Here is a 72,089-nt window from a genome sequence, read left to right as displayed (position 1 = left end):
GTGAGTTTTCCTAATGTAAATCTTGTGTTCTCTTTGTGCATTGTGATCTCTATTGTCATTTTGCTTTTATGGTTGAATTTCTTAAATGTAATTCTTTAATGTTTAATTAGAATTGTTAAAAGACTATCTACATCATTACTAATTATCAATATTTCAGAAATTTATGCTTGTGTCTATTGCACTTGGAAAATCAACAATGTGTGAGGTCTCACATTAAATTTTCACAGTATGTACAATCAAAGTTGAAATAGACCTATGAAAATCTTGTTTTTACAATGAATGAAAAGAACAAAAATCTCTATTTCTTTTGAAAATATATTTGTTCTCCTAAAATTAAAAATACAAACACAAGCACTCTATTCCAAAATTTAGTTTTATCCAGAATCAGCTCTATATTTCTTTTCTCCTCTCCTCTTACTTCAAAACATGCCTTATACATGCCTTATATCCATTCTGAACACACCCTCTAAATATTAAATATAGTAAATGAATTTCCACATTGTGTATATATATTCACCCTTATTATTATGCAAATTTATTTAAGTATTTATTTTCACAGTGATCCAGGTGGATATTGGTGGCCACCTGCCAAGTCCACCTGGACCCCCACCATTGTCTTTCTTAGCATTTTCAGTTTCCTTAATTGTAGCGCCGTTTACTATTTTTAGCAGTTTTTCGGGTCCTGAACTTCCAGAGCCGTTTTGAGGCCCTAAACGACGTTTTTTTGGGAATCTGGGGCAACATGGGTCCATGGACCCATGTTGCCTCCCAAAGTGGTAGTACTCGGATAGATCTTTCTAACGAGCTATTGTACGCGTCAAACGGAGATCATATGCCAAAGTTACGACCCCGGGAAGTTGATGTACCAATTTACCCAAACGGGGCCCACAGTGTGGTGTTTCATCTCCTAGGGTTAGGTTTTGGAACGTTAAGGGTTTTCCATTGTTTCTCAACAATAAATAGGCCTTCGAGCCTCATTGTAACACAGTTCAGAGGCATGTAGCCATCACATCTCTTCTCAGAGATAAGCTACCATCGCCCTAGCTGGTTTATTTCCATTTCTGGTTGTAAGCATATTTCAGTATTTTCCATTAATGAAATGAAGTATTATTTCCGCTGCATCTTTGTGTATATGGTTATCTCTGTAATTTGTTGCGTTCCTGTTTAAATCCGGATCACACAGAGATATATATATATATATATATATATATATATATATATATATATATATATATATATCTATATATATATATATATATATATATATATATACCTACCTTATGGAGATATTAACTTTGGAAGGAGAAGGCATGCCTACCTTATGGAGATATTAACTTTGGATGGAGAAGGCATGCACCAAGTATACCCTTCAATCAATGAATAAAATAATTTCTGGAAAGGAAAATCAATTCAATGAGAAAGCAAAATGGAAGAAAGTGAGAATAACATGATAGAGAAAACATTGGCTAGTCATTGAGCGCAGAATAGTTGGCATGAGGGGTGGGAGGAGGAATAATGCACTTCAACACTCTGATTGGGAGTTTAGGATGGATATTCATATAAAAATAGGAAAATGAGATGCATTTTAATTGAGTTTGGTGATTTTTTTTGGTGTCCTATATTGTTAGTTTTTTCAACTTACCCCATAGGATCCTCTCATATTTCTACTTTACTCTAAAACCCTCCTCACACTAAGAAAGGAGTGTGGATACTCAATACTCTCCTAATTCTAAATTGATAACTACTATGGAAAGAACATGCCTTAAAGATCATTAAGAAACAGGCCCTTAAAAATTTTATCAAAAAAATTTAGCTCGCATCAAATTCTTTTTCTAGATGAATTTTGCAAGTCCTTTTTCTATGTAAAATGCCTTACAAGATAAGAACATAATAATAATAATTTGTGTCAAGATGCTTCAGCTCAACCAATCATTATGATATCTCAGCTAGATAGTTTATTAGTTTATTTATCTAATAAGTTATTCTTTAATCCAATAAAAAAACTCAAGCTCAATTTAATGAATTAAAAAAAACCAAATTCAGAGTTAAAAAACTATTAAAACCAGATAAAAACCAAAAATATGACCTATATAATAATCATTAATCGCACGGGCATTCGATAATGCATGGGTAATTAAGGTTAGATTCACAACCAGAGAAAAACCGAACCCAAAAACTATGATCAAAAAATTCTAAGGATAAACATAATTGAATATAAATTCGTCTTCTTGACTCGAAATCTCATCTATACAAACAAGAACATCACAAAGAATGCAAGATAGACAAAAAAAAAATTCTTGAAACGCAGTCTTAAAAGATGCAGTCGTAATTTGCTTACATATATAGAACTCTGAATTCTTACATATAAATTCTTTAACCAATCTCGTCTTAAAAGATGCCGTCGTAATTTGGTTACATATGGAATTTCTAAATATCCAAACTTTTGCAGCCGTAATTCTCTAAATCCATCTCAGACTAAAGATAACTGATTGTAGGAATTTGTCTTTTTAACTCTGAAATATTTATAGCACAAGAAAGAATGCATCACAGCAATAAACAACATGATAGAATGAGTGTTATTTTATACAATCTTGGCAAAAGAAAATGCATTCTCCCTAGCTCATATATGGAACACTAATACTTCATGATGTTGGTTTTTTAAATATTTAACTACAAATTACCGGATGGTTCAATATGTTTTCCATCGGCGTAACAGTTAAATAAAAGGCACCAACCGTGTGCTAAATATAACTAATAAAATCTTCGAATGTTTTGAAGTACCATTCTTTCTTTGAAACTGGGTAATCACATTTGATAATAGAAAAGTTGAAACAGACATGTGACAAGTTGTCCATAACTGCAATATCCAACAACCAACATGTCAGAGATTTATGCAACCATCAACCTATGCCTGAGTTTACTAAACCATGAAAGTAGACCATTAACATATGACTGAGTTTACTAAACAATATAAGTAGAAAGAGGAGAAAGGTTCAGCAGAAGCATATCAGAAAACCAGCAAACTGGATTAAGCATCTATCCACAACTGAAATCTTGTTTCCATGTAGTGATGATTTAATTAGAAGTATGATACATATATGCAGACGACTAATAACTGATACCAAGACTGCCATGCAAAAGCCGCCACAAGTAAACCAAGACTGCCCTGCAAAGCGGCCACAAGTAATTATTTCCCGGGTAATTATTTCTATGAACATTGTTTAGAGTAAGAGATATTAGAATTTCAGAACAAACCTACATCTCATTGCTGTGATGTCTCATCCACCTATTTTCACTTTTTAAATAAAAGATTTAGATAGTTTTGCAAATTTTGACAGTATATGACAAACAAATCACCCAGTTCCATCCCTTGGTAAGAGTTAACAACCTAGTGGTAGAGTTAACAACCTAGATGCTTATAGGCATCTATTGACATGTTGGTGGGACGTGGTTCATCCTTTCCCCACATGTAGGATGTTTATTCCTTACGATCTATGGTTGACATGTCGATGGGATGCGGTTCATCCTTTCCCAACATGTAGGATCCTTCCTACTATTGTTGATTTGCATGCATGTAGGACGTGGTTCATCCTTTCCCTACTCTCGGTGTTTTTCATTCCTGTAGGAGTGTTAGCATTATGATTCAGGTGTTGTCCTTGATGGCAAACCCTTTCAGGTGATAAATCAAGAAGGACGCAGGAAATATGTTCAGCAAGTGCGTCCCCGCAGGTATACCATACAGAACCCGCGTCCAGGGACGCCGGCCAGCCGTTCAGGAGGTGCGTCCGCCCAGTGCACACATTTCAAGGCAGAGAAAAGCACGTGGGGGTTTCTTGCGTGGTATCTAGCCGACGTTTTTGTGTTTCTATGGTGTCGGCTCGTGGTATTGTTCCATGTTTTGGGGAGAAGCTTGCCTATATAAAGCAAAGGAGTTCATTTGGATTAAGGATCATCTTGGTTGAATATCTTTTGGTGAGATCTAGTCCAGATCTATGAAGGCGAATCTTCTAATGGACTGTGATCTCTATGGCGCATGATCAGATCTGTGGATCTGAGTGTTTGGGTTGGTTCTGAAGTCCTCATATCTTTTATATCTGAAGGGACGCAGGTTCAGTGAAGGGAAAGTGCGCCGGGACGCAGTACAGTAAAGGCTCAGGTGCGTCTCGGAGGCAAAGGACGCGGCGTGACTGTGTTATTGGGTGCGTCTCTGAAGCAAAAGACGCGGCGCGATAGTGTTTCTGGGTGCGCCGGTCGCAGCAAAGCATAGAGGAACAGTGCGTCGGCACGCAGAACAGTGGAAGGTAGACTGCGTCCAGTCGCAGGTCACAGAAAGAAAATATGCGTCCCTGTCTTAAGATGATCTGTTGACTGTATATTTCTGTTCATAAGGTGTTCTGGGTTATTTCTGTAATTACTGATCTGATATCTGTAGTGGACTGTATCTGTTGTATACTTGTTGATCATTTGATTCTTCATGAAAAGAAGTAGGGGGTTGTAGCTCCCTTCCAGGAGAGACTGGAAAACGAGAGAGAGTTGTAGCTCTCTGCAGGTTGCAGCCTGCGTGCTGGTAAAGGACTGCACCAGTACAAAATCATTGTAAAAAGAATTTCTTGAAAGAAGATAGAGACATATTGCAGCAGGTGGTTTTCTCCCGCATTGGGTTTCCACCTTACATCTTGTGTTCTTTGGTGTGACTGTCTATTTTCTTTATTCATGCTCATTATTTTATGGTACTGATATGCAAGAATAATTCAAAAGATCAAATAAGGAAGATTTGGTAAATTGCTTGATAATACTGATTCACCCCCCCTCTCAGTATTATTTCCAACAATTGGTATCGGAGCAGGTCCTTCAGAAAAGCTTGATCGCTTGAAGGTAGATCGTTCATCATGAGCAACTACGAGAGAGAAGCATCAATCAGGCCACCAGTTTTTGATGGGACAAACTTCAATTATTGGAAGGTAAGAGTTACTGCATATCTTCAATCTCTTGGTACTGAAGTTTGGGACATTGTAGAAACAGGCTATGCTTTTCCTTCAGCTACTCCTACAGATCCAGCTGAGAAAAAGAAGTATGAAACAAATGCAAAAGCAGTCAGTACTCTATTAGGAAGTATATCCCAAACAGAATTCATGAAGGTAATGCACTTCAAATCAGCAAAAGAAATATGGGACAAAATGATCACAAGCTATGAAGGAGATGAACAGGTAAAACAAGCCAAACTTCAAACTCTCAGAATTCAATATGAGACTCTCAAGATGTATAATGATGAAAGTGTGGCTAATTATTTTCTTCGGGTAGATGAGATTGTAAATTGTATGAAAAATTTGGGTGAAGAAGTAAAGGAGTCTCTAGTAGTTCAAAAGATTCTAAGATCATTATCCCCCAAGTTTGAATCCAAAGTATCTGCAATAGAAGAAAAAGAAAATCTCTGTGTTCTTACTATGTCTCAGCTACATGGAATTCTAACTGCTTATGAAATGAGAAAGGGAGGACCATCAGACAGAAGGGAGGCTGCTTTTAAAGCATCAGGCAAAGAAGATTACTATGAAGCAAGCCATGATCCAGAAGAAGAGGAAGAAGAATCAAATTTTGTCAGAAATCTTCAAAGAGGTTCTGGAAGGTTCAGAGGTAAGCTACCTTTCAAATGCTTTGCTTGTGGAAGAGTAGGTCATTATGCTGCAAAATGCTCTTATAAGGATAAAGGAAAGGAACCAGTTAGATGGAACAAGAAACAAAGCGCAAATAAGAAAAGCTACTACACCCATGAAGATAGTGATGGCTTATCAAACAGTGATGAAGATGAACAAGGTAATAAATATAGGTTGTTAATGGCATTTGAAGATGATGATTATGAGGATGCTGTAGATGTGGATAACCTTTATGATGAAATTACTAGACTCAAGAGATGCATAGAAGAAAAGAACATGATTATTGATACTCTACAATTCCAAATTGATGAAAAGGAAAAACATCTTGAAAAATTAGAAGGTGAAATTGTTGGTCTTAGAAAAGAAATTGAGAAAACAAAAACTATTAATCTCAAGTTTGTCAAAGGATCTGAAACTTTGGATGAGATTATCAGTGTGCAGCGGTCTCCACTAAATAAGACAGGTTTGGGCTATAATGGAGAAACTTCTCAAGCATCCACTTCAAAAAGTTATCTTGATGCAGCAAGAAGAAATGAGCAAGAGCACAAGGAAGATCATCAGGTAAAGCAGGGACAAATGTCAAGCAGAAACTATCAGGGGCAATCCAGCTTAAGGGTGAACAAAAGCCACAACCAGCCACAGGTAAAATCTTCTCAATTTGGTTCAAGAATAGATGAAAATAGAAATTACAATCAGTTGGCTGGTAGATCCAATAATCGCAGAAGCTTCTTCAATGGACAATGCTTTTCTTGCCATAACTTTGGTCACAAAGCAGCTCAATGTGTTGCGTATAAAACAATCATGACTAGGGAAGCTCAAAAACAAAGAAGTATGACAGGGATTACAAAAAGGACCTATAACAACTTTTCAGCTCTTGAAAATGAAGTTGAATGTTCTATTTGCAATAATTTTGGACATAAAGACTTTGAATGCAGAAGCAGGTTTCCGGAAAGAAAGGTACAAGAGCAGAAAAAGGAACAAGCCTCAGGCGCCAAAACATGGAGAATAAAGGAACCTCAAACAGAAAGATGTGGGATAGCATTTTATGCAGAAGGACAAGAAAATCTATGGTACATTGACAGTGGATGTTCGAAGCATATGACAGGTGATAAAGAAAAACTTGAGTCTTATTCTAATTTAGAAAAGGGAAAGAAAGTCTCTTTTGGAAATGATACTCCTGCAACTATAAAAGGAAAAGGTATTGCTCCTTTAAAAGAAGATGTTAAGGCTGGAAATGTTTTGTTTGTTGATGGATTGAAGCATAATCTACTAAGTGTCAGCCAGATGTGTGATCAAAGAACCGAGGTTATATTCAGATCAAATGGATGCCTTGTTCGTGATCTTGATACAGGTAAAACAGTTCTCAAAGGAAAGAGAACTCCAAATAATCTATACATATTTGATGAAGGACAACAACAATGCTATCTAAGCAAGAATGAAGAGCACTGGTTATGGCATCGAAGGTTGGGACATCTAAGCTTCTCACAAATAAGGAAAGCTTGCAAATATCAGGCAGTTCGCGATCTTCCAGATATCAAAATTCCTGACAACACCATATGCAGATCATGTCAGTTTGGAAAACAAACCAGAACTAACTTTCCAGAGAAAGAAGGATCAGCCAGCATGCCTCTTGAGCTAGTACATACAGATGTATGTGGACCATTCAGAAAAAGAACACCTAGAGGAGAGGAATACTTGATATTATTTATTGACGATTTCTCCAGGTTTGTTTGGTTAGGTCTTATGAAGCACAAAGATGAAGCATTCGAAAAATTCAAAACCTTCAAAGCCTTGGCTGAAAATGAATCAGGTCACAAAATTAAGTGCCTCAGATCTGACAGAGGTGGGGAATTTACTTCAAATGAATTTTTCGATTTCTGTGATGAACATGGGATAAGGAGAGAATTCTCTACAGCTAGAACGCCTCAGCAAAATGGAGTTGTTGAAAGAATGAACAGAACAATCCAACAAATGGCTCGTGCTATGCTTGATGAATCAGGAACCCCCGCAACCTTCTGGGGTGAGGCTGCACATACTGCGGTTATTATTCTCAACAAGACAAATGTCCGGGTGAACAGCACTCAAACCCCTCATGAGCTCTGGAGTGGTAAAACTCCTTCGGTAAAGCACTTCAAAATATTTGGGAGCAAATGCTATATCAAGAATACTGAGGAGCAGCTTGGCAAACTTGATCCTAGAGCAGATGAAGGCATTCTTCTTGGCTATTCTCCACATAGCAAAGCATACAAATGCTACAATAAAAGACTTGGCAGAATTGTTGACAGCATTGATGTAGTGGTTGATGAAAAGGGATATATTCCTAGGCAAATACATCGTGAAGACATCGAAGAAGATGAGAGCTACCCTCAAAGACAGAATGATGAAGAAGAAGAACCTCAAGAAGAATCTCAAGAAGAACCTCACGAAGAAGCAGAAGAACGGACAAGAATAGAAGAAAAGACTCCATCCAGATATGTTCAGAAGAACCATCCAGAATCTCAGATCATGGGACAAAAAGAAGCAGGTATACAAACTAGAAGAACAGTTGCAGAAGCTTCAAGCTATTTGGCATTACTTTCCTCCACCGAACCACAAAATGTGAAAGAGGCATGCAAAGATGAATGTTGGGTGAAAGCAATGGATGAAGAACTTGAGCAAATCGAAAAGAACAACACTTGGGAGCTGGTTCCTAGACCAAAAGATAAGAATGTTATTGGAACAAAATGGGTCTTCAAAAATAAATTGAATGAAAATGGAGAAGTAATTAGAAACAAAGCCAGACTCGTCTGTAAAGGGTATGCGCAGCAAGAAGGAATAGACTTTGAAGAAACTTTTGCTCCTGTTGCAAGACTTGAGGCCATCCGAATGTTCCTTGCTCTCTCAAGTTTTCAGAACTTCAAAGTATTTCAAATGGATGTGAAATCAGCCTTTTTGAATGGAGACTTGGAAGAAGAAGTGTACATTGAACAGCCAGATGGGTTCATTCTTGGAAATGATCCAAATCTTGTATGCCGATTGAAAAAGGCTCTCTATGGTCTCAAACAAGCTCCAAGGGCTTGGTACTACCGGTTGGACAAATATCTTCATCAACAAGGTTTCTTAAAAGGTTCAGCAGATAGCAATCTGTATATAAAAGTTGAAAATGACAAATTGCTAATACTTGTTGTGTATGTAGATGACATTATTTTTGGCAGCAATGAAGAAGCTATGAGTCAAAGCTTTGCCTCAGTCATGCAGAAAGAATTTGAAATGTCCTTGCTAGGAGAACTGACATATTTCCTTGGTTTGCAAATCCAACAGAAGGAAGGAGGAATCTTTTTATCTCAAACCAAGTATCTCAAGCAGATTTTGAAGAAATATGGCATGGAAGATGCAAAACCAGTATGTACACCCATGGTCACAGGATGTAGTCTCAGTGCAAATGATGAATCTGCAGCAGTACATCAACCAACCTACAGATCTATGATTGGAAGTTTACTATATTTGACAGGTACCCGACCAGACATCATGCATGCAGTTGGAATAGTTGGAAGATTTCAGGCAAATCCAAAGGAGACTCATCTTCAAGCAGTGAAGAGAATTTTCAAATATCTTCAAGGGACTCAAAATTATGGCTTATGGTATCCTAGAGATACAGATCTTACTCTTCATGCCTATACAGATGCAGATTGGGCCGGAAGCGTGGATGACAGGAAAAGCACAAGTGGTGGTGCGTTCTTTATGGGTCCCAGACTGGTCTCTTGGTTCAGCAAGAAACAGAGTTCAATTGCCTTGTCTACAGCTGAAGCAGAATATGTTGCTGCTGCATCTTGTTGCACCCAACTCCTTTGGATGATGCAGAATTTGCAGGATTATCAAATCACTTGTACTCCTCCAATCCCTATCTTATGTGACAACACAAGTGCAATCAGCATCTCAAAGAATCCGGTTATGCATTCAAAAACCAAGCACATACCAATCAAGTACCATTTTCTCCGGGAACAAGTACTTGAACAGAAGGTCAAGTTGGAGTATGTTCCTTCTAAGGAACAAGTTGCTGATATTTTCACCAAACCATTGCCCAGGGACACTTTTGAATACCTCAGGCAAAAGCTGGGGGTTGTTGATGCATCATCTTACTGTTGATCATCTTCCTATTGGTGGTATAGGCTCAGGGGGAGCACATAATGCATTGTTGGCATTATGGAAAAGGAGATCTTGGAAATAGCTGCAATATGTCTCTATCTCCTTCATGATGGATTTCTGGTTACAGATCTGGAGATGCATGAGCATAGGGGGAGCATACCCTTTGCTCTTGATGTCAAAGGGGGAGAATGAAGCTGAAGATTATGTGGTTGCCATCAAGTCCAAAGGGGGAGATTGTTGGCATTATGATTCAGGTGTTGTCCTTGATGGCAAACCCTTTCAGGTGATAAATCAAGAAGGACGCAGGAAATATGTTCAGCAAGTGCGTCCCCGCAGGTATACCATACAGAACCCGCGTCCAGGGACGCCGGCCAGCCGTTCAGGAGGTGCGTCCGCCCAGTGCACACATTTCAAGGCAGAGAAAAGCACGTGGGGGTTTCTTGCGTGGTATCTAGCCGACGTTTTTGTGTTTCTATGGTGTCGGCTCGTGGTATTGTTCCATGTTTTGGGGAGAAGCTTGCCTATATAAAGCAAAGGAGTTCATTTGGATTAAGGATCATCTTGGTTGAATATCTTTTGGTGAGATCTAGTCCAGATCTATGAAGGCGAATCTTCTAATGGACTGTGATCTCTATGGCGCATGATCAGATCTGTGGATCTGAGTGTTTGGGTTGGTTCTGAAGTCCTCATATCTTTTATATCTGAAGGGACGCAGGTTCAGTGAAGGGAAAGTGCGCCGGGACGCAGTACAGTAAAGGCTCAGGTGCGTCTCGGAGGCAAAGGACGCGGCGTGACTGTGTTATTGGGTGCGTCTCTGAAGCAAAAGACGCGGCGCGATAGTGTTTCTGGGTGCGCCGGTCGCAGCAAAGCATAGAGGAACAGTGCGTCGGGACGCAGAACAGTGGAAGGTAGACTGCGTCCAGTCGCAGGTCACAGAAAGAAAATATGCGTCCCTGTCCTAAGATGATCTGTTGACTGTATATTTCTGTTCATAAGGTGTTCTGGGTTATTTCTGTAATTACTGATCTGATATCTGTAGTGGACTGTATCTGTTGTATACTTGTTGATCATTTGATTCTTCATGAAAAGAAGTAGGGGGTTGTAGCTCCCTTCCAGGAGAGACTGGAAAACGAGAGAGAGTTGTAGCTCTCTGCAGGTTGCAGCCTGCGTGCTGGTAAAGGACTGCACCAGTACAAAATCATTGTAAAAAGAATTTCTTGAAAGAAGATAGAGACATATTGCAGCAGGTGGTTTTCTCCCGCATTGGGTTTCCACCTTACATCTTGTGTTCTTTGGTGTGACTGTCTATTTTCTTTATTCATGCTCATTATTTTATGGTACTGATATGCAAGAATAATTCAAAAGATCAAATAAGGAAGATTTGGTAAATTGCTTGATAATACTGATTCACCCCCCCTCTCAGTATTATTTCCAACAAGGAGGTGGTTCATCCTTTCCCTACATATGACAATGACATTTGTTTGTAGGATGGGGTTTCTCCTTTCCCTATGAGTGGTTGTGAGAAGGATGTGATATCTTCTTTCCATGCTAATGTTCTTACATCATCCTACCCATGTAGTTTGGGACACATTGCAAGTACCTCTCATTTGTCCAATGAGTTGGAAAAGGTGGTTAGGGACCATAGCACTACTGATGGATGCATCGTGTACTGTCGTACTCCCTGTGACTAGGATGCATGGTGTTCAACAACTTGATCTGGGATCAAGGACTGACTTTTGTCAATGGAGAGTGGTAAGGTCTTGTGACTCACTCTCGATCACTTCTTCTTCATTATTACTTCATGGTTCAGCAAACAAGAGAAGAACAGAACAATGATGATAGAGATGGTACATGATGGCAGGATGGTATGATGATGACAGATGTATTGGCAGATGGAATGCTCCCTAGTTGAGAGGGAGTGTTAAAATTGGAAACTAGGGACAAATTCCACTTTGGAAAACTTAGTTGATGGAGATAATCGTTCAATTGAATTCCTCTTTTTGAGAGGACAAAAATCAACCTAAAGATCATCGAATTTGGTTAAGCGAAAGTGTGATTTTGAATTTTTGTTTCTCCCATATAAAATTATCAAGGTCGACCTCTCCTATATGTTGGTTCACCTAGTCCAATGGTCACTTCTCTTCAACACCATTGAATTGTATATAAGGAGGTGCCTTTCAACCTCACTTGACTCAATGAAAAGGGCTCTAATATATCTGTGAGATAACCACAACTTGAAGGAGCTAGGAGGACATGTATTGGGTATGCTTTTGGTGTGTTTTTCTTTCTATAAGTTTGATCTTGAAGCTGAATGTCAGTCACAGGTTAGGACAGTGAAGATTGATGAGCTTTCTCCATTGGTGAAGTATGAATCTCCTTGTAATCATTTCAGGAAGGCCACAAGATATGTGAGCCTTGGACAAAGGAGTTGAAGGGTTGTTCTATGAAGAAAAACAGGCCTCATATCCTAATCCCAAGTACAGTACACATGGAACCTTGGTGAGGGTTGTTTGTAGCTTAGAACCTTAGCCAAATAAGGTCAGATTTTCCTTAAGGAAGGACCACAACATTTGTCTCTATATTTGGGCTATTTAGGCAATATATCTTCAAGACCTAACCACAAATTTTCAACCACGGAACTTGACAACTCTTTGACTAGGCTTCACTGCTCAAATTATGGGACTATCTTTGCCTCTTCATAATTAGCAAAGCAAGCCACTTTAAGTGAATCAAGTCTGAGCTCTTTTGGAACCTGTTGATTTTCTGCTTTAAATTCTATTGTCTATTGGTTAGGACAGAACTTGTCTACTACTATTTGAAAACAGAATTACAAACTTGTTTGGCAGTATATTTCACATATGGTTAGTGGTTCTAGTCATCATCTTGGCAAGTCATCCTTGACATTGATTGTACTCTCCTTCTCTCTCTCTGTTGAACATTTTATAATTAATAATAATAAGAAGGTTGATCAAGGGTTTCCCCGTCAGGGGGTTTTTCCCTAGCTTGAGCCAATTTATTGTGTCCTCTTATCTTGGTTTGTCTTCATTATTTATTATACATGTTCTTCTCTCAGTTATTGTCATCATGATAATGTTTCACATGATTGCTAATGAGTTAATAATTGGGCTAATGAGATATTGAAGCTTTTGTCTTCAACAAAGAACATGTGATCCTAAATTTAATAGTAAGTGACAATATCAAAATTACAGGTTGGTTTCCAATATGAGGATAGGTTAGAGGGGTTGTCCAACTATAGTCCATGGAAGGAAATAATCAAGTTGGTCTTGTAGGTCAACAAGATCAGGGAGTTCGTAGAGAAAGCCATCAAGAAGCCAACTAACCTAGAGGAATTGGAAGTGTCCAGGAAGAACTCTGCACATGAGATGTGGATGGCTCTTCGGAATTTGTTCCAGATTAAGAACGAGAACTGAGTACTGGTATTGGAGGATAAGTTGAAGTCCACCAAGATGATATAGGTTGAAGGAGTCAATTCATATCTGACGAGATTGTCTAAGGTCAAAGATGAGTTTGTTGTCGTCAGTGTGACTATTTCAGATTCTGATATGGTGAGGATGGCTTCGAAAGGGTTCACAAAGGAATGGAAGCCCTTCATCAAAGGGATTGTTGCTAGAGAGGTTTCCAGAGTGGAATAGGTTGTGGGACGACTTCATTCAGGAGTAGTTCCGAGATGAGGATATTCATCTGAAGAAGAGGGATTCAGATGATGACATGGAATTTGCAACACAAATGAAGGGTAAGCAGAAGAAGGACTTGAGTAAAGTCAAGTGTTTCAACTGTGGCAAGATGGGATCATTTTTCATCGAGATGTCCAATGAAGAAGAAGGGAGATGATGAGAAGAAGAAAGGGAATTAAGTCATTGGTGTTGCCACTTTTGCTGAGATAGATGCTCTCACCAGGAGATTCGAGGAGAATGACTTTGCTATGATCTGTCATTTCTCACAGGGTACTATCGATGAGTATGGATGGTATGTGCACAATGGTGCTTCGAAACATATGACAAGCTCACAAGAGGTTTTCAAGACTCTAGCTAAATGGGACTCGAAGTTGCATAGGGGTTGGGCGACAAGAGTCAGAAGGAGATCCAAGGATCGGGAGTTGTGCCATGTAGGATGGATACAAGATGGGTGATGCAAGTCTAGGATGTATTGTTTGTACTAGGACTCACATATAGAGGCTCTAGCTCTGCATGTATTGTGCTTGGAGTTAGAGAGCATGCTCTATACAGGCTGAAGGGCAAGCCTATGGATCATGGGAAGAAGAAGCAGGTGGAGTAGGTGCATGTGTAGGCTTCAGAGGTACAGGTACAAGTTCCAGAGAAGAAGTTCCAAGTTCTATAAGATCAGAGGGAGTCAAGTTCTAGCAGAAGCTTGCAGATTCAGAGGGAGACTTTACAGCCCAGGAAGAGCATACGGTCAATGGGGAGCAAGGGTCCTTCCACATCTACCAAGAAGGAATCATAGGGGGATTGGAAAATGATACAGGAGAAGAAGAAGAAGCAAGATGCTTCCAGTGACAGTGACACTTTTGAGAGAGGTGTAATTCATGCTACAACTATTGTTGTAGTGATGAGCGCCAAGAGCTGGGCGAGTGTTGCAAGTAGTGATGATGACGATGAGTTACTTCCTAGTATTGGAAGTACCTCCCCCGCTAAGAGTGAGTGTTGATTTTTGAGTAGCTTGGGAGGCACTCCAAGCCTTGGGGTTTAGGGTTTGGAGGGGGGAGCACCAAAAGAGTCACATGTGGGCTTGGATTGCCCATAAGTGGTAAGAGTCAGTGATATTCTCTGTAACTGGATTGTCAGGAAGGCATCCAGAGATTATATTCAGAAATTACTACGGCTTAATAATAAGAACCCTCAGAGCTGTTGCAGATGGGTAGGATCCTTGAGGAGTCCACCTCTTGGATCAATACCTTACTATGGGAGCCCAAATTAGTAGTAGAATGATGGACCAATGTCAGTTGGTGCAGAGGAGTGCCGGAGTGATAGTTGTAATGGCTAGGAGCATCGGAGACTAAGAAATGCAGAGCAGAGTTGGCAACAGTGTAATTGGCATAAAGTAGAGTCAGTAATAGCGCAGAGGCTTCATAGGGTCATCGCAAAGACTAGCAGCAGTCAGAATATAGCAATGAGATGCATCATATTGAACACAGTTAGTTCAGTATTTGGGATGATTTTACGTTGTTGATGTAGTAGCAGTAGTAGTTCGAGAAGGATGCAGTCTTGGCAGTGGCAGGGCCAATAGCAGCACGGATGCAGAATTTCAGAGGGAGTTGCAGTACGAATGCAGTGTTGGTAGTGGCAAAGTCAACAACAGTACAGATGCAAAATTTTCATAGTAGTTGATGGACAGGATGTTACACATCAGCAACGCAGAAGGAGATGTTACAAGACAGGGTGATGCTCCAGCAGGTTACATTGCTAGAGCACATTCCTCGCTAAGAGGGAGTGTTGATTTCGGGTAGCTTCAAATGTGCTCTAAGTCTCAAAATTTGTAGGGAGGGGCTTGTTTATGGGTGGATTGTCCTCAAACAAGGTTGTCGTAGGCCTATGGAGCCATTTTGAAGCATGACGCAGTGATTAGAAGGAGGGTCAAGGTCTGTATCAGGGCTACAACAGCCCAAAATTGCAACATACTAGCACGGACTCTCAAGAAAGGACTACCGTAGGTGTAGAGAGCAAGTATGGGCAGAAAACAAGGGTTGGAAGTGAATGTGGTCTTGCCCTTGCTGAAGAAAGGGATAACTAGGTTCGGTTTTCACAATGACTTATAATTATGATTTCACGAAAAGAAGAAACAAATGTTTTTTTGTATTCCTTGCATCATGGGTTTCATGAGAAAGAAGTGTTTTTCATAGGTCAAAGACTTCTTCTTAATGTCTTTAGGTTTTTTTGTCTTGTTATGAATATAATTAAGAATTCATGAAGTCATGTTACACATGTCAAAGTTACACTCCAAGACTTTGTCAGTATCTCTCTTAAAGTTAGCTAAAAAAAGGACAGTATTCTCCTTAAGATAATGTCAACCTATCTCCAGGATCTCATGTCGATATAAATGGAAATCATAAGTCACTATATATATATAGAGTAACCTCACCTCATAATCGTCAAGCAATTCAGACATCTCTAATCTGAAACAATATGAATCTCAGAGCGAAGAAGATAAGGGTATTACAGTGAAGAAGGAAGTTTACTACATGTGCATAAATGTTTTAAGGGTTCTCGGACTAAGTCTGTCATCCAAGCTAAGGATCAAAGTATGTTCTAAGACAGTGGAAGCTACAGTTAAGGGCTATAACAAGCATTGAATGGTGATAAAAGAAGACCGAAGATAGAGAGGCTATCTTGGACCGAAAGAAGAGATCACTAAAGGCCGAGGATTATGTCTAGGGTTGTAAAAGAAAAGAAAAAAAGGAGACTGGGACTCTCCTAGTGACAGTGTAATAATAGTGTGAAGAAGGAATGAAGTGATACAGTGTGAAGGAGGAAGACTGTGAAGAGATTTTATTTTTAGTTAAGGCTCCCATTGAGAACCTTTAGGGATATTGTCATATAGTCATAAAAGTTTAAAAGAGTCATTGTCATGTAATGAAGGCATGTTACACATTGTAAAGATTCATACTTGTCTTTGTAAGTAACCCTCCAAGACCTTGTCACTAGCCCTCACTCAAGTCATCTTACAATGTAAGGATGATTCGAGAGAGATAATTTCAGCTTACCCTAGAAATCATATCGGCCTAATGGGCATGGACAAACAAGTATATATAGCAGTTACTAGCCTCAATTGGAGGCAATCAATTCGGTGAAGAAAGTGTCTCATATAAGTGCACAAATCCTAGTAGAAGAAACCTCTACATCAGCGAGGCAAGAAGGAAGGATAGTGAAGATCATTGTGGGTAGTTTTGGGCGAGTTTACTCTCTCACATGCGAAGGTAGCAGATCCAAAGTTGTCAAGAGGAGGTAAATGTTGGAAATAATACTAAGAGGGGGGGTGAATCAGTGTTATCAAATTCTTTTCAATATACCTTCCAGATTTATACTTTAATTTATTCTTCAGATATTGATCATTAACTTGTATGTCAATACCATATAATAATGAACAAGAACAAAGAAAAAATAGATAGTCACACCAAAGAACACCATATATAAGGTGGAAACCCAATGTGGGTGAAAACCACCTGCTGCAATATGTCTCTATCTTCTTTCAATTAGAAACTTCTTTTACAATGATTTTGTACTGGTGCAGTCCTTTACCAGTACACAGGCTGCAACCTGCAGAGAGCTACAACCCTCTCTCATTTTATAGTCTCTTCTGGAAGGGATCTACAACCCCCTTAGCTCTTATACTTCTTTAAGGACCATGTTTCATTAATTTTCAGACTGGATTCAAGAAGATCAAATAGTCATCAAGTACACGTGAATCAACCAATCTCCTTATACAATCAACCAATGAATCACCCAACTTCTCAGAATGCTGTAAACAGAAAAGTAATACCAGTAATCTAAACCCAGAACTTTGCAGAAATAGATAAAAGGCAGTCAATAATTATTTCAAAAGGGGTCCGCAACTTTACTAATAACAGCCTGCAGATATTCGCAGTTCTTTCATGCCTAGTCTGCGCTGATCTGCACTGATCCTTCTTATTCTCTGCGTACCTCCACTCTTAGCCCTTCTGCTGACTGCGTACCTCTGCCCAGATCTGCACCTGCACTGTCTGCCCGATAACGACCTCTGCAACTGCACCTTCTGTCGTGCTACGTACCTCCGCACTTAGCCCTTCTGCTGACTGCGTACCTCTGCCCAGATCCGCACCTGCACTGTCTGCCTGACAGCGCACCTCCGCAACTGCACCTTCTGTTGCGTTGCGTACCTCCACACCTGAGCTGTGGATCACCTTCAGACCTCCAAATAGAGTCAAAATTAATAGTCCTCCAATGTACCACAGATTTTTAGATCCGCAGATCTGCTCACGCGCCCAAGAGATCACGACCTACCAACAGATTAGCCTTACACTTTACAGATTTCGCCTTGATTTAGATCTAGCTTTTTAAACCGATTACCAAAAATTTCATATCTTAAGATATTCAAATTTCACAAGTGTCTAGCCAAGTGATCTCCTTTCCTTTTTATAGGCAAGCTCTTATTCACACCATGGGACAAAACCATCGAAAACCAATACAAGGGATCCAAACCAAGGTTCAATAGTTTAGATCCTATACCACAGACCAAAACCATAGGATCATGATTGACGGGCTAAATACCAAGGGCCAAACATAAGGAACCCCATGTGTGCGTGCTTCTCTGCATTAGAGTGAGTGAACTGGGGTCCGCACCCTCTGAACGGAGAACCTGCGGATATGTCCGCACTTCTTGGTCGGTGTACCTGCGGGTCGACAACTTCTCTTAGGATCACCTACGGGTATCTCATTTTCTATGATTTTGAGAGCCTGAACAGATATCTGCCATGTGAGTGAGTTGCCATCAAGTACAACATCCGTGCCATAGCGCCAAACCTGAATCATAATGCCAACAATCTCCCCCTTTGGACTTGATGGCAACCCTAAGATCCTCAACGTCATTCTCCCCCTTTGACATCAAGGGCAAAGGGCGGACCAAGATATGCTCTTTCTTTGCTCTCCATACTCCCCCTGAGTGCCTGCTGAAATATCTAAATGAGCTCCCCCTGACTATAGACCAGATCTGCAAAAGGAAAAAATTCTTCAAGAATAACCATAATCTACTATACACCATACATGATCTTGACAAGAGAGATAGAGACATATTAGCAGCAATATGCAAATCAACATCCATGTTCTCCTTCTATACTTTCTCCTCCAAGATCTTCTATCATAATGCCAAAAATGCATTATTAGAAGGATATATACTCCCCCTAAACCTGTTCCATTTGATCTTCGACCACTCCATAAACCAGCAAATGTACATGTATACCCCATATGAAACTTGCGTACAACCAACAATCTCTGAAACAGATAAGGTTCAACAACTAGATGATGCATCAACTACCCCCAGCTTTTGCCTGAGGTATTCAAATGTTTCCCTAGGCAGTGGTTTGGTGAGAATATCAGCAACTGTTCCTTAGAAGGAACATACTCCAATTTGACCTTTTGTTCCAACACTTGTTCTCGGAGAAAGTGATACTTAATCAGTATGTGCTTGGTCTTTGAATGCATGACTGGGTTCTTTGAAATGCTGATAGCACTTGTATTATCACATAGGATGGAGATAGGTGGTGTACAAGTGATTTGAAAATCCTGCAAGGTCTGCATCATCCACAGGAGTTGAGTACAACAAGATGCAGCAGCCACATATTTCGCTTCAGCTGTGGATAAAGCAATCGAACTCTATTTCTTGCTGAACCAAGATATTAATCTGGAACCCATAAAGAATGCACCACCACTTGTGCTCTTCCTATCATCGACGCTTCCAGCCCAATCTGCATCTGTATAAGCATGAAGTGTGACATCTATATCTCTAGGATACCATAAGCCATAGTTTTGAGTTCCTTGAAGATACTTGAAAATTCTCTTCACTGCCTGAAGATGAGTTTCCTTTGGATTTACCTGAAATCTTCCAACTATTCCCACTGCATGCATGATGTCTGGTCAGGTACCCGTCAAATAAAGTAGACTTCCAATCATAGATCTATAGGTTGGCTAATGCACTGCTGCTGATTCATCATTTGCACTGAGGCTGCATCCTATAACCATGGGGGTACATATTGGTTTTGCATCTTCCATGCCATATTTCTTCAAGATCTGCTTGAGATACTTGGTTTGAGACAAAAAGATACCGTCTTCATTTTGTTGGATTTGTAATCCAAGAAAATATGTCAGTTCTCCAAGCAAAGACATTTCGAATTCTTTCTGCATCACCAAGGCAAAGCTTTGACTCATAGCTTCTTCATTGCTGCCAAAGATAATATCATATACATACATAACAAGTATTAGCAATTTGTCACTTTCAATTTTTATATAAAGATTGTTATCTGGTGATCCTTTTGAAAAACCTTGTTGATGAAGATATTTGTCCAAACGGTAGTACCAAGCCCTTGGAGCCTGTTTAAGACCATAGAGAGCCTTTTTCAGTCTGCACACAAGGTTTGTATCATTCCCAAGAATGACACCATCTGGCTGCTCAATGTATACTTCTTCTTCTAAGTCCCCATTCAGAAAGGGAAATTTCACGTCCATTTGAAATACTTTGAACTTCTGAAAGCTTGAGAGAGCAAGGAACATTCAGATGGCCTCAAGTCTAGCAACGGGAGCAAAAGTTTCTTCAAAGTCTATACCTTCTTGTTGAGCATACCCTTTACAAACAAGTCTGGCCTTATTTCTAATCACTTCCCCATTTTCATTCAACTTGTTTTTAAAGATCCATTTTGTCCCTATGACATTCTTATCTTTTGGTCTAGGAACCAACTCCCAAGTGTTATTCCTTTTGATTTGCTCAAGTTCTTCATCCATTTCCTTGACCCAGGATTCATCTTTGCATGCCTCTTTTACATTTTGAGGTTCAGTGGAGGAGAGCAATGCCAAATAGCTTGAGGCTTCTGCAATTGTTCTTCTTGTTTGTACACCTGCCTCTTTCTGCCCCAAAATCTGAGATTCTGGATGATTCTTTTGAACGTACTTGGATGGAGTCTTTTCTTCTATCCTTATCTGTTCCTCTGGTGCCTCTTGAGGTTCTTCTTCATCATTAGTCTGATTTGGAGAGTAGTCTTCATCCTCTTTGATATTTTCATAATTCACCTGCCTAGGAATGTATCCTTTTTCATCAACCACTACATCAATGCTGTCAACAATTCTTCCAAGTGTTTTATTGTAACACTTATATGCTTTGCTGTGGGGAGGATAACCAAGGAGAATGCCTTCATCTACTCTAGGTTCAAGTTTGGCAAGCTGTTCATCATTATTCTTAATATAGCATTTGCTTCCAAAAATTTTGAAATGCTTTACCGAAGGAGTCTCACCATACCAGAGCTCATGAGGAGTTTGAGTGTTGTTCACTCGGACATTTTTTTTGTTGAGAATAACAACCACAACAAATGCAGCTTCAGCCCAGAAGGTTGCAGGAGTTCCAGATTCATCAAGCATAGCACGAGCCATTTGTTGAACCGTTCTGTTCATCCTTTCCACCACTCCATTTTGCTGAGGATTCCTAGCTGTAGAGAATTCCATTCTTATTCCATGTTCTTCACAGAAATCGAAAAATTCATTTGAGGTAAACTCCCCACCTCTATCAGACCTAAGGCGCTTAATTTTTTTATCTGATTCGTTTTCATCCAAGGCTTTGAAATATTTGAATTTTTCGAATGCTTCATCCTTGTGTTTCATAAGTCCCAACCAAACCATCCTGGAGAAGTCATCAATGAATAATATAAAGTATTCTTCTCCTCGAGGTGACCTTGTCCTAAATGGACCACATAAATCTGTATGGATTAGTTCAAGAGGCATCCTGGCTGATCCTTCGTTCTCAGGGAAGTTAGTTTTGGTTTGCTTACCAAACTGACATGATTTGCATATGGTGTTGTTTGGAATTTTGATATCTGGAAGACCATGAACTGCCTGGTATTTGCATGCTTTCCTTATCATAGTTTCTCATGATGATAGAACTTCCTTCAAGCGATCAAGCTTCTTCAGAAGGACCTGCTCTGATACCAATTGTTGGAAATAATACTGAGAGGGGGGGTGAATCAGTATTATCAAATTCTTTTCAATATACCTTCTAGATTTATACTTTAATTTATTCTTCAGATATTGATCATTAACTTGTATGTCAGTACCATATAATAATGAACAAGAACAAAGAAAAAACAAATAGTCACACCAAAGAACACCAGATATAAGGTGGAAACCCAATGTGGGTGAAAACCACCTGCTGCAATATGTCTCTATCTTCTTTCAGTTAGAAACTTCTTTTACAATGATTTTGTACTGGTACAGTCCTTTACCAGTACGCAGGCTGCAACCTGTAGAGAGCTACAACCCTCTCTCATTTTCCAGTCTCTTCTGGAAGGGAGCTACAACCCCCTTAGCTCTTCTACTTCTTTAAGGAACATGTTTCATTAATTTTCAGACTGGATCTAAGAAGATCAAATAGTCATCAAGTACATGTGAATCAACCAATCTCCTTATACAATCAACCAATGAATCACCAAACTTCTCAGAATGTTGTAAACGGAAAAGTAATACCAGTAATCTAAACCCAGAACTCTGCAGCAATAGATAAAAGGCAGTCAATAATTATTTCAAAAGGGGTCCGCAACTTTACTAATAACAGCCTGCGGATATCCGCAGTTCTTCCATGCCTAGTCTGCGCTGATCCGCACTGATCCTTCTTGTGCTCTGCGTACCTCCGCACTTAGCCCTTCTACTGACTGCGTACCTCTGCCCAGATCTGCACCTGCACTGTCTGCCCGACAACGACCTCTACAACTGCACCTTCTGTTGTGTTCCGTACCTCCACACTTAGCCCTTCTGATGACTGCGTACCTCTGCCCAGATCCACACCTGCACTATCTGCCCGATAGTGCACCTCTGCAACTGCACCTTCTGTTGCGCTGCGTACCTCCGTACCTGAGCTTTGGATCACCTGCAGACCTCCAAATAGAGCCAAAATTAACAGTCCTCCAATGTACCACAGATTTTCAGATCCGCAGATCTGATCATGCGCCCAAGAGATCACGACCTACCAACAGATCAGCCTTACACTTTACAGATTTCGCCTTGATTTATATCTAGCTTTTTAAACCGATTACCCAAAATTTCACATCTTAAGATATTCAAATTTCACAAGTTCCTAGCCAAGTGATCTCCTTTCCTTTTTATAGGCAAGCTCTTATTCACACCATGGGACAAAACCATCGAAAACCAATACAAGGGATCCAAACCGGGGTTCAATACTTTAGATCCTATACCACGAACCAAAACCATAGGATCATGATCGATGGGCTAAATACCAAGGGCCAAACATAAGAAACCCCACGTGTGCGCGGTTCTCTGCATTGGAGTGAGTGAACTGGGGTCCACACCTTCTGAACGGAGAACCTGCGGGTATGTCCACACTTCTTGGTCGGCGTACCTGCGAGTCCGCAGCTTCTCTTAGGATCACCTGCGGGTATCTCATTTTCTATGATTTTGAGAGCTTGAACATATATCTACCATGTGAGTGAGTTGCCATCAAGTACAACACCTGTGCCATATCACCAAACCTGAATCATAATGCCAACAGTGAAAGGATTGCAGTGACATTGAGGTGATCCTGTTTGGGTGGAATAATTCGCTAAAAGAAGCCAAGTAGAAGTGTAACAAGTTTCTCTTTGAATGGGATTATCCAAGGAGTGAAAATTATTTAGGGTTTATGCTGTAGGGTTACAAACCTACAATAAGAGGTTGAGAATCTAAAGGAAACTGAGAAAAGGAAGAGGAAGACCAGCTACGAAGAGGAGGTTAATGACTTGCTCTTGGGAGGACTCTAGTGTCAAGGATATTTTTCATGGTCTCGGTATTAGTCAATTAAAGGTTCCATAAGAAGAATTTCGTTTGGGTTTTCCTCTCAAAGAGTGAGAGGTTTTTGGCCCTGGCCGACTAGCCTATATATTGTGTCTCTTGTCTCTTTATTGTTCATGATTTGGTAATTGTCTTTATGAAAGTAAAACGATAATAACTCAAGAAAAAAGATTTCAATAATTAAAAAGACTATCACAAGCAATTATCATAAGCAGAGAAATCACCTAACTAGTGATGCCCTAGATTTCTCAACATGATAGAGGCATGGATGCAAATTTTAAAAAGAAATTATCTTCCCAAGATAGTAGGATCTAATCCCGCAATGGTTGATATGTGTCTATCACTCACATTCCCTGATACAGACTTACTAAAACAACATGCTTATCCCATGGAACCACTATTTCATGAGGGATAGAACATGACATCATTATGTACTCGCAAGTGGTAGCAAAGGATAATTTTCAAAGTTAATGGACAAGAACCTAATTGTGGGGTCATTTTATGTCTATGCAGAATCAAAGAGTGCTCCACAGAAGGAACATCATCCTGGAATTCTCTATAGTGTGAGTACAAGCAAGTTAAGAGAATTTCAAGAATGGATTCCTAGGAACTCTCATGTAGTGATTCTATCTCAAGCGTGATCCTACATTGGGAAAAACCGCCCTGGTGAATTCACTATGAACATAGTTTTGCATAGCTTTAATTGAATCTTGGTCAAACTCTTGCACTCTTGCTTGATTGCTCCACTTTCTAGGTTGATTCTATCAACTTTTCTTCTAGTTGTTGAGATCCCATTGTCATTTGATCCATGATGCCATCTTTCAATATATACATTACATTCAACTTGACATCATCAATCACAAAAACAACATCAACTATAGTCAATTTAATCATTTATCTAATTTTCCCATGCTTGAAAGGTCAAGCCAAGCAATGCACAGAGTTTCAGGCACAAGACATTTTATTGCTTGTTTTCCACTTGTTTCATACTAAAATAAAGTTTACATCTAAAAATAAAGATGTGTTTACAACATCCTAGATTAATGACACTAAAATAAAAAATACACTCCATTGGTAACCATAAAATTTCAATAGGGCAGCAAGGAATTACAACTATGCAAAAAGGCAAGGAAAGAAGGATTGAAAACAAAGAAACAATTAAAATAGTGAGCCAATGAGAATGCTATGAAGCCTAATTGATCAACTTGGGACATCCAAGGTAAGTAAACAATAAAAATAAAATGCAGATAGCTACATCTTGAGTTGGTTTAGTAGCCTCTGGAAGCTTCTCCTCTAGCACAGATCCTTAATCCTACTCATCTGATTCCATGACCATTTCCTCAGGATCCAATTTATTTCTTTGGGACTCTTAGGAACATGGGTCTAGGCAAATCCAATGCCCTTTTTGGGTCTCTAGAAATTTTAGGGATGACTGGATCATCATAATCCATCTGTGCTAGAGCATCTAGCTGGTGACCACATATGATCTCAAGACATTTGATTTCCTTGGCGTAATCAATTTATTATTGCTCTCTTATTTGCTTCTTCCCTAATCTTTGAATTGGAAAGGCACCTGTCATCTTCTTTGGTGAAGCCATTATCACCCATGCCTTAAGCTTCATCTTCCTCCGTAGAATCCTGAACATAATAATACCATGTTGAATGCCTAGTTGTGCTTGTCTAGAAGTATTTAGAAGTATTTTTAAGTGGCAAAGGGAGATGGAGGGCTTGGGGTTGGGCCATCGCCTAGGAATGTGGTAACCTTGTGCAAATTCCCTCTTCCCTCTATAGAACGAAATCACCATGATTGGAGCAACCGAAAATCCAATTCCTTGAATTCAACTAGATGCATTAGATCATATCTGCGATGGCATGGCTGCGCCTTTCGTTCGCCCTTCCCTGGACACACACCTTGCAACATGACGGAAATAAATGAGGGAAAAGGAAAATTTTTATATTTGAAAGAAAAATATCGCAAGAAATCTTGAACTTAAATGAAATACATATGGGTTTTTTAGGGGGAATTAAATGATATGTGTAAGTTTTTGGTTAATAGGGAAGTATTTCCAATTATAAATAATTATTAATCATATGAAAATTGTTAGGTTTCTATGTCACTAAACATTATTGGAGGGATTTTGGTTGTGATATTAAAGGTGAATTATGGTGAAATTAAAATAAGTTTTGTGTGGTTAAAAAGTGCAGTTAAGTAGTAACATGATGAATGATCATTTTCAACTAAATGTTTGGTTTAGTTAGGATAGATAATGTATGGAGATTTTTTATGATATTCAATATAGGGAGTCAACATGGAAAAGGTGATAGTTTGGCTCCCACTTGCTTTAGAAAATTGATATCTCTTTCTCCATAAACATTAGAGGTTGAAAAATAACATAGGCTCTAGAGTTAAGTTTGTTCCAACTTAGTTATATCTTGAACCAAAAATTGTTGTTGACCTCATGGATATGATTGGCATTTGATGGCTTGTAGGGTAGTCTTGTTATTAAATAAATGGATGTACTATCTTAGGTAGGAGGAACCATTTCGGTGGAACTTGGCCATAAAGAGGACATCTATCTTTGCATAGTTTTTTAAGAGAAAATACACCTAGTTGATTATGATTGTAAGGACATCACTAATTTAGAATCTAGGCTAGTGTGCAGACACTGACCAAAGAGTGATTAGTCAAACCCACAAAAGTATTATAGGTGCTTATAGAGAAGTAGGTGTTTTTTTGCTTTCATATATGTTCCCCTAAGCTTTCTAACCATCTTTGTGATCAAGGTGTTACCAGACTTCATCGGGTTTATGTGTTCCCTTCAGAGTTGTTCACAACTAGCAGATGGAAAAACACCCATGATTTGGGCCTATGGGGTTCTTTTGTTGTGGAGTGGGACAATTTCATCAAATACCTCATTGTCAGTGGTATTACACTATCTAAGGACAATGATTCTTTTGAATGGGCCTGCAACTCCTCATACGAGCATGTCACAACTCGCCATGCCTATTGCTCTATATAATAAAGCTACTCTTTGCAAAGGGTTAGTTGGTGGAATTCAAAATTATGGTATTGGCCTATTTCCCATAAACTAAAATTTTTTATGTGGCTTTCCTTAGAGAACCATATTCAAACATGGGACTGCCTATTGCGGAAATGTTTTCATGTCCGAAATGTATGTGTTCTTTGCACAAAAGATTCAAAAATTTCCAATCTTTTATTTTTTAATTGTGCGTTTTCCAAGTCCCTTTCAAATCACGTTTTAGAAGAGTCAAATATTCATAGTAAAAAAATACTTGTTTAATTTTATTTTAGAAAATGTTGAAGAGAAGTACCCAAAACACAAATATTTTGGATATGATGATAGGTGAGGTCAAATCTCAAAATGGTCTCGTGATTGAGACTTATGTTCAACTATGGTACAATTATAGTTGATACCCATATTCGAATCCCAAACCTATACAAACATGTTTGATAACATGTTTACTATAATTAACTCAAACGAAACAGTTGGCCCACCTTAGGAAGAACAAATTATGTTTTTTTTCCAAACATGTAAGTTGATATATTACAATTTAATGAATCTGCTTTCCTATTCTCATATATGGTTTTATACTTAATAAAAAAATCACCAAGACTTCACAATGTTTTATAACTTACTAAAAGATTCACCAAGACTTTACAAAGTTTTATTATTCAGTGCTAAGGCATACTAGAGTGCCAGGGAAGAATGTGGCTAAGATGTGTGAGGTTCCACGGTATGCCAACGCATGCTAGGAAGTGTTAGAGGGTGTAGGGAAAACACAAGGGACTACTAGGTCAAATTAATGCATGGAAATTAATCAATAAGAGTTCATGACAGTAAGTTTCAGTGAGTTCCAAGTGTGCTAAGGAGGGAGTGGAAATGTATGCTAGGTAATGATAATGCATTCTAGAGGCTAGGGCAACATGTCAAGATGTGCCAAGTGTTAGCGTGTGCCAATGCATGCCAAAGCGTCTTAGGGAATGCCAGGGAAACACAAGGGAGCACTAGTTTCAAATGTATGGAAATGAATGAATAAGAGTGTGTGATAGGGAGTATCAGCGAGTTTTATGTGTGCTAATGAGACAATGACAAGGTATGCTAGGTAGTGACAAGGAATGCTAGAGTGTCAGGGAGACATTCCCAGATGTGCCAGGTGCCAGGGTGTGTTGATGCGTTCCAGGGAGTGTTAGGGGGTGCCATGGAAACACAAGGGAGAACTAGTTCAAAATGCATGGAAATGAACGAATAAGAGTGTGTGATAGGTAGTGTCAGTGAGTTTCAGGTGTGTTAAGGAGGTAGTGATGAGGTTATATTCTAGATAGTGCCAAAGGATGCTAAAGTTCTAGGGCATGTCAGGGAGTGGTAGTGTGTGTGAAGGAGTGCCAAAGCATGCTAAGGAATGCACGGGTGTTAACACATGCCACATAGTGCTAAGGGATTGTTAGATGTACCAATTGTTATTGCATGTCAACATGTAAACTGTGTTTCTTAGTTATTTTATGACCACCATTGGATGTGAGCCTTGACTTTGAAATTGGACATGAGTAGCCTAAGATGAGTTATAATAAGTTCTTAGGTGAACACAACACAATATAGTTGTAGTAACCATAACTTGGTCAAGTTGTTGTAGTCAAGGCAAAATTGGTTGGGTTCCCAAGTCCCAAAAAAACTAAGGGCAGTAGTGAGGGCATGATATCTAAGGAGTGTTAGGGAATGCAAAGGAATGAAAAGGCATGCTAAAACATGTTGAATAGTGTTAATGCATATTGAGGAGTGTTAGGGAGTGCCAAAACATCACAAGGGAGTACTATGTCAAAATGCATGGAAATGAACGAATAAGAGTGTGTGCTAAGGATTCTCAACGAATTCTAGATGTCTCAAGGGTAAAGTGCATTAGGACAAGGTCAAAATAGGACTTGTAGGAGGCAAGCCTATGGTTACGACAAGGGGTTGGAAAAAGTATTTTCAACCAAGACAATCTAAAGTGCCAAGGCATGTCAAGGAGTGATATGGTGTGCTAGGGAGTGCCAAAGCATGCCAGGGAATGCAAGCGATGCTAACACATGCCACATAGTGCTAATGGATTGTTAGATGTGTCAGGTGTTATGGCATGTCAATATGTAAACTATGTTGCTTAGTTGTTTTATGGCCACAGTTGGACATGATCCTTGACTTGGTAAATTGTTGAGTAGGATGAGTTGAGATTGGACATGAGTAGCCTAAGACGAGTTATAGGCAGTTATCAGGTGAATAAGGCATAGTCTAGTTGTAGTAACTGTAACTTGGTCAAGTTGTTGTAGTTAAGGCAGGACTTGGTTGGGTTCCCATGTCTAAAAAAAGGTAAGGTTAGTTGTGAGGGTATGATAGCTAAGGAGTGTCAGGGCATGCCAAGGAATGAAAATGCATGCTAACACATGTTGGAGAGTGTCAATGCATGGTTAGGAGTGTTAGGGAGTGCTAGGGGAAAACAATGTATAACTAGGTCAAAATGCTTGGAAATGAACGAATAAGAGTGTGTGCCAATGATTGTCAGTGAATTCTAGGCATCCCAAGGATGAAGTGTTTTAGGAGAATCTCATAATAGAACTTGCAAGAGGCAAGATTATGGTTGTGATAAGGCATGGACAAAGTAGTTTTATAGAAACAAATACTTTGGGTTGGGCACAACATTATTTTTCAATGACTTGGTTGAGTTCCCAAGTCGAAAAAATTGATATCTACTAGGGCATGACAAGTAGGGAGTGCCAAGGTGTTCCAAGAAATGCCAGGAAGTACTAACACATGCTAGACAATTCCAAGGCATGTTAGGCGTGCCAAGACATGCCAAGGGCTAAGGCATGCCAAGATGTGCCAAGTGTCAAGGTGTGGTGCCAATGCATTTTAGGTTGTGTTAGAGCCAAGTGCTAGGGAAACACAAGGGAGCACTAGTTTCAAATGCATGGAAATGAATGAATAAGAGTGTGATGGGAAGTGTCAACCAGTTCTAGGTGTGTTAGGTGTCAAGGAGTGATAGGATGTGCTAAGGAGTGCCAAAGCATGCCAAGTAATGTAGGGAATGCTAACATGTGCCACATAGTGCCAAGTGATTGTTAGATGTTCCAGGTGTCATGGAATGTCAATATGTAAACTATGTTCTTTTGTTGTTTTACGACCTTGGTTGGATGTGAGCCTTGTCTTCGTAACTTCTTGAGTTGTATGATTTGAGATTTGAAATGAGTAGCCTAATATGAGTTACAGGAAGTTCTTAGGTGAACAAGGAATAGTCTAGTTGTAGTAACTGTAACTTGGTTAAGTTGTTGTAGATGAGGTAGGATTTGGTTCGGTTCCCAAGTTGCAAAAAAAGTAAGGCTAGTTGTGATGGCATGATAACTAAGTAGTGTCAGGGCATGCCAAGGAATGAAAAGGTGTGCTAACAAATTCTAGACAATGTCAATGCATGTCAAGGAGTGCTGGGGAGTGTTAGGGCACCACAAGGGAGAACTAGGTCAAAATTCACGCAAATGAACAAATAAGATTGTGTTTCAGGGAGTGTTAGTAAATTCCAAGTGTCACAAGGATGAAGTGTGTTCAGAGAATTTTAGAATAGGACTTGTAGGATGAAAGCCTACAATTGCGATAAGGGGATAGACAAAATCAATTTCAAACAAAGGGAGACTTTGGGTGTGGCATCAACACATGCTAGGGAGTGTTAGGGCCAAGTTCCAGGGAAACACAAGGGAGCAGTAGTTTCAAATGCATGGAAATGAAAGAATAAGAGTGACAAAGAGTGTTATCTAGTGAGTAAGAGGCGTGCTAAGTGTCAGGGAGTGTTAGGGAGTGCCAAAGCATGCCAGGAATTGCAGGGGATGCTAAGACATGCTACATAGTGCCAAGGTATTATTAGGCGTGCCATATGTTATGGCATGTCAAGGTGTAAAAAGTGTTTCTTAGTTGTTTAATTTTATGACCACGGTTGGACGTGAGCCTTGTCTTCGTAACTTGTTAAGTTGGATAAGTTGAAATTATACATGAGTAGCCTAAGATGAGTTATAGGAAGTTCTTAGGTGAATAAGGCATAGTCTAGTTGTAGTAATTGTAACTTGGTAAAGTTGTTGTTATAGTTGAGGTAAGATTTTTTTGGGTTCCCATGTTGCAAAAAATGTAAGGGTAGTTGTGAGGGCATGATAGCTAAGGCGTTTTAGGGCATGATAAGGAATGAAAAGGCATGCTAACACATGCTAGACGTATTTCTGGTATGATGGTTTGATTTAATTTTATGGTGTTACTTTTATTGTCCGCTTTGCACATCACTATTTTTCCTAGTTTGGAACATTACAATCAGTGAGTTCCAGGTGTGCTAAGGAGGGAGTGACAAGGTATGGTATGCATTGCTACCAAGGCATGCTAGAGTGTTAGGGAAGCATACCAAAATGTGCCAAGAACTAAGGTTTGTGTTTAGTCAATTTAATGTTCTTAAATTGTAAGCATAAATTATCGACTAAGGTAGGTAAACTAATGAAGTACAAGTGCACTGTATGTGCTAGAAGTTGTTTATGTCATTAGGGTGATTATGTTATTGTTATCTAAATTAATGTTAAACTCTAGAATCAGTATTGAGATGATGTTACTATCTATAATAGGATGTTATTTTTAAGATTTGTTAATTGATTGCTCTAAATGATATCTCTAGAGTTAGTTCTAATTGAGTTGAGCTTTTTAGAATGGTTGAATAATGACCTTAACTCTTTTCAATGAATATACTAAGTTAATCTTCTTTTCAACTTATTAATTTTTTGTGGATTTTTATACTACATCTAAACGAAGCTAATTATGAAAGCATGAAATGATATAAAGGAGATCCTAATTTATCAACTTAAAAGGTGAAATGTGCTTGAGTTAAAATGCTGAGAAAGACTATCACTCTTATCTATTGCAACTTCATTCAATGCAAAAGTAAAGAAGAAAGAAGATTACTAAGCTATGAAATAACTAAACTATGAACGAAATGAAATGATTGAGTTATAATAGGCATAAAGCAAATGAGATAATTGAGTTATTCTAGATGTAAATCAAACGCGATTATTGAGTTATGCTAGGTATAAAGCAAACGATATTACTGATACAAAGATCAATCAAGTGAACCTAGTCACGAACTCCATTGAACTACATCCTAAAAATATAAAAACAAAGCATCCATAAATTAAATATATGAAATAAAAGAAAATCGAATTGCAACGAATCAAAGACCTGATCTACACGTAGGGGCCCTCCACAAGGCAGTCAATAGCTTTAATCAACAACACATAAAATGTATGAACCAAGATCTTTTCATTAATCAGAAAAGTTTTTCTACATGATGCTTCAAAATTACATATGGTGGAGCACCCTTAACATAGAGCTGCCATTGTTCTTATAGAGTTTTTAATTAACAACATGAGAAATTCAAGCCTACAGGTCTTCGCTACAATCCTTATCAAAACCAAATCATATCGCTTATTCGTCGATTTGCTATTGAAAAAGAAAATCGATAATATCTCTTGAAACTCGGACTTTGTTCCAGCATGTTATCTTTGTGGTTGACTGTCATGGTTGACCGTGTTGTAGTGCGAATATCTTGATGGATTAGCTCGAGTAAATAGGAAGAAATCCATGAGAGGATTTGATCCAAAAACCCTCTAAGTCTTCAAAATATTTTAAAATATCAAAACTATCGCATGAGGATGAACTCTTAGAAAAGGTGGAAAACACTGTCGGCAGCGAAAAACAGTAAGAAACAGTGGAAAAACAAGTTATCGGAACTGATGCACATGAGCCGTCAAATCTAACCGATCAACGGTCTAGATCCGATCGGCACATTGCAATTGGTGGTGACACGTAGAGGCTATTGAGGGAAACCATATAACAGTTACGATCGCGATTAGCGCGGGTCAATGAGGACCGTCAATCAAGCGCGCAGATCGATGACCCAGGTTAAAGCGTAATATTGCAATCAGCAATTACAGAGGAATGCCTACCAATGGCCCAGGGCTCATGCAATATGCGATTGCAACAAATCGCATTGCAAAATCTCATTGGAGCAACACCACAGAGCAGGGGCCGATATATACGTGACTTGCGATATGTATATATATCTAAATTTGATGGAGTATAGATAATAATATATATAGCCTCTCAAGTCTTCCATGGAGCCATTTGCGATATTGTCAATGTTTTTAATGTATTTTTTAATACAAAGGAAACAAGCGAGATTTCGAAAGGACCAAAGGTGGTAAGAGGTTTTGGTTGGGCTCTGCCTAAGCCCATACACTGGCTGCCACATGTCCAGACTTGGGAGAGAGAAAACCACTCTTTTCGGGCGGTTAACTCCCATACGCATGGACCGCCCGAAATGAACCTCAACCGTTGGATCCAGATTTCCCAGGTCAATGGTGGGGATGTGATAAGCGACATAAAGGTGGACCCGATAGGAGTTATAAGGCAGAACCTATAGTATTTCAAATCCGATAAACAGTAGTTTGGTGAATTTCTTGTGTTTTTAGTGTATTTCTCTGTGAACACAGAGAATGCTGTTTCTGGGGATTTCAAAGGCCCAATGACCCATTCTATTATAGAACAGGTGGCCACCATCCCTGAAAGAATTTAGCAATAATTGCTAATGCTTAGAAGGGGATCTAAGCAGACAGAGGCCGGGAAGCTAGAGAGCCTAAGAAGGAAAAACGAACAAACAACGTCGATTGCCTTTAAAGCCACAGAATGACATAAACATAGGGAAGCAATGCTGAGACAGAGATAAAACAGAGATAGAGAGTCAGTGAGGAGATTTTGTGTACACAAAAAGACTTGGGGGATCCAAGTAAAGCCTTGTTGTTTTGTATATGTTGTGTGCGACTCAAATTGAGCTCACTTTTGTAAGAACTCTGCTTCTAAAGACATAATAGAGAGGTCACCACTGAAGGCTGGACCGGGAGACGTAGCCCAGGAGTGTTGGGTGAACTCCTTATTAAACTTGTTGTGTTTATGTGTGTTTATCTATTATGTTCTTTAACTACTTCATTGTCTATGTATTTTGCAATATTATCAATCCGTTGCACAAAGTAACATAGGCAAATCCATGCACATGAGTCTGTAATACCTTAATAATTGTCTAAGATCTCATTAACAGATCAAGTGGTATCAGAGCTTTAGGTTTGCTAAGGTTAGACAAGCTTATGCTGGATTGTTGAAGGCTAACTAGGTAAAAGTTCAAACTAGGAGAAGAAGAGTTTGTTGAGGGCAACCCAGAAATTGGAAGAGTCTATCCTCGGAGGAAAATGGCAGAAGAAATTCCCTTAGAATCAGACTCTGTTGGGTCCCTATAATACTAGTGATTACCCCATTACTATTGTAGTTATACCCCTTATTTATATTGTTGTGCCCCTATTACCCCCATATTGTTATTTCTGTGCCCCATAGAATCCCTCTATTGTTATTTTTGTGGCTTTATATTATTATTGTTAGGTCGGCTGGATTATATTGTGACTCCTTAGACTCCTATATATAGAAAGGAGGTTTTGTCATTTGTATCATCCAAGAATTGTTCATTTATGTAATGTAAAGGAGGTTGCCCCCTCGAAGAGGCTGAATTCTAAGGCGTTGATCTATCTTTTCTATCTTTTCTTGAGCTGGTTTCATAACATTTGGTATCAGAGCTTTGGATTCTAGGGTTTCGCTGCTCCAAACAGGTCATCGTGGCATTTTCGCTATAACTTTTTTTCTGTGACGTTTCAGAAGTCGCAAAAAAAACCCATTTGAGAAGAAATCGCGCTGAACCTTGGGTCCGAATTTCAGAGCTTTTCGCACGATATTTGTGGAGATATGATCTGAGGAAGTTGGTCTTTTTGCAGACTCCTGAATTACATTCAAAACAGGTGACCTGGGGAAAATCGTCATAACTTTCTCTCTAGGGATCGGATTGAAATTTCGTAAGAAGGTACAGAAAGAGGACGGACTGTAGTTTCTTTTGTGTGTGTTTCAGATTCAAAGGTTGAAACAGTGACTCGTGGCACGTCGTACAAGTTCGCTCTACTGAACAAGTCTAAAAGCAAGTCACTGTGGGAGATTTCACATAACTCTTCCTTGGAGAATCCAATTTGGCTCAGACTTGTGGCATTGGAAAGAGGACGCAGAAGGCTACTACAGGTAGCAATTTCAGAACTAGATGATCCAAAATTACAGAGATACATCAGATTCAATATCAGGCTTCTATAAAGTGAAAAAAGGTGTGTAGTTTTTTTTTTTATTTTTGTGTAAGCTTGGTTTAACGGAATTCAAAGGGCATAGTAAAGCATTATTATCGGTAACTGATGCCCCGAGGAAAGAAAATGCAAACACCTAGTAAGGAACCTGAAAGCTCTAGCATGACTCATGAAGAAGAGGAAGAAATGCTACATGATATATCAAAATTACAAGAACAAGTGCAACAAATGTCACGCTCACAAAAGTTAACAGATGCTAAGATAAATGGCGTGGAAGCTAAGATGAGTGGTGTGGAATCTAAGGTAAATGGCATGGAATCTAAGATAAAGGGCATGGAAGCTAAGATGGATGATTCGAAGACAGATTTGAAGAGAGACATGGCAGATTTGAAGATAGATTTGAAGACAGACATGGAAGAATTGAAGAAGTTGCTACAAGAAAGGGTCACTAATGGTGAAAAGGTAGTAAAGGAAACTCATGATGAGAACAAAAGAAATGTTAATCATGATTCCATAGACGCTAATGTTGGATCGAAGAATCACCATATTCCAAAAATCGATATGAGGAAGTTTGATGGCAAGGATCCCGCCACATGGATATTACAGATGGAGCAATTCTTCGATCTCAATAATGTGCAAAACACACAAAAGGTACGTATGGCAACTTTATATTTGGAACCAAATCAGTTTGTATGGTATCAATGGCTTTGTTCTCGTAAACAATTTATCACTTGGGCAATTTTTACGGAAGAATTGATAGCACATTATGAGGATACAAAAAGCAACACTTTTTTTAGCCAATTGATAAGTCTCAAACAAAAGGGTTCAATAATGGAGCACATTGAGGAGTTCCAAAAATTGAACATAAGGGTAAAAGATATTCCAGAGGAGCATAGGATTGATGTGTTCATAGGGTCTTTAAAGGATAATATCCAACATGATGTTCGCCTTTGGGAACCTGATTCATTAGAGAAGGCATTCAGGTTAGCAAGAAAAATGGAAAGCAAAATTATGGCAACCAGGAAGCATACCACTCACAACTATAAAGACGGAAGTGTTGTTGCCCCTAGTCTTCCACAACCTATAAGGTTGACACCACAACAATTGGAAGAAAAAAGAGCAAAAGGGCTTTGTTACAGTTGTGATAGCAAATACACTAAAGGTCATAAGTGTGCTGAGAAGAAATTATTCTACATAGATTGTGAAGAGGAAGAAGAAAAGGAGCAAGAAAGGTCAAAAGAAGAGGATATACTCCAGGAACAAAGCCTAGATGAAGAACAAATAAATCCGACCATATCTTGTAATGCATTGGCGGGAATTACCACTCCTCAAACCATCAAGATAGAAGGACAAATCAAGAAGAAAAAGGTAATAGTGTTGATTGATTCAGGAAGCACCCACAATTTTATTCATTGTAGGGTAGCAAAAGAATTGAATTGCTTCCTATATCCAGCACCAGAGTGTCAAGTGATGATTGCAAATGGAGGAACAATAAATTGCTCTGGAAAGTGCCATAATATCAAGCTATCCATGGGAGAATATGTATTGACTAGCCCAATGCTTTCCATTCCAATGGGAGGTGCTGATGTTGTACTAGGAGTCCAATGGCTACAATCCTTGGGTACAATAGCTTTTAATTTTCAAGAACTTTTCATCAAATTTTCTACGGAAGGAAAGGAAGTTGAATTAAGGGGTATTGCAGGGAAACCAGGAAAGATAATCAGCTCTAATGGTATGACAAAGCTTCTAAAAAAGGAGCAAAGAGGTGTAATTGCACAATTATGTTCGCTAGATGTTTCCACATTGGAATCATCTATTTCTCCAGATCTCCAAAAAGTCCTGGACAATCATTCCAAGGTATTTGAGACTCCCAAAGGTCTCCCACCTATGCGTGATCATGATCATGCTATTCATCTGATTCCAGGAAGTGTTCCTCCAAACATCAGGCCGTACAGATATCCCTATGTCCAAAAGTGAAATTGAACGTATGGTTGCAGAAATGCTAGAGGCTGGTATAATTCAACCGAGTCAAAGTTCTTTCTCAGCTCCAGTAGTATTGGTGCACAAGAAGGATGGATCATGGCGCATGTGTCCGAATTATAGGGAGCTCAACAAGCTCACTATTAAAGATAAGTTCCCCATTCCTGTCATTGATGAATTACTGGATGAATTGCATGGATCAATTTACTTCACCAAGTTGGATCTTCGTTCGGGATATCATCAAATCAGAATGAAGATTGAAGACATTCCAAAAACGGCATTTAGAACTCATGAGGGTCATTATGAATTTTTGGTCATGCCTTTTGGCCTTACCAATGCACCTTCAACATTTCAAGGTTTGATGAATTCAATTTTCAAACCATTCCTTAGAAAATTTGTGTTAGTATTTTTTGATGATATACTAATCTACAGCAAGTCTTGGAAGGATCATGTTGAACATGTTGACAGGGTGCTACAACTATTGGAGGAGAAACAATTATATGCAAAAAGATCCAAATGTTTCTTTGGAGTCCAGGAGGTGGAATATTTGGGTCATATTGTATCTCATGAAGGAGTTAAGGTAGACCCTAGCAAAATTAAAGCCATTAAGGAATGGAAAATCCCCACATCCATAAAGCATCTGCGAGGATTTCTTGGGTTGACAGGGTATTATCGCAAGTTTGTTAAGAATTATGGGAGAATAGCAGCACCTCTAACAACATTATTGAAGAAAGATTCATTTTCATGGACTCCGGAAGCAACAAAGGCCTTTGAACATCTTAAAGAGGCAATGTGCCAAGCACCGGTCTTAGCTACACCGGACTTCACAAAAACCTTTATTGTGGAATGTGATGCTTCAGGAAATGGAATTGGTGCTGTTCTAATGCAAGATGAAAGACCCATTGCTTTTGAAAGTCGTCCAATCAAGGGAAAGTTTTTAAGCAAAGCTATTTATGAGAAGGAAATGTTGGCAATACTCCATGCACTTAAGAAATGGCGACCCTACCTAATGGGAAGACACTTCAAGGTAAAAACGGATCATGATAGCCTTAAATACTTTTTAGAACAAAGATTATCCTCTGAAGAGCAACAAAAGTGGGTCACAAAGATGTTGGGTTATGACTTTGAAATCATCTACAAAAAAGGGAAGCAAAATGTGGTGGCAGATGCACTCTCAAGAAAGGATGAGGATGTGGAAGCATTGTTGTGTGCCATTTCTATTATCCAACCAGATTGGATAAACGAAGCAAGGGAGGAATGGAAGAATGACGAAGAAGTGTGGGCACTTATTCGAAAGCTACAACAAGATTCCAGTACTTCTGATACATTTAGCTGGCAAAATGATTCGTTATGGTACAAAGATCGCTTATACCTCTGTAAGAATTCCCAGCTAAAACAAAAGATTCTTATGGAATTGCACACTTCTCCCTTAGGAGGGCACTCAGGATTTTTAAAAACTTACCACAGGGTTAAGAAGGAATTTTTTTGGGATGGCCTTAAATCAGATATTCAAAAGTTTGTGGCGGAATGTTTGGTTTGCCAACAAAATAAAGTTGAAACAATTAAGACACCGGGTCTATTACAACCTTTATCCATTCCAAGCCAACGTTGGGAGGAGGTTTCAATGGATTTTATCACAGGTTTACCCAAGTCTGAGGGAAAGAGTGTCATCATGGTGGTAGTTGACAGACTTACCAAGTATGCACACTTTTGTGCATTATCACATCCATTTAAAGCCAGTACAGTTTCTACTGCATTTATGGAAACAGTTCAAAAGCTACATGGAAACCCAAAGATTATTGTAAGTGACAGAGATCCCATTTTCACTGGAAATTTTTGGACAGAATTATTTTCTTGTCTTGGTACTCAGTTAGCTCATAGCTCATCTTATCATCCTCAATCTGATGGGCAAACTGAGATAGTAAACAAATGTTTGGAAGGATATCTTCGTTGCTTTGTATCTGATAAACAGACACAATGGGTCAAATGGTTGCCTCTGGCTGAATGGTGGTATAACACTTCCTTCCATACAGCAACAAAAATGACCCCATTTATGGCACTTTATGGGTATCAACCACCATCCATCACATCATATTTAAGAGAAAATTCTAAGGTTCAGGCAGTGGAACATCACATCGAACATCAACAACAAGTCCTCCAACTCTTAAAGGATAACCTCGTGTTGGCACAAAATAGAATGAAACAACAGGCAGATCAACATCGCAGTGAAAGAAGTTTTGATGTAGGTGATTGGGTATTCCTACGGCTACAACCATATAAGCAAATGTCCCTAAAGCAAGCTAAGAAGGATAATAAATTATCACCAAAGTATTATGGTCCGTACAAGGTGTTGCAAAAGATTGGTACTATGGCATACAAATTGGAGCTTCCTGCAGCTTCTCGATTGCACCCAGTTTTCCATGTTTCATGTTTAAAGAAGGTTATAGGTGACAAGCTCCCAATTCAAACAATATTGCCAGAACTTGACGAGGAAGGAAAAATTATATTGGAACCGGAAGCAGTCACAGAAACAAGAACTCGACAGCTACGAAATCGATCAATTTCAGAGTATCTTATCAAGTGGAAGAACTTATCCGCTGAAGATTCCACATGGGAGGATGAGAATTTTATGCAGAAGTATCCAGAACTACTCAAGCGTTGAGGACAACACTTTTTTGAAGGAGAGGGGCATGTTGGGTCCCTATAATACTAGTGATTACCCCATTACTATTGTAGTTATACCCCTTATTTATATTGTTGTGCCCCTATTACCCCCATATTGTTATTTCTGTGCCCCATAGAATCCCTCTATTGTTATTTTTGTGGCTTTATATTATTGTTAGGTCGGCTGGATTATATTGTGACTCCTTAGACTCCTATATATAGAAAGGAGGTTTTTTCATTTGTATCATCCAAGAATTGTTCATTTATGTAATGTAAAGGAGGTTGCCCCCTCGAAGAGGCTGAATTCTAAGGCGTTGATCTATCTTTTCTATCTTTTCTTGAGCTGGTTTCATAACAGACTCTCAGTTCATGGATAGTTTCATGACCATGAGAGCCATGGTAGAATAGATGTATGGAGAATTTAAGAAAGGTCGAGGTGGAAGTCCTTCAACCTCCAAACAAGACAAAGGAACAGAGGAGCCTCTTCTAGATGGCCATTCATAAGGCAAAGGGAAAAGGGAAGAGCCTCGTCTATCAACACCTCCTTCTAACCCTTTGATTAAATTAGATGTAAAATTTGATTTGCCAATCTATGATGGAGAATTAAATGCAGAAAAGATAGATAACTGGATTAGACAGATTGATGTATATTGCAAGGTGCAGAACATTGATTCAGAAAGGAGAAAGATTTAGCTGGCCAACCTTCACCTTGGAGGAACTGCCCTAGTGTGGTGGGAAGGCAGGACACAAGCTGATTTGAAGAAGCATGGTAAAATTCTTTCTACCTGGAATGACTTTGTTCCTGCCACTAAAAAACAATTCTATCCACTAGCTTATATGTAGCAAGCAATGATGAGTTGGTAAACTCTTCACCAATTAAAGGGGAAAAGTATACAAAGCTATACCCAGGAATTTAGAAAATGAGCTTTAACTCTAGGCATTTCTCTAGACTCACCTGAAACTTTGTTGAAGTATATAGGTGGTCTACATAGCTATTTTAGGCACACCATTGTCATGTTTAACCCTACTAGCATAGATGAGGTATCAGTTCAGGCTACACATCTGGAGGCTAGAGGTAAGAATGTGAACCCAGAGATTGGGGGATCATCAAAACCCACTGCAAGTAAGAACAAGGAAAAGAGGAAGCAAAAATGGAAAGAGAGGAAGGCAAACGCTGTACAGAAAGACAAACCTTCATGCACTCACTGCAAGAAGGATGGACATGATGATGAACATTGTTGGTCTTTGCATCCGGAGCTGAAACCCAAGAAGTTCCATGGAAAGAAGAAGAAGATAGTTGTTGCTATTTAGAAAGATTTGGGGTCAGACTTAGGTGATGAAACAACAATCATAGCTACAGGTATAAAAGGTAAAAAATCTGAAGCATCTACTAGTAATTCTGCACAATCCATTGATAATGAAGAAAATGAGAGGAAAAGACATGAGCTTTTTCATATTAGAGTTATTTACAAGCATCAAAAGATTGATATTTTATTTGATAGTGGTTCACAAGTAAACTTGATTTCTGAAGCAATTGTAAAGAAGTTGGGACTACTAACCACACCTCACAAGAACCTATGTCCATTAGGTTGTGTATGTGATAAAGAAAAGCTACAAGTGACTAGACAATGTAAACTTAGGTTTGCTTTTGGGTCAACTTTTGTAAATGAGGTGGAGTTAGATATAGTTCCCTTGGATATATGTGGTATTGTTTTACGAAGTCCTTATTTGTATGATAGAAAAGCCATTTTCTATAAAACTGAAAATAAGTATCAACTCACAAAAGATGGAATAGAATATATTGTAAGAGCTCATCAGCCCAAAAATAACTACACTCTCATAAACTTAGGGCAGATGAAAAGAATTGTAAATTCATGCAAGAATTTTTTACTAATCGTTGTAAAGGAAAAGACCCCTAATAAAACCAATGCATTTGAAGGCTATGATGCTAAATAGAAAGCTGATTTAGAAAAAGTTGTTTCAGAATATGATATCCTATTTTAAGAACCTAAAGGTTTGCCACCCAAAAGGGAAATTGTACATGATATTCATTTGCAGTAAGATTCTCCATTGCCTAACATCGGAATGTATAGGTTATTCACTTCAAATAATGAAGGGATTAAGAAGCAAGTACAGGAGCTGCTTGAGAAAGGGTTCATAAGACCAAGCACATCACCATGCAGATCTCCAATCGTGTTGGTGAGAAAGAAAGATGGTTCGTGGAGGATGTGCATTGATTACAGAGCACTGAATAAAATAACGATCAAGAATCGTTATCCTCTTCCTTGCATAGATGATCTATTAGATCAGTTGAAAGAAGTTGTTTACTTTTCCAAGTTGGACTTGCGTAGTGGCTACCATCAGGTCAGAGTTGCAGAACAAGATGCATGGAAGACTGCTTTCAAAACAAAGCAAGGGCTGTATGAATGGCTAGTTATGCCTTTTGGCTTAACTAATTCTCCTGTCACCTTCATGAGAGTTATGAATGATGTACTTTGACCTTTTATTGATGATTTTTTAATTGTATATTTAGATGGAATTCTTGTTTTCAGTAAAACATGGGAAGAAAATTTGAAGCATGTAAAGCAGACTGTAGATGTTTTGAAAAGCGAAAATCTCTATGTTAAATTATCAAGATATGAATTTGGCAAAACATCTTTAAATTATTTGGGTCATATTGTAGGGGGTGGTGAATTGAAGATAGATCCCTCTAAGGTTGAATTCATTGTGAACTGGCCTAAACCCAAATCTGCTACAGAAGTTAGGAGCTTCTTAGGAGAAACACAATATTGGAGAAAGTTTATTGCTAACTTTTCCTTGATTGGAGCTCCCTTACATGCTTTGACAGGATTGAACAAGGTGTTTCAATGGGGAGGCAAACAGTAGAAAGCCTTCGACACCTTGAAAGAAAAAATTAGTACAACACTAGTACTAGCATTGCCAGATATTCAAAGACCATTTGAGATTGAAACAGATGCCAGTGACTATGCCATGGGAGCAGTGTTGATGCAACATGGTAAACCCATATGTTATCACTCTGAGACATTTAATTCTACAGTAGTTAATTATCCCACATATTGTAAAGAATTGTATGCATTAGTGCAGAGTGTGAAAAAGTGGAAACATTATCTATTGGGCAAGGAAACAATTATACATACAGATCATCAACCACTTCAATATTTGCACTCACAAACTAAATTGCAGCAATCAAGACACTATAGATGGATGGGTTTTCTACAATAGTTTCATCTTGTCATCACGTATAAGAAGGGCATACACAATAAAGTTGTAGATATGTTATCAAGACCAATCATAAATGCATCTACTATACATAAGCATATCTCAGTATTGCATGAAAGCTACATTAAACAATATGCTCAAGACGTAGATTTTAAAGATGTATATGCAACTTTAAGTCATGGCAAACAAGTAGAAGAATTGGATTATCATGTTAAGGAACAACTCTTGTATCATTTGGAAAAGTTATGGATTCCTCAAACTGAAAGAGTTAACATAATCTGAGAAGCACATACTTCTCTAATATTAGGTCATTTTGGTGTAAGTAAAATAGTTGCACAGCTGCAAAGATTTTGTTATTGGCCAAGAATGCATGAAACAGTTTCTAGATATATTAGAGGGTGTACCATGTGTGCTAAAAGCAAGCCTAGCAATAGAAAACTAGGCTTGTACACTCCACTTCCAGTTCCTTCTCATCCTTGGGAAAGTGTTTCCATGGAATTTGTTGGGGGACTGCCAAAATCTAGAAAAGGTCATGATTATTTATATGTTATTGTGAACAGGTTCAACAAAATGTGTATTTTAATACCTTGTAATAAGCAGATTACAGCTGAATAAACAACAAAATTGTTCTTTTAGCATGTATGGGTTCATTTTGGGTTACCCACTTCCATTGTATCTAATCGAGATTCCCGATTTGCTGGGAAGTTTTGGTCAAGTCTGTGGGAACTGATGGACACCAGACTAAAGAAGAGGATAGCCTTTCATCCACAAATAGATGGTTAAACAGAAGTGGTCAACAGGATAGTGATCTAGTTGCTCAGAGGAAATTGCAGCAAGCATCCCAAGGTCTCCCTTGGATTTTTTCTTTAGTAAAGACATAGCAATTGATGGACACAGTGATGTGTACAAAGCAACCAAGTGCATTGAACAGATTCAAGGAATTCACTAGGCAGTGCAGGAACAGCTGGAAAAGAGCCAGGCCAAGTACAAGGCAAGGCATGATAAGCATCAAATTGAGCATAGCTTCCAAGTTGGTGATCAAATCTGGCTGTACATCAGCAAAGACAGAATTCAAGGTGAAGGTAAGAAGCTAAAGCCAATAAGGTGTGGGCCTTTCAAGATACTTGAGAAAATTGGTGAGAACGCTTTTCGCCTTGATTTTCCATCTTACATGTACATATATTCAGTCATTAATGCAGAGAACTTGAGACTATATGAACCTTCATTGATTGAAGATCTCGAAGAGCAAAGTCATTTGCCTTCTATTGATGATCTGCTACATGAATATCTCAATGAGATGCAGGAAGATACAGTTCTAGACAGGAAGGTGAGAACTATGCACAAAGGGGATGTTGAGTACCTCAGAATTGGACTCAGTGATTCAAAACCAAGTAGTGCAAGATGGATAGAGATTGGACAAGTGAGGAAGTTGTATCCTCACTTGATTGATGCTTAAAAACCAACTTTTGGTGGTCCAAAAGCTTTTTCAGTGGGAAGGCATGATCCAAAATGGATCCAAAAACCCTCTAAGTCTTCAAAATCTTTTAAAAGATCAAAACTATCGCATGAGGATGAACTCTTAGAAAAGGTGGAAAACACTATCGACAGCGAAAAATAGAAAGAAACAGTGGAAAAACAAGTTATCAGAAGCGATGCATAGGAGTCATCGAATCTGGCTGATCAACAATCCAAATCCGATCATCACATCGCAATCGGTAGTGACACGCAGAGGCTATCGGGGGCAACCATATAATAGTTGCGATCGCGATTAGTATGGGTCAACGAGGACCATCGATCAAGTGCACAGATCGATGGCCCAGGTTAACATGCGATATCACAATCGACGATTATAGAGGAACACCTACCAATGGCTTGGGGCTCATGCAATATGCGATTGTGACAAGTCACATCGCAAAATCACATCGAACCAACACCATGGAGCAGGGGCCGACATATACGTGACTTGCAATATATATATATATATATATATATATATATATATATATATATATATATAGATATATATATATATATATATATATATATATATATATATATATATATATCCAGACCTGATGGAGTATAGATAATAATATATATAGCCTCTCAAGTCCGCCATGGAGCCATTTGTGATATTGTCAATTTTTTTAATGTATGTTTTAATACAAAGGAAACAAGCGAGATTTCGGAAGGACCGAAGGTGGTAAGAGGTTTTTTCCGGGCTCTGCCCAAGCCCATACATTGGCTGTCACATGTCTAGGCCCTGGAGAGAGAAAACAACTCTTCTCGGGTGGTTAACTCCCGTACCCATCGGTTGCCTGAAATGAACCTCAACTATTGGATCCAGATCTCCCAAATCATTGGTGGGGATGCGATAAGTGACATAAAGGTGGACCCAATAGGAGTTATAAGGCAGAATATATAGTATTTCAAATTTGATAAATGACAATTTGGTGAATTTCCTGTGTTTTTAGTGTATTTCTCTGTGAACACAAAGAACGTTGTTTCTAGGATTTCAAAGGCCCGATGAACCATTCCATTTCAAAAGAGGTGGCCACCATCCCTGAAAGCATTTAGCAATGATTGCTAACGCTCAAAGGGGGATCTGAGTGCACAAAGTCCGTGAGGCCAGAGAGCCCAAGAAGAGAAACAAACATACACTGTTGATTGGCTTTAAAGCCACAAACTGATAGAAACAGAGGGAAGCAGTGCTGAGACAGAGAGAAAACAGAGACAGAGAGTTAGTGAGGAGAGTTTGTGTACTCAGAAAGACTTGGGGGATCCAAGTAAAGCCTTGTTGTTTTGTATCTATTGTGTGAGACTCAAATTGAGCTCACTTTTGTAAGAACTCTGCTTTTGAAGACATAATAGAGAGGTCACCATTGAAGGCTGGACCAAGAGACGTAGCCTAGGAGTGTTGGGTGAACTCCTTATTAAACTTGTTGTGTTTATGTGTGTTTGTCTATTATGTTCTTTAACTGCTTCATTGTCTATGTATTTCGCAATCTTATCGATCCATTGCACAAAGTAACATAGGAAAATCCATGCGCATGAGTCTGTAATACCTTAATAATTGTCTAAGATCTCATTAACATATCATGATCATTCCCTATCTACCCATATACTCCTTTGCTGAGCTAGCACACTCAAACTCTGTCAACAATGCAAGTAGCTACGGATCTGTTGATTAGCTATAGAATTAGGTAAATTCTATAGCTGCATGTAAACTTTAATAAGACAATAAGGCATGTCGACAAAATATGAAAAAGAGGACATATGAATGCTTACTTTAACAAAACCTTATATTTATTGCATTTATTTGAATGATAGCGATAGGAAAAAGGAAGTAACATGGACAAATAAGGTGTCAAGATAAAGTAGTTCTTGGACTCTACAATGTGCCAATGCATGCTAATGAGTGTTAGGGAGTGTAAGAGAAACATAAGGGAGCACTAGGTCAAAATGCATGGAAATGAATGAATAAGAGTGTGTGATAGGGAGCGTCAACGAGTTCCAAGTGTGCTAAGGAGAGAGTTACATGGTATGCTAGGTTGTGCAATGTCATGCTAGATTGCTAGGGCAACATGCAGCCAAGATGTTCCAGGTGCTAGGGTGTGTCGACATGTGCTAGGACGTGTTAGGAAGTGTCAAGGAAACGCAAGGGAGCACTAGGTCAAATTAGTACATGAAAATGAACAAATAAGTTTTTGTGACAGGTAGTGTCAGTGAGATACAGGGGTGTTGAGGGAGTAACAAGGTATGGTAGGCAATGCTAAGGCATGCTAGAGGTCAGAGCAACATGCCAAGATGTGCCAAGTGCTTGGGTGTGCCAATGCATTCCAAGGAGTGATAGTGAGTTCTAGGTGTGTTAAGGAGGGAGCGATAAGATATGTTAGGTAGTGCCAAGGAATGCTAGAGTGTCAAGGAAACATACCAATAGGTGCCATGTGCCAGGGTGTGTCAATGCATACCAACGAATGTTAGGGAGTGCCACAAAAACATAAGGGAGAACTAGTTCAAAATGCATGGAAATGAAGAGATAAGATTGTGTGATAGGGAGCGTCAATGAGTTCCAAGTGTTCTAAGGAGGGAGTGACAAGTTTACATGTTAGGCAGTGCTAAGGCATGCTAGAGTGCCGGGGCAAGTCATAGAGTGCTAGGGTGTGCTAGGGAGTGCAAAGCATGCCAATAAATGTAGGGGATGCTAACACATGCCACATAGGGCTAAGGGATTGTTAGATGTGCTATGTGCTATGGCATGTCAAGATGTAAACTGTGTTTCTTAGCTGTTTTATGGCCATGGTTGGACGTGAGCCTTGAATTGGTAACTTTTTAAGTGGGATGAGTTGAGATTGGAAATGAGTACCCTAAGATGTTTTATAGGCAGTTCTTAGGTGAACAAGGCAGAGTCTAGTTGTAGTAACTATAACTTGGTTAACTTGTTGTAGTCGGGGCAGGACTTGGTTGGGTTTTGGCCAAGTCTAAAATAAAGTAAGGGTAGTTGTGAGGGCATGATAGCTAAGGAGTGTCAGGGCATGCCAAGGAATGAAAAGGTGTGCTAACACATGGGAGAGTGTTATGAAACCAGCTCAAGAAAAGATAGAAAAGATAGATAAACGCCTTAAAATTCAGCCTCTTCGAGGGGGCAACCTCCTTTACATTACATAAATGAACAATTCTTGGATGATTCAAATGACAAAACCTCCTTTCTATATATAGGAGTCTAAGGAGTCACAATATAATCCAGCCGACCTAACAATAATAATATAAAGCCACAAAAATAACAATAGAGGGATTCTATGGGCACATTAATAACAATATGGGGGCAATGGGGGCACAACAATATAAATAAGGGGTATAACTACAATAGTAATGGGGTAATCACTAGTATTATAGGGACCCAACATGCCCCTCTCCTTCAAAAAAGTGTTGTCCTCAACGCTTGAGTAGTTCTGGATACTTCTGCATAAAATTCTCATCCTCCCATGTGGAATCTTCAGCGGATAAGTTCTTCCACTTGATAAGATACTCTGAAATTGATCGATTTCGTAGCTGTCGAGTTCTTGTTTCTGTAACTGCTTCCGGTTCCAATATAATTTTTCCTTCCTCGTCAAGTTCTGGCAATATTGTTTGAACTGGGAGCTTGTCGCCTATAACCTTCTTTAAGCATGAAACATGGAAAACTGGGTGCAATCGAGAAGCTGCAGGAAGCTCCAATTTGTATGCCATAGTACCAATCTTTTGCAACACCTTGTACGGACCATAATACTTTGGTGATAATTTATTATCCTTCTTAGCTTGCTTGAGGGACATTTGCTTATATGGTTGTAGCCGTAGGAATACCCAATCACCTACATCAAAACTTCTTTCACTGCGATGTTGATCTGCCTGTTGTTTCATTCTATTCTGTGCCAACACGAGGTTATCCTTTAAGAGTTGGAGGACTTGTTGTTGATGTTCGATGTGATGTTCCACTGCCTGAACCTTAGAATTTTCTCTTAAATATGATGTGATGGATGGTGGTTGATACCCATAAAGTGCCATAAATGGGGTCATTTTTGTTGTTGTATGGAAGGAAGTGTTATACCACCATTCAGCCAGAGGCAACCATTTGACCCATTGTGTCTGTTTATCAGATACAAAGCAACGAAGATATCCTTCCAAACATTTGTTTACTATCTCAGTTTGCCCATCAGATTGAGGATGATAAGATGAGCTATGAGCTAACTGAGTACCAAGACAAGAAAATAATTCTGTCCAAAAATTTCCAGTGAAAATGGGATCTCTGTCACTTACAATAATCTTTGGGTTTCCATGTAGCTTTTGAATTGTTTCCATAAATGCAGTAGAAACTGTACTGGCTTTAAATGGATGTGATAATGCACAAAAGTGTGCATACTTGGTAAGTCTGTCAACTACCACCATGATGACACTCTTTCCCTCAGACTTGGGTAAACCTGTGATAAAATCCATTGAAACCTCCTCCCAACGTTGGCTTGGAATGGATAAAGGTTGTAATAGACCCGGTGTCTTAATTGTTTCAACTTTATTTTGTTGGCAAACCAAACATTCTGCCACAAACTTTTGAATATCTGATTTAAGGCCATCCCAAAAAAATTCCTTCTTAACCCTGTGGTAAGTTTTTAAAAATCCTGAGTGCCCTCCTAAGGGAGAAGTGTGCAATTCCATAAGAATCTTTTGTTTTAGCTGGGAATTCTTACAGAGGTATAAGCGATCTTTGTACCATAACGAATCATTTTTCCAGCTAAATGTATCAGACGTACTGGAATCTTGTTGTAGCTTTCGAATAAGTGCCCACACTTCTTCGTCATTCTTCCATTCCTCCCTTGCTTCGTTTATCCAATCTGGTTGGATAATAGAAATGGCGCACAACAATGCTTCCACATCCTCATCCTTTCTTGAGAGTGCATCTGCCACCACATTTTGCTTCCCTTTTTTGTAGATGATTTCAAAGTCATAACCCAACATCTTTGTGACCCACTTTTGTTGCTCTTCAGAGGATAATCTTTGTTCTAAAAAGTATTTAAGGCTATCATGATCCGTGAAGTGTCTTCCCATTAGGTAGGGTCGCCATTTCTTAAGTGCATGGAGTATTGCCAACATTTCCTTCTCATAAATAGCTTTGCTTAAAAACTTTCCCTTGATTGGACGACTTTCAAAAGCAATGGGTCTTTCATCTTGCATTAGAACAGCACCAATTCCATTTCCTAGAAGCATCACATTCCACAATAAAGGTTTTTGTGAAGTCCGGTGTAGCTAAGACCGGTGCTTGGCACATTGCCTCTTTAAGATGTTCAAAGGCCTTTGTTGCTTCCGGAGTCCATGAAAATGCATCTTTCTTCAATAATGTTGTTAGAGGTGCTGCTATTCTCCCATAATTCTTAACAAACTTGCGATAATACCCTGTCAACCCAAGAAATCCTCGCAGATGCTTTATGGATGTGGGGATTTTCCATTCCTTAATGGCTTTAATTTTGCTAGGGTCTACCTTAACTCCTTCATGAGATACAATATGACCCAAATATTCCACCTCCTGGACTCCAAAGAAACATTTGGATCTTTTTGCATATAATTGTTTCTCCTCCAATAGTTGTAGCACCCTGTCAACATGTTCAACATGATCCTTCCAAGACTTGCTGTAGATTAGTATATCATCAAAAAATACTAACACAAATTTTCTAAGGAATGGTTTGAAAATTGAATTCATCAAACCTTGAAATGTTGAAGGTGCATTGGTAAGGCCAAAAGGCATGACCAAAAATTCATAATGACCCTCATGAGTTCTAAATGCCGTTTTCGGAATGTCTTCAATCTTCATTCTGATTTGATGATATCCTGAACGAAGATCCAACTTGGTGAAGTAAATTGATCCATGCAATTCATCCAGTAATTCATCAATGACAGGAATGGGGAACTTATCTTTAATAGTGAGCTTGTTGAGCTCCCTATAATCCGGACACATGCGCCATGATCCATCCTTCTTGTGCACCAATACTACTGGAGCAGAGAAAGAACTTTGACTCGGTTGAATTATACCAGCCTCTAGCATTTCTGCAACCATACGTTCAATTTCACTTTTTTGGACATAGGGATATCTGTACGGCCTGATGTTTGGAGGAACACTTCCTGGAATCAGATGAATAGCATGATCATGATCACGCATAGGTGGGAGACCTTTGGGAGTCTCAAATACCTTGGAATGATTGTCCAGGACTTTTTGGAGATCTGGAGAAATAGATGATTCCAATGTGGAAACATCTAGCGAACATAATTGTGCAATTACACCTCTTTGCTCCTTTTTTAGAAGCTTTGTCATACCATTAGAGCTGATTATCTTTCCTGGTTTCCCTGCAATACCCCTTAATTCAACTTCCTTTCCTTCCGTAGAAAATTTGATGAAAAGTTCTTGAAAATTAAAAGCTATTGTACCCAAGGATTGTAGCCATTGGACTCCTAGTACAACATCAGCACCTCCCATTGGAATGGAAAGCATTGGGCTAGTCAATACATATTCTCCCATGGATAGCTTGATATTATGGCACTTTCCAGAGCAATTTATTGTTCCTCCATTTGCAATCATCACTTGACACTCTGGTGCTGGATATAGGAAGCAATTCAATTCTTTTGCTACCCTACAATGAATAAAATTGTGGGTGCTTCCTGAATCAATCAACACTATTACCTTTTTCTTCTTGATTTGTCCTTCTATCTTGATGGTTTGAGGAGTGGTAATTCCCGCCAATGCATTACAAGATATGGTCGGATTTATTTGTTCTTCATCTAGGCTTTGTTCCTGGAGTATATCCTCTTCTTTTGACCTTTCTTGCTCCTTTTCTTCTTCCTCTTCACAATCTATGTAGAATAATTTCTTCTCAGCACACTTATGACCTTTAGTGTATTTGCTATCACAACTGTAACAAAGCCCTTTTGCTCTTTTTTCTTCCAATTGTTGTGGTGTCAACCTTATAGGTTGTGGAAGACTAGGGGCAACAACACTTCCGTCTTTATAGTTGTGAGTGGTATGCTTCCTGGTTGCCATAATTTTGCTTTCCATTTTTCTTGCTAACCTGAATGCCTTCTCTAATGAATCAGGTTCCCAAAGGCGAACATCATGTTGGATATTATCCTTTAAAGACCCTATGAACACATCAATCCTATGCTCCTCTGGAATATCTTTTACCCTTATGTTCAATTTTTGGAACTCCTCAATGTGCTCCATTATTGAACCCTTTTGTTTGAGACTTATCAATTGGCTAAAAAAAGTGTTGCTTTTTGTATCCTCATAATGTGCTATCAATTCTTCCGTAAAAATTGCCCAAGTGATAAATTGTTTACGAGAGCAAAGCCATTGATACCATACAAACTGATTTGGTTCCAAATATAAAGTTGCCATACGTACCTTTTGTGTGTTTTGCACATTATTGAGATCGAAAAACTGCTCCATCTGTAATATCCATGTGGCGGGATCCTTGCCATCAAACTTCCTCATATCGATTTTTGGAATATGGTGGGTCTTCGATCCAACATTAGAGTCTATGGAATCATGATTAACATTTCTTTTGTTCACATCATGAGTTTCCTTTACAACCTTTTCACCATTAGTAAGTATTTCTTGTAGAAAATTTGTCAAATCTGTCTTCAAATCTGCCATGTCTGTCTTCAAATTTGTCCTCAAATCTGACTTCAGATCATCCATCTTAGCTTCCATGCCCTTTATCTTAGATTCCACGCCATTTATCTTAGCATCTGTTAGCTTTTGTGAGTGTGACATTTGTTGCACTTGTTCTTGTAATTTTGATATATCATGTAGCATTTCTTCCTCTTCTTCATGAGTCATGCTAGAGCTTTCAGGTTCCTTACTAGGTGTTTGCATTTTCTTTCCTCAGGGCATCAGTTACTGATAATAATGCTTTACTATGCCCTTTGAATTCCTTCAAACCAAGCTTATGCAAAAATTAAAAAAAAAACTACACACCTTTTTTTACTTTGTAGAAGCCTGATATTGAATCTGATGTATCTCTGTAATTTCAAATCATCCATTTCTGAAATTGTGACATGTAGTAGCCTTCTATGTCCTCTTTACAATGCCACTAGTATGATCCAAATTGGATTCTCCCAGAAAGAGTTATGCACAATCTCCCGCAGTGACCTGATTGTAGACTAGTTCAGTAGAGTGAACTTGTCTGAAGTGCTACGTGTCACTGTTTCAACTTTTTACTCTGGAAAACATATAAAAGAAAACTACAATCCGTCCTCTTTCTGTACATTCTTACTAAATTTCAATCCGATGCTCAGAAAGAAAGTTATGACGATTTTCCCCAGGTCACCGTTTTTTAGTGTAATTCAGGAGTCTGCAAAAAGACCAACTTCCTCAGATCATATCTCTGAAACTATCACGCGAAAGGCTCTGAGGTTTGGATCCAAGGTTCATCACGATTTCTTCTCAAATGGGTTTTTTTTGAGACTTTTGAAACGTCACAGAAAAAAAGTTATAGCGAAAATACCACGATGACCTGTTTGGAGCAGCGAAACCCTAGAATCCAAAGCTCCGATACGAAATGTTATGAAACGAGCTCAAGAAAAGATAGAAAAGATAGATCAACGCCTTAAAATTCAGCCTCTTCGAGGGGGCAACCTCCTTTACATTACATAAATGAACAATTCTTGGATGATTCAAATGACAAAACCTCCTTTCTATATATAGGAGTCTAAGGAGTCACAATATAATCCAGCCGACCTAACAATAATAATATAAAGCCACAAAAATAACAATAGAGGGATTCTATGAGCACATTAATAACAATATGGGGGCAATGGGGGCACAACAATATAAATAAGGGGTATAACTACAATAGTAATGGGGTAATCACTAGTATTATAGGGACCCAACAGAGAGAGTGTCAATGGATGGTGAGGAGTGTTAGGGAGAGTCAGAGAAACAGAAGGGAGAACTAGGTCAAAATGCTTGGAAATGAAAAAATAAGAGTGTGTTCCAAGGAGTGTTAGTGAATTCCAGGTGTCCCAAAGATGAAGTGGTTTAGAAGAAGTTCATAAAAGGAATTGCAGGAGGCAAGCTTATGGTTGTGATAAGGTGTGGACAAAGTAATTTCAAAGAAACGGAGACTTTGTGTTGGGAAAAATATTGTTTGGCTAATCAATTGGTTGGGTTCCCAAGTCACAAAAAAAGTAAGGTTATCTGTGAGGGTGTTAGTGTCAGTCAGTTAAGTCTATCACCAGTGATAAAATATGCTCTTACAATGTGTTGTTAGGGTGTCAAGTCATTTTTTTGTCATTTCAATGAGTCTTTAAATAAAAATTTGGTCACTGGATAGTGTGTCTAGGGCTATTTCCACTCTCTCAAGAATTTCATATGTCGGTCACTTTTATCACTCAGTTTAGTCTAGAATCATGAAAACATCATTAATATCACTTCAATCACATCATCATGGTCTTTGTTCAGCTTGGTGTCACCATCACGTCATTAGGGTTAAGGTCACAAAATTGGTCATTTCATGTATAAATCTGGCCAATGAGGAGTAGAAATAGGTAAATTTGTTCAATAACCCTTGATTTCAAATGTAATTTATGTTTTTATATGTAATAATGTTCCTAAGGTTTTAAAGTTACAAGAATGGGTCCTAAGGAGAAAAAACTCAAAAAGAAAGTGAATTGGTGGGGTGGGCCATCCTACCTCATCAATCACTTAGACACCAAAAGAATATTATAAAAGCACATGGAGGAGCTCATTCACACTCATTTTCACTTGTCTACCATCCTAGCATCAAGATCCTCCCTCTCCTTTGGAAAAAATTGTGATCCCATAGCCCTCACTGGTAAAAATTAACTCTCGCTGCACACCTGGATAGCACGCTGCGCACAAGAAGCCTACACTGTGCACAGGGAAGAGTTGTACAAAATTGTTGTTTGACCACCAAAATTCATTTTTCAAAGCTCCTCTTCAGTCATTTCATCCTCGATGCTCTATAACAAGTAATTTTAATCATCTTCATGCCCTCCTTCGCATCATATTTCAATAAAATGATCAAATACTTATTCTTCTAGGGTTTACATGATTTTCATGGTTTTGATCCTCAAATGATGAGTTGTTGCCCTAAACCCTAGATTCATTGTCCCTAAACCTTTGTTTGCAGCTAATACACCATTTCCATCCATCATAATTCCTTACCCCCTCATTTTCTATCACTTTCCTCTAAACCCTAATCTACCCTATCTCTTTCTAGTATAGGTCTGTGTTTTAGCATTTCCCACCCCCTTTTTCCCCTACTCACTGACATCATCCCCTAACCTCCTAAATTTCCTTACAAATTTATGCAACTCCTAATTCCATCATACCACCTCATTCCCTCACTGCAGCAAATTTCACTATTTTTGCTTTCCTTTCACCTAGGGTTTGAAGTATGGAGCTTGACTCATCACCATCGGAGAAGAGGAAGTACAAAAAGGGGGGAAAGATACTGAGGTTTGAGCCCTATAATTGCAATGAAATCACCTCCTCCCCATTTGTCATGAAATTCTTTGAAGATGTCAATTTTTTAGGGTTTTGTCAAAGAGTGAAGGAAGTAGTCGGTTACCATGAGCATCTCACATGTATATTTTCCCTCACCTTGAAGGAAGACAAGATCACCATTGCAGGCACTGATTTCATGTTTTCAGTGGATGCCATCTCTCGAGCTACTGGCATACCAAACCATGGTGAAGACTGGTTCAAAGGCATGAACCTAGACCTAGAAGAGTACAAACCTTAGTTGAAATCACAATACAAAGGAGCTCACTCACATGATTTTGCATCAGATACTTGTTGGAGAGATATGCACCATTGATGAAGGATGTCATGAAGGTCTTCACATGTGAGGGTAGATTTTCTAGGGTATATCAATACCACATAAGATTGCTCATGCACTTTACAGCTACCAAGTCTCTAAATTTGTCCAGCTACTTGTATAGAAGCCTAACCAAAATGTCTGAAAGGGCACAATTGAAAGGCAAAGTGCATTATCCCAGCCTATTTCACCATAGCTTGATAAAAGTTGTAGTATTCCATCAATTGAAAGAGAAGAACATGACATGGCACACCTTCATTGAGGCAACCTTGAAAATGCATATAACCACTTCACCAAGCCAACACCAAACCATGATGTCAGTACAACCCATGGAGGTGGGTTCATCAAGCAAACATGATTAGGTTTCCAAGGCACCTAGGCCTAAGGTCACCTAGACACATCAGAGCGGTAGGATCCTTGTGTTTTCTCCTCAAATTTAGGAAGGGGCCAAGCCTACTACATCAACAAATTAGGGATCACCATCACATCATGAGGCTTCTTTGCATGATGAGGAGCCCATTGAGAATGAATTTGACCTAGTTGACTTGAAGGCACATGATGAGCATCAAAACCCACAACAAGTCATCAAAGAGAAGGATTCTAAGATCATGGAGCTCAAGGGAAATTTTGAAAGGGCCAAATTCATTATTTCATTACTTGAGCAAGAAAACAATCAACTTAAGGAAAAACAACTAGTCATCGAGAAAGAGCAATTTAAAGCCAAGAAACAAGAGATGAAAGGAAAAGCAGTGGTGGACCATGAGGACACTAAGAAGCATGAAGGACATGTGGTAAGGAAGATACCAAGGACAATGGGTCTTAGGAAGGCACTTCAGAGGGAAAGAGAACAAAAGCCACCAACGGAAAAATTGACCTTTGAAGAGAGGATTGCCATGGAAATAAATGAGGACATGGAATTTTGGCTTGACAAAGTCAATTTCCACCTTGAGAATCTCCTTGACAAGGCCAATGGGGATAATAAGTTGCAAAATAAAATGGCCATCCATTGTTACACAAGGAATTGGGTTGCCAAGGTCAAAATCAAGAAGTTGAAAGAAAAACTCAAGGAAACCCTAATCAGACAAGAAAAGAAGGATAAATTAGATTTCCTTGTTGATGCATCCATGATTGCATAACATACATCAGGCATCTCTAGCAAATTTTGGGAGGATTTGGAGAAAATTTTGTGTTTTGGTTCAGACTTGCAATTTATGGGCAATTTTTTGTCTAGGAGGGCAACAAGGTCATGCTGCGCTTCTTCCTCAGGGCTCCAAACGATGGAAAATCAGAATTTTTGGAACTATTATGACCCTCTCTCAAAATTCATTTTCCCACTTTCTTGGTCTAGGGCTCAGTTTTTGAGAAATTTGCACAAAAGAGGCCAAAAATCACCTGTATGCCGCTCTTTTTCCATTTCGTTGCGCACCTGGAGACACTTTGGGAGAATGGCCATATCGCAGCGAAAAATGGGTCATTTTGAGTGACCACATACTCTAAAAATATATAAACTCTCCCATATTTCCATATAATGCTTCATATCTAGATTTGGACTTCAAAAAGGCACTAAAAAATGGCCTCCAATAGCTCGCTGCACACTTGGAAATTTCTGAGATTTTTTTAAAATTTTCACTGTGTAATTTTTTGTAATTCCTAGTTTGACTTTGGTAAAAGTAAAAAGGGTGAAGTAGATGAATGTGAGGGGTAAAAGTAAATGTAAATAATGGGTGGTTAGTCTTTGTAAGCTATTTTTATGTAAATTTGACCTCATTTATGAGAGAGGTTGGAGTCAAAGTTAATTGTAGAAGTTGTTTTTAACTTCCCTAGACATTAGGGTTTGGTTAGAACACCTCATGGAATAGTTCCTAGAGTCATGGATTCGACCCCTGAGAGTGGGGAGATGTTGTTTTGGTCTTTATGTATCAGTTTCTCAATGATAGAACAGGTTGGATTTTAGAGGAGAGAACTATTGTAGCTTGTACTTGGACATTTTCTGGAAATCAAAGGACACAATTTGCAACTATTATCTAGGAATTCATGTGTAGTAAGTTTGTGATGTTATTTTTTCTCTGTTATAGCTTTATATGAAATGTATTCATCTTATATTTCCATTCATCAATTCTTCAATAGTTTTCTTTACATTTTATAAACAATATTATTTGCATAAAGCTCTATTTTGATGGAAAAATCATTATGTGTTACTTTCTTTCTTGCTTAATGAATTCATGTTTAATGCTCATTAAGACCTTTTGCTTCTTCTAAACACTACACTACACCAAAAAACCCTAAGATCCATCACAAAACTAATGCTACCTTGCTCCTTTATATATTTGATGTTGTAACCCTTTGATCCTTTGACCTAGCTGCTTGATTTTTCTCCCTTATCCAGCAACAAAACCCTAAATTTTCCAAAACCCACTTGTGCCTAGTTGTCTAGCATAAAATCCTTTACATTCCAGCCATCTCTTAGTTGTGATTTCATAGAGAGAGCCCTATCTGGTCTGGTAGGGCTAGCTACCAAACTAAAATCTTGGTCTGTGGTTACCTCCGTCGATCTCCTCATCGGCCTGGGACATTGTGGAGGATAATAGATGACATGAAAACTAGGGAGCGCCAAGGTGTTCTAGTGAATGTAAGGTTCCCAAGTCATGGAAAAATGTAATCCTAGGGCATGCTAACATGTGCCAAATAGTACGAATACGTGTCAAACAAGCTAATATGTGCCAAGTGCTAAGGCATGCCAAGATGTACAAGGGTGTGACAATACATGCTAGGGATTGTCAAGGAAACAAAAGGGAGGAACAAGTTAAACTACAAGGAACTGAGCACATAATAGGGTTAATGAGTCATAAATTCACCTTTTCCATAAGGGGCATGCTAGGTACACCAACACTAAGTGCCAATAGGTGTCAAGTGACAAGTGTCAATGCATTCTAAGTGCCAAATCTTCCTCTATTTCTTCTCATATAGTTTCCAATAATTGATCTCAAATACATTTAATATTAAACCATTCCAAAGCATACCTAGTCATCTCAACGCATGGCAAACATGCTAAGACTTTCCAAGTGCCATCACGTGCCAAGTGCCAATGTATGTCAGGGAGTGTGATGCATGCTATGAAGTGGAAGAGCATATCGAAGAGTGCTAAGGTGTGCTAAAGAGTGTCAATGCATGTTGAGGAGTGTTAGGGAGTACTAGGAAAACCCAAGGGAGTACTCGGTCAAAATGCATGGAAGTGAATGAATATGAGGGCGTGTTGGGGAGTGTCAATGAGTGCTAGCTGTCATGCTAAGGAGGGAGTGACAAGATATGCTAAGCGCGGGTAAGGCATGCCAGGGAATATCAGGGAATGTCAATAAGTTCTAAAGTGTGCTAGGTAGTTCTGGGGTGTGTTAACATGTGCCAAATAGTGCCAAGGCATGCAGCCAGGTGCTAAGACATGCTAAGATGTGCATGGTGCCAAAGTATGCCAATATGTGTTAAGGAGTTTCAAGGAAAAAAAGGAATAACCAAGCTAAAATGCAAAGAAATGTACACATAAGAGGGTTAATAAGTCGAGACTTTATCTTTTTCAAAAGGGGAATGCTAGGCACACTAATAATGTGTTTTGATACATGCCAAGTGCCAATGTGTTGCAAGAGCTAATGTTTGTCAATGAAATATTATGCCAAGGTATTCTAGGGCATGCTAGGGACTATATGGCATGCCAACACATGACGTGGGAGTGTTGTGCTATGATAGGGCATGCCAACATGTGCTTGGGCATCCTACTCATGGCAAGATGTTCTAGGTACAAATATGTTCTAGGTACAAAGATGTTCCAAGACATGCGAGGTGCCAAGGAATGTTAGTGTATTGTTCCAAAGCATGTTAAGGTGTGCCATGAGTGTTGAGGAGTGCTAGGTCTCTCTCATTAATAGAATTGACAGAGCTTGATTATGTATTAAATAATATAGTTCCTACACACACTAGTGGAACTTTATTTAAAGGAAATTTGCTAGATAATAAACCTAATAGAGATGAATGATGTGTTGACTCATAGGAAAACTATATTATTATGACTTGAAGGAAATGATACAGACTAATTACTTCTTAACAAATTGAATGACTATTATAACCACTATGACCTTGGACACATAATGAAAAAGACTCCACAACAATGGTATTAAATTGTTATCTTTTGACAAAAAATATAGTAACAGGTACATAGCATCATCAAAAAATCATTGAAATGGTCAATGATGATGAACATTTTTTTACTATCACCAAAAGTAACCAAAAATAACATTGGTGAGGGTCAATAAAATATTGTCACTAGAAGTGTCACCAAAGAGAGAATTTGTGACGAGCCTTTAACAACCCTCACCAAAAGTGTCACTGAAGAGAGAATTAGTGATGGGTCTTTAACGACCCTCACCAAAAGTGTCATTGAAAATCGATTTTGTGACAAACCTTAAAAGACCATCACTATATACATTTACAACAATGATTTTTTAAAGACCGTCACCATATGCGACATTGGTGACGGACCTTAAAGGCACGTCACAGGCATGAAGCGTCATCAAAAACTCATTGGAATGATTAATGATGACAAACATTTATTGACCATCGCCAAAAGTAACCAAAAATATCATTGGTGACAGTCAATAAAAGATCATCACTGGAAGTGTCACCAAAGATAGAATTAATGATGGGCCTTTAATGACCCTCACCAAAAGTGTCACCACAGAGAGAATTAGTGACGGACCTTTAACGTCCCTCACCAAAAGTGTCATTGAAAATGTCTTTGGTGACAAACCTTAAGGGGCAATCACTATATACACTTACAACAACATTTTTTTAAAGACCATCACCATATGCGACATTGGCGACAGACCTTAAAGGTCCGTCACAGGCATGACCCTCACCAATGACCTTTTTCTTGTAGTGAATGAGTGCGCAAATTTCTTGGTTACTTCCTTGTGGAAGCCATTAAATTTTTCAATGAACTGCAACCATTGTCTCCTTTGCAGTAGCTCCCTAGTTTGTGGGTACCCCTCTAGGAATTGCTTCCCTGCTGGCTCAGTTCGAACAATTATCCCCATTCTGAAGGATGCTTTGCCTCGAAGATTGGCTACCTTGATAGGAAAATGGGGCTGGTAGGGTTTGCTAGCTAGCGAAAAGATGGAGTCGCTTTGAAAGTTCAGTGTAATAATAGGGAACAACAGATGGGTTATCATAAGGATTATGGGAATGAATTCGACCGTTAGGTGCATTCAAACTTATGATTTGGTAATTAATTTGGAAAATTTGGCATAAGGTCATGAAATGACTTTTAAAGTGGTGGCATATGATATTTTGTTAAGCAACCATTACCCCTAGGTTATAATGATTGCATTTTAGTACTCTATCTTCTTAGTCATACATGTTATATAACCTTCCCTATTGTTAAATTAAAGAAGCACATATCTTTGACCTTCTTTTGCTAACCTTATTTGTTGTCCTTTGATCTCCTACATGTACCTTGTTGTCAACTATCCTTTAATCCAGATCACCAAGCATCTTCATAGACTTCAAAATTATTAGGCTGCAAAAACTTGTTTTAGCTGCAGAAAGTTGTCCAAGCTGTGGAATGTTGTTGATTCTGCAGCTTAAGAGAAAGAAGGCTTTAGTAGATGAACTTTATTTTTTTTTTCTTTTGAAAACAAGATTTGAAGTGCCAATAAATTGGTTTTCACTTTAAATTTTCCGTATAAACATGCCAACAACATCTTGGTTTTCATGTTTATAATTTTTTTTTTTTTACATATATTCTTTTTATTATATACATATAATTTATTATTATTATATATGTATATGTATATTATTGAAGAACAAGCTGAATGAAAATTTCTAAGAGTGAAAAGAAGAAGAATTCTTCTTGACCATCTTTAGTTCTGAATTATCTTGAAACATTTTAACAAATTCCTCTTTTGTTAATGGTTTTTGGTAAAGCTTGAGTCATTTCCATTTACTAATAGAGGATTTTTCTCTTTGTTAATAGTACTGATTCTAACTTCACCATTGTCAAAGACATTCTCAACTTCATAAGGTGCAAGCTAATGGGTTTGGAATTTCCCTTGAAATTTTTTTAATTTTGAATCAAAGAGCAATGCTCAATCTCCCGGATGAAACTTCGTTTCCTTAATGTACTTATCATGCCATCTTGACCTCTGTTGTTACACTAAGTTGGTCCTCTGGAAGGCCTCTTGTCTGATTTCATTGAGCTCATTTAATTGTGTCATCCTTTGCTTCTAGGCTTCTGAGAGGTCAAGATATAACTGGATTGTTTTCTTATAGGTCTGGATCTGGAACTCTATTCCTCCATGTAGCTCTGTAGGCCCATAAGGCTTCTCGAAGCATTTCCAGCCAGTCTTTCCTATGCAGATGTACATTCTTTGTAAGGATAGTCTTAATCACCTTATTTCTAGACTCAACCTATCCATTGGCTTGTGGATGGTGTGAAGTTGACTTTCAATGTTTTATCTTTTATTGGTCCACAAGATTCTGCACTAGTCTGGATGTGAACTATGTCCCTTGATCTATTACAATTTCTCTTGGGATACCAAAATGAGTAAAAATATACTCAAAAAGAAATGAAACTACAGTATCTTCAGTAGAAAAAGGAAGTGCTTTAGCTTCTACCCATTTAGTGGCATAATTAGTACATACCAGAATATACTTCTTTTGCTTCAAAGGTGGGCTGATTGGTCCTATTAGCCCCTGAGGTGCAGTACTACTATTTTTAGTGGAAATGTCCCTTGTTTTAGCTCCAACAGCCACATCTCCTCTTGCTCCACTTTGGCCATAAGTCAGACTTCAAAAATACTACTCTTGCATCTATAATTGCATCGAGTCCTGTTAGCCCTGAGGTGCTGATCCAAACAAATCCAAAACACTCTCTAGGTCTTCGAAACCTTCTTAAAATCATTCAGAAGATCAAAACCATCGCATAAGGGGAACCTTCAAATAGGTATAAAAACACTATCAGGAGGCGAAAAACACTGGAAAGCAGTGAAAAACAGAGCAGCGGAGGCTTGATCAATGTATGCACAGTAGCCGTCAAATCTGGCTGATCAACGGTCCAGATCTAACTGACAAATTGCAATCGGCAACCACAACAGAGTGCTTATGACATCCCGGGGCTATCACAATATGTGATTACGACTGATCGCATTACGATATCACAATCAGAGAAATATTATGGAGTGGGGCCTATACCCATACATGTATGTGATGCGATTAGCCAGACCCGATGGCTATATAAACATTATTGCATAGATTTTGAGATCCGCCGAAAGATGTTTTTTAATGTAATTTCACATATTCCATTATTTAATGAAATACAAAGAAACAACGCTGATGCGATAAGACCCAGACCTGAAAGGGTCCATGAAGGGAAATGTATAATATTTGAAGTCCAGAGAAAGCCAATTTTCATGTTATTTTCAATGTTTTAAACGTATTTCCAAAATACAAAGGGAAGCCTTGGAACAAGGCCGAAGCGACTTGCGACAGCAATTGAGGACGGACCTGATAAGAGAATAGACTAGATTTAAGGACTTTTGAAGTCCAGATGAATAATGTTCATGGTGGATTTTCATAGTTTGAATGCGTTTCTCTGTGTAAGATAGAAAGCGGCCGTTTTAGGGATTTCAAAGGCTAAATGCACTCATCCAGGAGACAGAGGCCAGGAGATAGATGGATGGAAGGGGAAAAGCCATAACACGATACAACTGGACCAAAATAAGTGATCATGGAGCATCGTTGGCACGAGTGAGCCACCTGACAGTGCAGTGAATTTACCAGAAAGTGGTTACTATGTTGTTAGAAAAATAGACCTCCAAGCCCTTGTGTTTCTAGTCATGGAATCAAGTCATTAAGAAGACAGAGACGATATATTAAGACCTCTCAAGCCTCAGAGGGTTCGAGTGCATTGTAAAAAGCCTATAAATAACTGAAATCTAGAGGTATTAAAGGTTCAACTTTTGGAGACTATGGAGACTCTACTCCTCTCAGCGTCTCATTTTCATTCTAGTAATACAAGATTCTTTTGTTGTTACATGTTTAATTCCCATTTTCTCCTCTATTCTAAGCTTGCACTTGAATAGGTTATTCATGTTTTCTTCTGTGTCTAATGCCAAATAACTATCATCTTATCTCTGCATTGATAAATTAGATTTGCAAGCTTCCTTTACTTTCTGTAGCTAGCCATTCATATGTGTTTATGTATGCATCTGCTGGTACAGTTAGTATTCTCCATCTATCCACTGAATCTATAAACTATTAGGCATTAGTGGTCTAAATCCTTGTAAAGCTAAGGTGTTCATGCATGTATTGAGTGAAAACAGAGTTGAAACAGTCATCTGACTTGATCCAAACCATCATCCATTCCAATAGTTCCGAGAACGATATTGAAGATTTATATGTTACCAGGCATCTCTGAGCTACAACCTAGGGGAGCTTCTTGGAGTGCTAACATAATTGGCGTCATTTTTGGGGAAAGGAGACTGAAGCTTAGCTTCCCTAGGAGACGACAGAGATCTAGCTTTGATGATAGACAAAGTCTGGACACTTTTTCAGTTGTAATCATCTATCTGGTGACTCTAATGGAGGACGAACCTCTTGGCGACTCCACTTCATAGTTCTGGCTCAGTTTGTGAGGCATACTCGGAGAAATCCTCAGAAGCCACAAGCTGACCCAGTATCTGACCCTAAAAAAATCATCAAAGAAAGAAAGGCATTGCAGAAAGGAGCATTAGGTTCAAGTAGCTCTAAACAATATTCTATATCTCTTCAAGAAAATCCTATAATAGAACAAATACATATTGAGAGTATAGCATCTAATACTAGTAGTGAAGAAAAAATCTCAGAGATTCATAGAGCTCCTTATTCTTTAGTTTCTCCTTCTGTTCTAAGCCTGAAGGAAGCCTCTCCTCCTATCCATCATACTCCTTTAGTCCTATCAGTCACTCCTCAACCCTCTGTCATTCAGACTTCCAGTCCCCTCATAGCCACCACAGCTATGGCAAGCCCACAAGCACCTACCAAAATGGAAAGAATCATAGTTGCTAGGTATGGACCTCTAGTACTACCCACTCCTTTGAATTCCATGCCTACTGGAGAATATTGGAAGTATAGGCCTAAGTTCACTGGGACTGAAGGTGTTACAGTTGAGGAACATCTTGAATCATTCTATAGCTATGTTGATAACCTAGACATTAGTGAAGATGATGTATGGACGAGAGTCTTTATCCAAAGTCTAGATGGAGAGGCTAGAAAATGGTTCAGAGAACTAACCCCAAGGTCTATAATAGATATTGAGGTTTTAGATGATGCATTCCTAAAGCATTGGGGGGATAAGAAATATCTACTCTACTACCACACCGAGTTTGGGAACTTAAAGAGGGAAAATGGGGAGTTGTTGTCCGATTTTAATAAGAAGTTTAACCGCATGTATAGCAAGATACCAATTGAAGTAAAACCCACCACTACCTCTGCTAAACTCACCTATGCCAGTGCCTTTGATTTTGACTTCTTTCTACTGTTGAGGGAGAGACAGTGTGCTACGTTGACTGATACGCAGGATGTAGCCTTGGAAGTAGAATCAAACATCATGGATGCAGAAAATCTCAAGGGGAACGTTGATAGAAGGAGACAAAGGGGTGAATATTCATCATCTTCAGATACCAAGATAGATAAAATGACCAAGATGATAGAATCATTAGCCTCTGAAATATCCAAATTAAAGGTTGAGAAGCACCCTAGGAAAGGAAGAGTTCCTAATACCTTTTCTCCTAGCAATCCAAATCCATATAGAAGATCTAATGAGCAGTTGCAAATTCTGCAACAAAGCAAAGATGCCAATGAAGGCTAAAGGGTGAAGACCCCTTTCCAAAATGTAGTCATGGAAGAAGAGGAGTTTGAAGAAGATGATGAGATACATTGTCTGGAAGACAAAGGCAGTGCCTCCTTTTTTACCTCAGCTGCCTATGAAAAGACATTATTCAATAACCAGATCAGCCAAGAGTGGGATGGTGAAGTTGTTCTGCAAACTGATGATCGGCACAGATATGATCTGAGGTCGAAGATGAATAATTCCAAGGAAACTCCTATTCAGAGAGCTGTTGTCCCTGCAATACAGCAAGCTAATAAGCATAAATGACCAACAGTTGATCCTATCATCCACAAAACTCCAGTGCATGAGGTAAGAGGCCTTAACAAGTCTCCTTCTCCTTTCAGTTTCGAATCAGAAATTCAGAACCTAAGCATACCTATACCTCTGATTGAACTAGTGAAGAATGAGTCCTTCAAGAGATCTATCCTTGAGGCCCTTGAGCCTAAAGCCACCAAAGCCTCCACTGACTATGTAAATCTGCAAGAAAACAAACCAGCTATTATTCTCAGCCCAATGATTGAAAACTGTGATGACGGCTCCCCATCATTCTATGTATCTTTGACTATTCATGACAAAATCCTTCACAACTACCTTCTAGACATAGAAGCCATCCATAATCTAATGCCCAAGGCTGTCATGGATGAGTTGGGTCTTGACATTACTAAGTCTTATCATGACCTGTTTTCTTTTGACTCTAGAAAAGTGAAATGTTTGGGATTAATCAAAACCTAGCCATCACCTTGTCTCAACTACCCATGAAGACATGGTGATGGATATTGTGGTAGCAAATATACCCCCCAACTTTGGCATGTTTCTCTCCAGAGGTTGGATCAAGAGATTAGGTGGAAAATTGCAAAATGATCTGTCCTATGCTACTGTCCCAGTTTTTGGAGGTGAGAGTAGGAGATTATACAGGGAAGCTCAGTTGGCTTATATAGTCAGTGATGAAAGGAATCCCACTAATCATCCCATCTATGCTATTGACACTAATTTTGGAGTCTATATTCTTTAGATTGAAGAATCCTAGTTGGCCTCCATGCAGCTTAAGAAACCAGTTTGCCAAATCACAGAGGAAGAAGGCCCACAAATTTGGGACATGTTCTTTGATGGAGCTTGCTCTAAGGAAGCTACAGGGGCGGGTGTAGTCCTTGTGTCCCCCACACAAGAATGCATTAATTTATCTTTCAAGCTAACTTTTCAGGTCACAAATAACATAGAAGAATACGAAGCTTTGATGTTGGGCTTAAACGCTGCTAAAGAAATGGGCATCAAAGGTCTGAAGGTGTTTGGAGATGCAAACCTTATCATTCAGCAGGTCAACAAAACTTTTCAAGCAAAGCATCCAAGGTTGAAGGCATACAGAGATGAGGTATGGAAGTTCAAGGACTCTTTTAATAATTTTAGCATTTCTTACATCCCAAGAATGAAGAACCAGCTTTCTGATTCCCTTGTTGTGTCTGCTAGCACGTTTATTCCTCCTTTGTCTCCTAAATTGACTTATGAACTTCAGGTGAAATATAGACCATATCTGCCTGAAAATGTCAAATACTGGAAATTTTTTGAAGATGATGATGAAATTAATAGGTTTTTACAAGTTGTTGATGAATTTTATGAAATTCACATCGACTAAGAAAATGAAACCATGGAAGAATGCAACCAACCCAAGCTAAAGGACGAGATTGGTCAAGACATCATTGTTCAGTTGCCTAGTAACCATATACCCAAAGGATTGGTGCCCTTAGAGAAGTTGTTTGATCATAATGATGTACCTTATAAGCCTGCCAAAAAAGAAATTGAGTCTGTTGTTCATAAACATAATGTAGGGAGTCCAGCCCATCCAAAGTACATAAATCTATCCACTCACTTGTTTTCTGCCCAAAGGTCTGAGTATTGCACCCTGATGAAACAATTTGCTGATATTTTTGCTTGGGAATACAGTGAGCTTAAGACCTATGACACCAACATCATTCAGCATAAAATCCCACTTGAGAAGAACACTATCCCTTTTAAGCAGAAATTAAGACCTATCAGCCCTCTCTTATTGCATTTGATTGAAAAGAAAATGAAGAAGTTGTTGGATGCCAAGATCATAGTTCCCCTAAGGTATTCAAAATGGATAGCTAACCTTGTGGAGGTAAGAAAGAAGAATGGAGAAATCAGGCTTTGTGTTGACTTCAGGAATTTGAAAAAATGCTCTAAAAAAGACAACTACCCCCTGCCTAAGATGGAACACTTGCTACAAAACGTTTCAAGGGCTAGAGTCATTTCTTTCCTAGATGTATTTTTGGGTTACAATCAGATTACTGTACATCCAGAAGATCAAGAAAACACCGCCTTCACTACGCCTTGGGGCACTTTCATGTACTCCAAGATGCTTTTCGAACTGATGAATGTCGGGGCTACGTTTCAGAGGGCCATGGACATAGCTTTTGTGGGAGAGAAGGACAAGTTTGTCCTTATTTACCTTGACGACATAATAGTCTTTTCTAGCAGTCACAAGGACCATTTGCAACATTTGAAGAAGGTGTTTCTAAAGTGCAGATGTTTTGGAATTTCTATAAACCCAAAGAAGTCACAGTTTTCTCTAGAAGAAGGAAACCTACTGGGACATATTGTTTCTACTGAAGGTGTGAAGATCAATCCAACCATGGTTCAAGCAATTCAGACATTGTCCATCTTGTTGGCTGATAAAAGGTTCCTTTTAAAACTCCTAATCATCCCACATTAATCATCAGCCCGAGCAAGTCCTCTTATTTCAGGAGTGTTCACAGTATGTGGCTGCTATAAATGCAAAGAGTAATCTTTCTTAAATTGTAGTATATATATTTGACACAAGAATAAATGGATGCATCTAATAAACTCAAATTGAAATTATTAAAGGAAATATCAAAACTCAATCCTCTACTGAAATCAAATGTTACATCAATTCAACTAACAACAACATCAGACGAGATCACAATAGCAATAACTCACCTCTTCTTGGTTGATTCAATCTAAACTATGCTCAATCTATATAAAGAAACCAAAATAGAAATGATATCAATCTGAGAGTTCAATAGCAATAACCAAACTCTTAAAGCTGATTAAATCAATGCAATTCACTGTCTAAGTAATTTACTCTATAATAAACATAACTCGAATCAAATGACAACATTGTGAAAGATATAAAGAACATACACTACTTCAATACAAGGAAGCGATAAATAGAAAATAGAGTAAACTCACAGAAACAAGAAAATTATCAAACCAACCAAACTTTATGAGAATCAGAAATATAACACAAGAAAGCAATTAGATCCACCAGAGGCCAGGCCCTTAGCCGCCAGTGAACACTAATGAGCTACTTCAGATAATGAAAGGGAACAACAACTTCAATTATGTATTAATCATCAAACTTAAGTAGCATTACAATATGGGCGTGTTCTCCAATAGCGCAAGTCTCTAATTAAAACTTACAATTTGTAAAATAACAGACATTCCTCCCCTTTCTTCCTACAATCACTTTCTTTTATAATCAAAAAGGGGTAAAGGGTAAATGGTAAATGTGATCCCTCGGGATCTCCTGATCCTGAGGGATTCGTAACTGATTGTTAACTTCAGACACCTTTCCTATTTCGCGTTGATCCCTCTGATTTGCCCTCAACCTTGTCTGTAACCGACACATTCCTTCCTTTGCTTGTCATTTTTTTCTATTCCATCATTAGGGAACAACAATTGTTCCTTTTGTCACTTTCCTGCATAAAGAAGAGTAAAATTTAGCTAAATCGTAACTGCAAATAATTCATTCGTTTCTTTCTATAATTCCTCAATATATTAGCGCATTAAGATATGAAAAAGATAAGAATCAAGGAAAGATGAAATTAATAGTAAATACATACCCATTTCGCAACTCAACATACTCCCCTGCTTACTCTGTTTCATGTCCTCATGAAAAGTAAGTAATTATGATGGAGTGCAGTTAAAGAGTAGGCTGGAGAAGGAGCGTCAAAAATTGCTCTGAAACCATGATGTTGAGCTAGGATCGCAAAGGCTCGCCCTTTCTTTCCTTCAGGAAATTCATAGATGGCCCTGTAACCTTCAACGGGATACCAAATGATGGGGCTATGAAACCAACATCCTAACCAATAAGATCCCTCTCTCAAAATAAGGTTACTATAGGTGACAAAATGGGCCACAGCTACTTTAAAATTTCTGTAATTAAATGGCTCCCTGTCCTTCACACTACTAGTGGAGACCATCCACCTGAGCTTGGAGAGCTTTCTTGAATGGATTGAAAATATGATACTCCATTCTGTACAATCTCCTTATGAATAGGCCCTAAAAATTTAATCACCCCTTCACTTCTCATCAAACTCTTATGGTTGGCAAGCATTTGCAAAGGGTGCTTGGGTTCACTTCTTACCCAGAGATCCAATCGATGCTCTTTTCATTGGAATGCATTATGAGCTTTAAACCATTTAAGTTGGTTAACTGCAAACGAGATAAAGGCCTAGAATTGAACATCTCCCACAAAAGGGTTAGGGTTCTTTTCCACCTCATCCTCTAATACAAAATTGTACAAGTAAAATTCGCAAAGAATAATTTGAACCTTTACACCATGCTATTTGCAACAATTTATAAAATCTTCAACTGTTTTTAATTCAATTGGTTTTCCAACTCTCACGGCTTTAATTTTCAACAGAAAGTGTCATTCTAACAAAAACAAGGCGTAATTGATGGTGAGAGCCCTGCATGCAAAGACATCTGTATATAACAAGCAGATGTTGTCTATCCAGTCTATGACCTTATCCAGTTTGAGCTTGATTTTCTCTAATTTCTCTTCTACTTTTCTGTATTTGTCGAAGGTCTCGCTTTTTGTTGCATTCATTTCCGGAAGCTGTCTCTACAGCTCTTGATATTTCTGCTGGGAAACAGTTTCTTGTTCAAGCTGTTCTAACACGAGCTGAGCTTGTGCTAATTATTCCTAAAGATTCAGTAGAATGGGGTCATTGTGTGTCATGACTTATTTAGCTTGTATGCTTGTCTAAGTGTTTATGTTATGAGAAAGGATGTTTTTTGTCTGAATCTCTTTATTATGGGAGGTCCAAGCCTCCATCTAAGTAGCCATGCGATAAGAGGGTACATCCCTTCTCTGAGTAGCTATGTCTACTAAAATTGCATGTTGTTCCTCTTGAATGTTGACTGGTTGAGTGGGTATGGGCTCAGTTTGAGTCCCTGTAGCCATACCTTCATATAACTCTGTATGTATAGCCGCATTTACTGTCTCCTGGGTTTTGTCCAAAACCTTTCCCGCTGATATTTCTTTCATTTTTCTTCTGAGCCTTTTGACTATTTTGAAAACCTTCTGTTGTTATTTCTTAAGATTTTTCAATTTAGCTCTATACCTTTCCAGATGAGCAACTGTTCTGCTGACAGTCTCGTTAATAGTTTCTGCTTCTAACGAGCCTAGTTTCTCACCCTGACTCTGTTCTAATAAGACTATATCTCTTGATTGATTATCGGCTTCCCAAATTATCTCTTTCTCTAATTCTTCTTCTTGGCCTATGTTCTTTGTGCTTAGGCCTACCTGACTGTTTTCCACTAGGAGAGTGTCACCAGATTGGTTCTCTACTTCCCGAATGGCCTCTGCATCTGTCTCCACTTCACAACTTCCATCTTTTGAGGGAGATAGAATTATGGTATTGTCGAATTCTTAGGATATTGGGTTGCTCCTAAGTTAATATTGAGTGGCCTTTCGGGCTGCATGTAAACATTCATGTTGGCCAGGACCTGGGCCAATTCGAAATCGTGCAACAAATCACCTTGGGGACTCATATTTGGTGTTGAGGGAAGTCCCAATTTGTTTCTTTCTTCATCTCCAGAATGCCCTATTCCTTCCTAATTGTCTGATTCAGGGTTATCATGTCCTTCTAACTCTAGCTACAAGTATTGTTCACTTACTAGGCTAGATAGTTCCATGGGTTGATTGATGCTACCTTGAGGATTTTCAGGCACTCCCAGTTTTGACCTCAACCTTGTGGATTGTCTGTGCTTGTGAGGTATGTTCTTTGAAAGGGGTATCCTCTTTCTTTTTGGAACAGGGTTAGGTGATAGCAGGGCTAAACCTCCTTCGAGAGCTAATATTAGATCATCCCAGCTTGATTGTTGCTGGGTGAGGTTATAGCTAACTATTAGCCTAATCAGACAATGGTGGCTTACTACAGTTTATATGTGTTGCGACCATCTTAGCCTCTCGGCAGTGTCATGCAATAAAGAATTCAATAATGCAGGTAAATTAATAGAGCACTTTAGTTTTAGAACTACTAAAAGTTTGAGTTGACCCAACCTTACCATGTCTTTACGTCCATCGCAGGTAATGTAGTTCTGGACGATTTTTGCTAATTCTCCCCATGGTTCTCCAAGAGAAGATGGTCGAATGCCTTTGCCCTTCTTGATTAGCTCTTGTCCTTCATCCCTAAAAGCCTCGATAGCATCATGCAACTTCAACCGCTTACTAGCCCATACTGGTCCTTCTGCCAGTAACCTGGATACTTTTTCTATCACAACATCTGATACAATGATTTGCCTACCTCTTACCATGGATTTTCCACTATGTATATTTTTTAAGAATTTGATGGCAATTTCTTCGTTGGGTGGTTGAAATCTCGTAAATTATGCTATCCATCCTACTCGAGCTAAAATTTCCCTGGCTTCAACAAAGATAGCCAGTATTAGAGGTTCTCAGCGTACTATTCTTCCTCCCATAATGCTTGAATTCTGCAAATGATAAGTGTAGTGGGGAAAGCACGGTGACGAATAGAGCCAAGTGATGGAATATCAAATGGTTGTAATAGCTCTAATAGGTGATACTTTATAAACATAAATACCATTATTGAGCATTGTTATAATGCCACATGCTATGTGATCATGGAATGTCATATCATTTTGCAAAATCCAATGAAAAGATGACAATGTGTGCATAAGTACACTAGAGGTCCCCACCCCCCTTCGAAATAATAGGTTGCCTACGACCGAATGAATGAAAGGATAACGCACTGGCAGTGAAGTACAGGGGTGATGGATTGGAAAGGTATGCATATTAATGAAAGGATCATAAAGGATATTGGAGTGGTGAAATCAAGGCGTGTACCGAGAACTATCAATAAGTGATAGGCTATCATGATGTGATATGATAAAGAAAAAGGGACAGCATACACAGGAAATAATACTTTACTGCTATTATTCCACTTAAAACTGTTGTGATTGATTTAAAAAAAATTACTCATGCATAAAGGTTCAAGGTACGTTAGGGACATAATCTCTCTGTAGAAAAGATAAAAACATAAGAAGAGGGTGTTATAATGATTATTGATGTAAAATAAAGCTTCA

This window comes from Pinus tabuliformis, chromosome 5_1 (genome assembly GCF_031772625.1).
Source record: "Pinus tabuliformis cultivar Carrire ecotype Pingquan chromosome 5_1, CPIR1, whole genome shotgun sequence".
NCBI lineage: Eukaryota > Viridiplantae > Streptophyta > Pinopsida > Pinales > Pinaceae > Pinus > Pinus tabuliformis.
Note: the sequence above shows the minus strand (reverse complement) of the source record.